At 36.6% G+C, this 72089-nt stretch overlaps 1 protein-coding gene across 1 annotated transcript; it reads right to left on the bottom strand.

The window, feature by feature from the left end:
• Positions 1-46919: 46919 nt before the first annotated feature.
• Positions 46920-59847, bottom strand: LOC132543033 (inositol hexakisphosphate kinase 1-like). Its single transcript, XM_060206490.1, has 6 exons — positions 59759-59847; positions 55210-55419; positions 53247-53346; positions 48745-48848; positions 47771-47946; positions 46920-47465 (listed from the first exon to the last, which is right to left on the bottom strand). The coding sequence occupies exons 2-6, from the start codon at positions 55391-55393 to the stop codon at positions 46920-46922; spliced, it is 1110 nt and encodes a 369-aa protein (XP_060062473.1). The 5' UTR covers positions 55394-55419; positions 59759-59847.
• Between the last annotated feature and the right edge of the window lie 12242 nt (positions 59848-72089).

The raw sequence follows: 72089 nt of genomic DNA, 5'->3' as shown, positions 1-72089 counted from the left end.
TTTCAAGCACATGCCTCAACATGTTCTAAATCATTAGATTTGCAGAAATTGCCAATCGTGAACATGCTGGAAAAGTAGCATACCAATTTGCAGCTGGATATCAGTAAAATGTCACACCTCTACCCATATTGCAGGAGGTAAATTGTTGTCAAATATACGTCTCGTCCATGCAGTGAAGTTAACGGGATATAGTCAATATGGAATATTTTGTAAAGCTGCTAAAATTGGTGTCCGTTCAGAATCATATTTTGACGGTCTCCGTGGAACATTTTGCGAAATCACAGCATTTTAGCTAAGATATGTATGAAGAATATTTTGTGTTACAAAACTAAATAACAATGTAAAGAATATGGGAAGGAGTGCTCAGGAATATTACACACGTGTTTGGAGCTGCAACATTCACAAGGATGATGATGTAGCTAACCACCTGAACTGTTAGGTGTCAGGGAATTATACCAACATTGACAATTAAATGTGTCAATACCCACTATGTGGAATCTTGAAATAATACAGCGTTAATTATTTTATCAGACAATCTTTCGGCCCACAATTCATAGAAACCGGAAACAAGACAATGAGAATGCAATATCAATTCATGGCTATGGCAGAAAAGTGTCCGTAAACAAGGACATTAGGGAGGAACAACCGACACATGGAATCACAAAGCCAATGAAGAAATTGTCACAGGTCATGCTTAGATTATGCGGTGGCATGGCTTTGTGAACTGTCAGACATCAATAAGAGCTCATTGTTACCATACTATGAAAAATTGTGATAGATTCGATATGATGTTACGAAAAAAAAGCATAGATAATATTCACAAACATTGCAAAGGATTGCACAGTGATTGTGACGTGGAATCACGTTGTACAACGACAAAAATACGAGTGTTCAAATCAAAGTTACAAATCAAAACAGACAATGCAGAGGGAACACTTCGCAAGGAAATAAACGACCTCAGATAAGCAACTCTCCCAAGGATTATATTAACTGTGTCAATACCCACGATGTGAAATAATGCAGCTTTAATCTACAGGGCTATTATTTTATCTGATAGCCTTTCGGCCCACTATCCATAGAAACCGGAAATAGTTTGAGGCTTATCATACTAAATTCAATAGTATGTTCCCAACAACTTTTAAAAGAAGAGAGGATCACTGCACATCTCGCATACATTTCGTCCCGTGCAGATCCCCAGGGACGAAACAGCGGTTAAATCAGTTAAGGAAACTTGAGATCATAATGTCACAGACATCGCCTTCAAACTTATCATAACAGAAGAAGCCTTTTCAATGATCAATAAAGCAACAAACAAATGAGGCAACATCTAGAAAGATCAAAGTAATTTGAATAATCTCAGACAAATTATAGAAAACCCATTCGAAAAACAAACAATATATGGTTTCAATAAAACAGTTAGCATTTATGAAAAAATTAAGATTAAGCAAAATTAAATTTGAATTGTCAAAAACAAATATTACTAAACTGAATTATGTGACAACATGTCGATCTTGTCTTCTTTTCCTGTTCTAAACATTTCGTAGCTAGGGCAGAACTCAAACAGGAATCAATTAAAGATACAATCCCAATCATTTCCACCAAAAGCATTCTAGCTTCACTGGATAAAATATGGCATTATCTACAAGACAAGTCTCGGCCCTATACATAAGACACTGAAAGGGACACTGTAGGACTCCACGTCTGTTTATCAGACCTTGACACAATACTTGCACAACCACTTCGGTATTTGTACAACACCACCAATACGACTGCAGACAGGGAACGGTGCGTACACAAACACCTACATCCAACCCTAATTTATATGTACTTTACAGACTCGTCACCTTTGCAGGTGCGCTTATTTGAACATTTGTAAAGCACTGTAATATCACATAAAACATACATACCACACATACTTGAAAACAGAAACCTTAGCACTAACCTCAAACAAAATGTTATTTTATGTGCAGTTTACAACCTCGCCATCCAGGTGAACTTATTTACCATCTAAAGTTAATATCATTATTATTTCATGAATATCACATATTAGTAAACAAAAAATCAATACAACAAAACATGGTTTTGTGTGTATTAAACGGACTCGTCATCTTTACAAGTACACTGAATTTCAATCTCACATAAAACATATATAACAAACATGCAATACGCTATCGGTCAAATCAACACAACATGGTCGTCTATAAAGATTAAAATAGGAATAAAACATTGGAAACCAGTCAAACCATCCCCTACCATACCCTTGCACACACACGAAATTAGCAGGGCCCCTTCCCGATTTCTAAACTCCGTACTGTTCTCAGTGAACTTCCTCCCGTTTTACTTCTATCACTTATCCCATAACAGTCATTCGGCCAATATATACCCCCCTAACAAGTCTATTTCATTAACAACTGAGTAACTTACACTTCCAATCCCTCCCAATGCTAACCTCACAATCACAAATCATAACATATAAATCTAGGAATGCGATTAAACGAATAAGAATGATGGAGGAATCGAACACAGGACGCTTATATTGTATTACATTGCCATCCGATTACTCCATATATATACTGAGAGGAAAAAGAAACGCAATTAGGAATTTCCAGGTCAACTACGGGAAATAGAAAAGGGTTTTAGAATGTAATTATGGTTAACTGGAAGATAGTCGACCACTCTGTCACCTACGAGAATTTCATTCGAGTACGTTAAGCAAACCTTTCAAATTTGACATTGATTCAAGAGTACCCCATTCAAAATGAAGTGCGTTCTGGACCCGTCAATAGCGTGTGGCCCCGCGAGCTGCAGTAACTGCACGAACTCTTTTGTGCATTGAATTGATCGGAGTATTAACCCTCCTCATTGGTATACAATTCCATTCCTCATCCAGCGCGAACGCCAACTGAGCGACGTTCGGCTTACGTCTTATCCTTCTATCCAACTCGTCCCATAAATGTTCTATTGGGGAGAGGTCAGGGCTGTATGGGGGCCAGTCTAGGGCGGAGACATTGTTTGCTGCGAGATAACCACGGGAAAGCCTCGCAACATGCGGCCCGGCGTTGTCTTGCTGAAACGTCAGTTGAAGCTCCTGTACTAGAGGAACAACATCCGGCGCTAGGACTTGATCTCTGTAGCGGAGATTTCCCTGAATAACGACCAGAGGAGTCTTGATACCATGCGCAATCCCTCCCCATATCATGACCGATCATACACCAAAGCGGTCATTTTCTATCACGCAAGCATCTGCATAGCGCTCGTGGGTACGTCTATAGACACGACGTCGGCCGTCTGCCCGGTAAAGCGAAAACCTGGACTCGTCTGAGAACAGGACTCTTCTCCAACGTTGCATTGGGAAGCGTCTTACGGAATGTGCGTTCAGCCATTGCGTTCTTCTGGCACGTCGCCGCTAATTAAGCTATGGTCCAACATATGGCCGCCGCGGTCTTAGACCGAAGGCACGCAGTCGAGTACGCACTGTCTTTGGATCAATTGGAACATGATGACGCCCAATGGTGTTCCTTGCTGTTTCCGTGGCCGTCAGAAAGCGATTGCGTAGGTGCGAAAGTCGCATTGCCCTATCCTGCCGACGCGTCGTCACACGAGGGCGACCGCTTCGGGGACGGTCTGCAACCCTTCCGGTGGCATGTTGTCTTTGGATGAGACGTCAGATGTTCGATGGATGGACTCCAAATTTATTAGCGACCTGATTTTGCGGGGTACCTAGCATAAGAAGTGCAATGGCACGACCCCTGTCAACTTCGGACAGTCGTGGCATTTTCTACGGTGAACTGTTTATGCTTAAAATATGGGAAATCAAGACGGATATGTCTGAAGATTCGCTCACACAGATTTTCAACCAATCCTTTATACTGGGTTCGAGATATCGTGCTTTTGTCTCTTATTCTTTTGTACAAGCGGCGTGTTCAGTTTAGTTATGCATCAGTGATTTTAATACGGTACCATAGGGACCTAACTCAAATGCACACATTTCACAAGTTGCACAAGTTTCAAGGGTAACGTCAAGGATTTAATTTACAATATTAACTTTCTGCTAATTGCGGTTCTTTTTCCTCTCAGTATATATAAAAAAAGTTAAAACACTGGAAAACACATGATGTAAAACATAAGCGCTTTCATTTCTTCTTCAGATGTTTTACATATTTACATATATACGAATTAGCTATGTAAATATGTAAAACATCTTAAGAAGAAATTAAAACGCTATATTATATTAATATAACATTTTCAATTTAAAAAATGCATAAAGGTCAATCACACAGAGTTACGAGAGACAAAAAGATATTATACCATGATTGAAAAAGTAATTTATATAAGACCACTTGTCTATTGAGACCCCTGCCTGAAGAGACCACTTGTCTATTAAGGTCTAAAATTTGTTTTATGGTTTTACACAGAGTTTTGATAATCCTCTTCAACTCAGTCTTTGTGTATTAACCAGCACCTCTAACTCCGTCCTTTTCACATAGGTATATACAATGTTGCCGAACGATATCCTTAAAATAGATCATTCTTCCATGTGAAATCTTCTGTAAAGTAACATTGGTTATTTCGATAAACTGTGGAATTAGTTGCCGTAGGCCTCTCTTTTCTAAATAATGTAAGAATAGCAGGGGTATTAAAATGTTAAAAGGCGCGAGATCAGATGTGTAAATAGAAATGAAGGATCAATTAAATACTCTGATACACAAGTGGTCTACCTCGATCTCGTATGATTCGGCCAACAGGGACATTCATACCTTCACGGTGTTAAGCTAAGCAACATTCGGTTTTTATTTTCATTGAAAACAACACATGGGTTTTTGTGTCACAGGAAGTTTGACATGCAAGGACCAATTACTTATTAAAATCACATGTTTTTGGAGAGCTTCAGGTAAGTGCAAACTAGGTTCCAATTTCATTCACTTTCACAGGGACACGCCGTACATGTATATTGACTTGTGTTGTACAAAGATCGAGGATAGAGTTGTATGTTGTCATGTACATAATGGTGTCGTTTCGTCAAGATTCTGTCTCTCAAATCATGACAAGAACTTGCTTTAATGTCTCGAACTCGACTCTCACTTTAAAATAAAAAAAATTAATTTGATTGCCCTACTAAAATACGACGAATGTCATCAACGTTTTAAAAGTTGACGTGATCTAATGAGGAAATATCTTATTTCCTTGTGTAAATGAATATAGAGGAGTTGGATGTTGATCGAGTATGCTTGCTTGTTGAATTAATATGGTGGTCGTGGATAAAGTCGAGAACGCTTACCCATCTGTACAACCTCGCCTCTCTCCTTTAAATGAATTTTTCGTTTCGGTAGAAGTTTATTTTCCATCAAGTATGTTGGAGACCATTGACTAGCAACAATTAAAACTTCGAGACAAACTTCATAAAATCTTATATGAAAGGATATGTGATTAAAACTACTTTTATCACATGACTCAAACATGTGAATTTTTTTACAATTTGTAAGTAGAAATATGGAAAACAAATATAAATTTTGTTGCACTATTTTCAGTTTATAACGTTTTGACATCGCAATCATATTCTGACTGTTGCAGGCAATAAAGCGCTAAACGGCACACTAGTGACTTGTAAAAAATCACAAGGGCAGATTCACTATTCAACAGGCGGATGATATGATAAAACCTGTAAATATAACAATATGTTGAAAAAGATGTCGGTTTTCAAAACAATTTTGTCTTACAGAAAAGAATAGGGAACCATGCACTTCCACAGGAAAAACATCGTGAAGATCCTCGTCATTATGTAAGAGCTGTATAATGCAGTTTATCAATTGTGGATACAATAACTAAAACATGTCATCTCTCCGTTTACCTATTATCATATATAGTAAATTGTGTCCTCTACATTTATCAATTATCACCATGTAATATCTCTCTGTCCTATCTCTCTTATATAAATCTAGTAAGTATATCGTATGTCCTCTACATTTATCAATTATCAATACACCATGTCATCTCTCTTACCTAACGTAAATTGTGTCCTCTACATTTATCAATTATCAATACACCATGTCATCTCTCTTACCTAACGTAAATTGTGTCCTCTACATTTATCAATTATCAATACACCATGTCATCTCTCTTACCTAACGTACATTGTGTCCTCTACATTTATCAATACACCATGTCATCTCTCTTACCTAACGTAAATTGTGTCCTCTACATTTATCAATACACCATGTCATCTCTCTTACCTAACGTAAATTGTGTCCTCTACATTTATCAATTATCAATACACCATGTCATCTCTCCTACCTAACGTAAATTGTGTCTTCTACATTTATCAGTTATCAATACACCATGTCATCTCTCTTACCTAATGTACATTGTGTCCTCTACATTTATCAATTATCAATACACCATGTCATCTCTCTTACCTAACGTAAATTGTGTCCTCTACATTTATCAATTATCAATACACCATGTCATCTCTCTTACCTAACGTAAATTGTGTCCTCTACATTTATCAATTATCAATACACCATGTCATCTCTCTTACCTAACGTCATCTCTCTTACCTAACGTGTGTCCTCTACATTTATCAATTATCAATACACCATGTCATCTCTCTTACCTAACGTAAATTGTGTCCTCTACATTTATCAATTATCAATACACCATGTCATCTCTCTTACCTAACGTAAATTGTGTCCTCTACATTTATCAATTATCAATACACCATGTCATCTCTCTTACCTAACGTAAATCTTTATCAATACACCATGTCATCTCTCTTACCTAACGTAAATTGTGTCCTCTACATTTATCAATTATCAATACACCATGTCATCTCTCGTACCTAACGTAAATTGTGTCCTCTACATTTATCAATTATCAATACACCATGTTATCTCTCTTACCTAACGTACATTGTGTCCTCTACATTTATCAATTATCAATACACCATGTCATCTCTCTTACCTAACGTAAATTGTGTCCTCTACATTTATCAATTATCAATACACCATGTCATCTCTCTTACCTAACGTAAATTGTGTCCTCTACATTTATCAATTATCAATACACCATGTCATCTCTCTTACCTAACGTAAATTGTGTCCTCTACATTTATCAATTATCAATACACCATGTCATCTCTCTTACCTAACGTAAATTGTGTCCTCTACATTTATCAATTATCAATACACCATGTCATCTCTCTTACCTAACGTAAATTGTGTCCTCTACATTTATCAATTATCAATACACCATGTCATCTCTCTTACCTAACGTAAATTGTGTCCTCTACATTTATCAATTATCAATACACCATGTCATCTCTCTTACCTAACGTAAATTGTGTCCTCTACATTTATCAATTATCAATACACCATGTCATCTCTCTTACCTAACGTAAATTGTGTCCTCTACATTTATCAATTATCAATACACCATGTCATCTCTCTTACCTAACGTAAATTGTGTCCTCTACATTTATCAATTATCAATACACCATGTCATCTCTCTTACCTAACGTAAATTGTGTCCTCTACATTTATCAATTATCAATACACCATGTCATCTCTCTTACCTAACGTACATTGTGTCCTCTGCATTTATCAATTATCAATACACCATGTCATCTCTCTTACCTAACGAAAATTTTGTCCTCTACATTTATCAATTATCAATACACCATGTTATCTCTCTTACCTAACGTACATTGTGTCCTCTACATTTATCAATTATCAATACACCATGTCATCTCTCTTACCTAACGTAAATTGTGTCCTCTACATTTATCAATTATCAATACACCATGTCATCTCTCTTACCTAACGTAAATTGTGTCCTCTACATTTATCAATTATCAATACACCATGTCATCTCTCTTACCTAACGTAAATTGTGTCCTCTACATTTATCAATTATCAATACACCATGTCATCTCTCTTACCTAACGTAAATTGTGTCCTCTACATTTATCAATTATCAATACACCATGTCATCTCTCTTACCTAACGTAAATTGTGTCCTCTACATTTATCAATTATCAATACACCATGTCATCTCTCTTACCTAATGTACATTGTGTCCTCTACATTTATCAATTATCAATACATCATGTCATCTCTCTTACCTAATCAATTATCAATACAATTGTGTCTCTTACTCTACATTTATCAATTATCAATACACCATGTCATCTCTCTTACCTAACGTACATTGTGTCCTCTACATTTATCAATTATCAATACACCATGTCATCTCTCTTACCTAACGTAAATTGTGTCCTCTGCATTTATCAATTATCAATACACCATGTCATCTCTCTTACCTAACGTAAATTGTGTCCTCTGTATTTATCAATTATCAATACACCATGTCATCTCTCTTACCTAACGTAAATTGTGTCCTCTACATTTATCAATTATCAATACACCATGTCATCTCTCTTACCTAACGTAAATTGTGTCCTCTACATTTATCAATTATCAATACACCATGTCATCTCTCTTACCTAACGTAAATTGTGTCCTCTACATTTATCAATTATCAATACACCATGTCATCTCTCGTACCTAACGTAAATTGTGTCCTCTACATTTATCAATACACCATGTCATCTCTCTTACCTAACGTAAATGGTGTCCTCTACATTTATCAATTATCAATACACCATGTCATCTCTCTTACCTAACGTAAATTGTGTCCTCTACATTTATCAATTATCAATACACCATGTCATCTCTCTTACCTAACGTAAATTGTGTCCTCTACATTTATCAATACACCATGTCATCTCTCTTACCTAACGTAAATTGTGTCCTCTACATTTATCAATTATCAATACACCATGTCATCTCTCTTACCTAACGTAAATTGTGTCCTCTACATTTATCAATTATCAATACACCATGTCATCTCTCTTACCTAACGTAAATTGTGTCCTCTACATTTATCAATTATCAATACACCATGTCATCTCTCTTACCTAACGTAAATTGTGTCCTCTACATTTATCAATTATCAATACACCATGTCATCTCTCTTACCTAACGTAAATTGTGTCCTCTACAAATTGTGTCCTCTACATTTATCAATTATCAATACACCATGTCATCTCTCTTACCTAACGTACATTGTGTCCTCTACATTTATCAATACACCATGTCATCTCTCTTACCTAACGTAAATTGTGTCCTCTACATTTATCAATTATCAATACACCATGTCATCTCTCTTACCTAACGTAAATTGTGTCCTCTACATTTATCAATTATCAATACACCATGTCATCTCTCTTACCTAACGTAAAGTGTCCTCTACATTTATCAATTACCAATACACCATGTCATCTCTTTACCTAACGTAAATGTGTGTCCTCTACATTTATCAATTATCAATACACTTCATGTCACCTCTCTTATCCAAGGTAAAATAGTCTTTTCCCATTAATATACCGTGATTACCTCTAGTCACCTTTTTAGCCAGGGTAAAATGATCATGTTTGAGAATTGGCAGAGGTCTTCATAACCATCCATTCTGTGTGGTTTGTAAAGGGTTTGTGCCAGCAATTTGTAAAAATGTGATTTTTGTTGGTATGTCCGAATGCAATAGGTGTTGAACTGTGAGCACCTGAGTACCCGAGAGCTATCAAGCGTAACGACTGGTATTGTCTAATGACCAGGTATTCACACAAAGGTAAACTGTAACACTTGTACAATTGTGAACCCGTGTATTTATCAGTTTATGTGGACTCTGTGAATGCTTTATTTACTCTGTGATTTTCATGTAAATAAGTTGAAGCATCGAATTTTGATTTTGTTGCTATTTATTGACTATGGCGGATGTAAATGTAGCCGAAAGTTGCGACAATACGGATATATCAGTAAGTGTAAGTGACGGCAATCACAACCCTCGTTACACAACCCTCACTAACGTGGTGCTACCCGACATGCTAATTAGCCCATGGCAAAATGGACAACGCGAAAACGTCATCTGTGATGCTGATGATAGTGACTGGGATGATACCCAAACCAGCACCTCGACTGAGAACAGTGCTAATACCCATAATACTAGTACAATGAAGTATTATATCACTGAAATTGAAAACATTAAAAATCAACCACGAACAATAGTAATTGACTACATCCGAAAATTAACCAGAGACAATGTCACGGACTTAGAGATGATCAGGAATGATCTTTATCAGAAAGCCGTAGCGCGTGATGATTTTCCCGTGAAAGATGGTTATCTGAGACGACGAATTGAAACGCGAAAATGGGGTCAAACTGTACCTGCGTCCTTGCAGAAAAAATTATCGAAAGACTGCTTTACTTTGTTGCTTGCATGTGACGGTGAATTTTCTGATGATATCGCAGAAGTTGTACCCACAAAGAAAAAGCGAATCGGTAGCGTAAACGCACCTTTTCAAAAATCACAGACACAATCTGACGATGTAGCTGGTGTACATGTGTTGACCGAAACTGTGGTCGCGATACAACGAGAGATCCTCGAATTGAAAACAAACTATAATTAACAGATAGATGACTGAAAAGCACAATGAAGAAACTTTTGAAAGAAAAAGAAGGTGCCCAAAATAGAGCTAAAAAGTTTCAGGCGGAGATAAAGACATTGAAAAATCAGTTAGAAAATTGTGAGAAAGAGAACGGAACAATTAAAAGTAAATTAGAACAAATAGAAAAGGAGACACAACAGAAAATCGAAACCATAAGACAGGAAAACAACAAGTTGGAGATAAATGTTAACAACAATAAGGAAGACATTAATGAGCAAGACAATTTAATTTAAAAACTTGGTGTAAATATCGAAAAGAAAATTAACATATTGAAATCTGATATTTCTGGAACTAAGGAGAAAATGACAGACTGTCTAAATATCGCACAAAGATATGATAACGAACAACAAAACGGTGTGGCGAGTCTTAAATACCAAATAAGGCTTACAAATCAGAAAATGAAGCAACAAGATACGGAGTACAAAGACTTAGAAGAAGCGATAGAACATTTAAAATTGTCGACATCAACTCTACAAAAACAATTAAACGATCTCAAAAAGAGGGTTTTAAAGGACCACAAAGACGCCCAACGAACAGTTACGACACAAGGCAAGTCGAGGGACAACAAAGCAACACAGCCGACACTTAATCTGTCAAACAGATTTCATGTGTTAGACGACACCAGCAGCAACAAGCAAAGGAAAAGTGACACTATCAACAAATTTGCAAGTGATGGTACGACAGACAAACGGATAAACGAGGAGCCAAAACCTATACCAGTTCACTGCTCTTCATCAGTGCCGAAAATTTCTCCACTAGAAAAATCTACAACCGATAATACCAGGATTGAACAGACAAATGATAAACCAAAACCAATACAAGTCCACTGCCCTTCATCAGTATGTAACATACAGCGCGAACAGTTTGGTGGATTTAAACCTGTGAATCGTAGTAGAGTCCAAAGATTCTACGTGCATGGTATCAATAAGGCCACTTCGTCAGAGGAGCTGATGCGACAATACCTCGAGCGAAAAAATGTCAAAGTTACTTTTCTTCGATATTTCGAAAGGGACTACAAACGAACAGCCTCGGCACAACTAAACGTGGTAGATGACGGCAAATGTTTTGTTGGAAACCGGTCTTTCTGGCCAGAAGGCATATATGTACGCCCGTGGCTACCTCGCGAAGTATTTCTAACTGAGAATGGGCGTGGCTGAAAAACTGAACATTATGTGTTGGAACATCGAGGGGATAATGGCTGGCACGCCGTATCTTCTTAATTGTCTCAATACACACAGCATCGATATATGCGGTGTCTCCGAACACTGGTTGAGAGAATATAGCATGTCCTTTTTTGATACTTTTAAAAGTAGCGGTTACTCTTATATAGCAAAACCAGTCTATGAAATTGACCCACTACGTTACAGATGTAGTATTAGAGGTGGTGTTGGTATTCTGTACAAAGACAAATCGCTAATTGTTCAAGAAATCCCCGTGGATAGTCCGAGAGTTATTGGAAGTGAGATTCAAACTCAGAGTGGGGAGCATATATATTGTTTTCTGGCTTATATGCCAGCCTCCTCGAGACCTATTGAAATGTTCACTGACCACATAGACCTATTAGAATCGCTTGTCTCTGTTTATTCGGAACAAGGACTAGTGATAGTTATAGGTGACTTAAATGTTAAAATTAAGGGTCCCCGGTACCAATTTAAAGACGACGAGAGATCCACAATTTTCCGATCATTTTTAGATAGAATGAACCTACTGTCTGCCAACGTACAATCAGACTGCAAGGGACCTGTTTATACATTTTGGCCTCAGACGGGTAACTGTACTTGTATTGACCATGTTCTTGTCCAGTCAAATAAGATTGACTTAGTTGATTCATGTGAAGTACTAGATGATGAAGCTATGAATGTGTCTGAGCACAGCCCTATTGTATGTTCTTTAAACGTCTCACCGTTGCTATATCGGTGTAATGCATCAAATACATAAAATTTCGTGAAATATAACTGGGAAAAAGTCCTGCATAACGGTAATATTAATAATTATATGCTGGAGTTGGGAAATAATTTAAAGTTAATAGAATTGCCTGCCGGACAAATGTCTAACGAATGCATAGACCAGTTCTCCAAAGATATTGTTTCAGCTATATTGCAATCCTCCAACTCTACCTTGCCTATAAAAATGTACAAAAGCTATTAAAAACCATATTGGTCTAAAGAATTGTCAGAAATGCACACTTCGGTGCAAATTAAAAGGCAAAAATGGCTAAATGAAGGAAAACCTAGAAATTTCTCTCATAGTTTTCTGCAGTATAAAGAGAGCAAAACTTCTTTCAGAAGAAAAGTGATGCATTTAATAGGTATATGTCTGAACAATTTAATGAAATAGAAAAATCCAGTGAACTTGACCAGAATTTATTCTGGCATTTATACAAAGGTAAATCTTGTAAAAGCAAAACACTTCAGACTGAAATGAAATACAACAATGTAATTTTACGAGACCCCAAAAATATCGTCGAAGCGTGGGCGACACATTTCGAAAATTTGTTCCATGATAAACCGAATGAAGAATTGGACAACACGTTCCAAAGAGAAATCATAACCCGCGTGAACGAAATTGAAAAGAAAGTTCATAATGAGGTAGACATATACCTGAACGAATGCATTACCACTTCAGAAATTGCCTTGGTGTCTAGAGGTCTCAAATCTAAAAAAGCAGGAGGGTGGGACGGTATAGTATACGAACACATTAAACATGGTGGAACAGTACTTTTTGAATATATCGTCACCTTATTTAATAATGTCATAAAAAACGAATACATTCCAAAAGACTGGAAAAAAGGCATTATTATAACATTGTATAAAGGTCAAGGTAAAAAGAAAGAAGACCCCAACAGCTACAGGGGGATCACATTATTACCTGTATTTTTTAAAATGTTTGAAATGGTTTTAGCACAAAGAATCCAACGAGTTTTAAATTCCCGTGTATTTCCAAATAGACAACAGTCTGCCTATCAAAAAGATTTGTGTAGTCTATGCACATCATTCAGTCTTCAAGAATGTATAAGTCACAATATTGAATATGGTTCCAACGTCCATGTTGCTTTCTTAGATAGTAACAAAGCGTTCGACACTGTGTGGCACGCTGGACTATTGTACAAAATTTATGAATTAGGATTAAATGCGAAGACGTGGATTTTACTAAAATGTATGTATACAAATGTTGAAAGTTGTGTTTTATTCAATGGGTTAAAATCCTCCATGCTCAAAATGGAACGTGGAATATTACAGGGAGGGGCATTGTCTGCCAAAATGTACCTAGTAGTTATTAACGATTTACTTAATGAAATAGAGAATTCTGGCCTAGGAGCAGTAATTGTTGATTTAAATGTTAATGTTCCTACTCAAGCAGACGACATGTGTTTGGTCAGTACGAGTCTTAGAAGTCTTCAGAAAATGATATCAATAAGTGAAAATTATAGTAAAAGATGGCGTTTTTCATTCTCTGCTGTAAAAAGCAAAATTGTTACCTTCACAAACCCAAATAGTAGAACTTGCGCTGTGTATAATGAGCTTTATCTGTACAATTGTATTATACCACAGACTGATGGCATTACACATGTTGGTATCTTATTAAACTGTAAACAGAACTCATTCGAGAGAACAGCACGTGCATGTAATAAGTTAAGATCGGGTACGATGTCCCTTGTTCGTTCTGGTGCACATCCTTGTGCTCTAAACCCTTTAACAGTGGCGAAGCTTATCAAAATTAAAGTTTATCCATCAGCCTTATACGGATGTGAGCTTTGGCAATTGACAAAAACCGAAATAATAATGCTAGAAAGGGCGCAGCATTTTATTGTTAAATCTATTCAAGGGTTTGAAAAGAGAACCAGAACAGATATGTGTACATCTTTACTTGGTTGGACCTCTATCGAAGCATATATAGACATTAGAAAGTTGTTATTTTTTGGAAGATTGTGTAGATTGAAAACAATGTCTTCTGTTTATAAAGTTTTCATTACCAGACTATTTTTGTTTCGACTAGGTAGACCATACCAGATCGGTTTCATCCCAGACATAGTCAAAATATTAAAAAAGTATTCACTGCTTCAAAATCTAGATACTTTTGTAGAAACTGGAATTTTTCGAAAGAAAAGCCATTGGAAAACAACAGTATATAATGCTGTAATAAAATATGAAGAGTACAATCTAAAGGAACGTATGAAGTTTGATGATGATTTTACAAGGTTTAGAGAAATACATAACCAACCCAAACCTAGTACTTTATGGAATTAGCACTTCGATTTCCTCAATACAGAAAATATATACATTACATAATGAAAATAGTGGTAACCATTCGTAGCTTGACTACCATGGAATTATGTCACAAATGTGGGTTTCTATATCAAGACCCTATGACACATCTAGTGCTACAGTGTACTTATACTTCCGAGTTGAGGGACCAACTGTGGTGCTGTATAATTAATACCACTGATATACTGTTTAGTGTTTATTTACACTCTCTCCCAGACCTTCAGTTATTACATATATTGATTGGAGGAAATGTAAACTATCAAATTAGTGCAGAAGAGCTGATTGAATTCAGGATAAAATCCTGTATTTGTGTGTTCAAGATGTGTAAACTATATTATAATTAATATATATAATGATAAGGATAACAAATAGTCCATGTACATTTTGTAGGAGTCATGTGACTTAACAATTCATTATAATTTACCTGATTTGTGTCAGAAAATTGTATTTTGAAACTCTTTGGGTATACCTTAAAATACCCCCTTTCGCTTAATTTGCACTTGATATGCCTACTCCTAACGCATAAAGTGTGTATCTATGTTATTCATATTCTGTAATCATTTATATATGTATCGTACGCTTTGTATATATGTTCAACATTCTTCTGTAATCTTCATCTCTGGAGGCAATAAAGAGAATAATAATAATAATGTGTTTTAATTACCTGCTGTAACCTCATCTAAGATAAAAAAAAAATCTCTGTAACGGTGATGTATTTTGGTTACCTCCGGTGAACAGTCTTGTCGAAGGTAAATTTTGCCTTTTATGTGACACTTCTGTACTGTAGAAGTGTATATATATTTCTGTACTGTAGAAGTGTATATACATTTCTGTACCGTAGAAGTGTATATACATTTCTGTACTGTAGAAGTGTATATACATTTCTGTACTGTAGAAGTGTATATACATTTCTGTACTGTAGAAGTGTATAGACATTTCTGTACTGTAGAAGTGTATATACATTTCTGTACTGTATAGAGGTATATACATTTCTGTACTGTAGAAGTGTATATACATTTCTGTACTGTAGAAGTTTATATACATTTCTGTACTGTACAAGTGTATATACATTTCTGTACTGTATAGATGTATATACATTTCTGTACTGTAGAAGTGTATATACATTTCTGTACTGTAGAAGTGTATAGACACTTCTGTACTGTAGAAGCGTATATACATTTCTGTACTGTATAGATGTATATACATTTCTGTACTGTATAGATGTATAGACATTTCTGTTCTGTAGAAGGGTATATACATTTCTGTACTGTAGAAGTGTATATATATATTTCTGTACTGTAGAAGTGTATAGACATTTCTGTACTGTATAGATGTATATACATTTCTGTACTGTATAGATGTATATACATTTCTGTATTGTAGAAGTGTATATACATTTCTGTACTGTATAGATGTATATACATTTCTGTACTGTAGAAGTGTATAGACATTTCTGTACTGTATAAGTGTATATACATTTCTGTACATTGGTCTTAATGTCAACAACGCATTACTTAAAGATACTTCATGATCAATATGCTAACAAAATACAAATATATCTGGTTCTTTTTCACTCAGCCAACATTTGGTTTTGGTAGGAGTAACATTAATGAATTTTCCAACGATGTATTTTGAATAAACTCAATTGCGAATCAGGAGGCGCTGGCAACACATCGAAGGCAGTTTGACGCTCAATGAATTTGGTTTAATCTAACCTGTTTTAACGATCATCTAATTCGAATATTTGGTCAACTGTTTCCATTAACGAGTTGCTACTGATATCTACCTGAGAAAAGGTTTTACAATGAAACACATAGTTTGGGTCAATGCCATGTGGACAAAGGCCTGTAAATAACAATGAACAACACTCACCTGTGTTTTCAATACATATACTCTGCATACCTGTGCTACTGTTTGTACATATCAACCAATCAATTATTTTATTACAATTCCACATATTAAAACACATTTACAACAGGTATGTGAGACACAACAAAAAAACAAATGGTATTAACATCCAGCCTTAAATGACTTATCAGCCATCGTAAATTATATAAAAGAGTTTGATATTTTTTGTATTCTATTTGATCAAACTTTGGTTCAATTTATCCGCAACAATCCACAGTTACCACAATGACTAATTAAAGAAAACGTTATTTCCACACACGCGTCGTTCTTGAGCATCTTCAAGGGAATATACATAGAGACGTCTATACATGCACCTTCGTTACCTCAGTGTTACATCAGTCTTTCATTACAAACTTGAGAACATTCTACATAAATGCATCCGAAGTCCATCTCTTCAAATACGAAAAAACATAAAATGAAAAAACGGGTTCAACAATCACATCCATAGACATACAACAAGCTCAACGTGTATAACACGCAAATTATTTTAAAGGAATAATGTGTGAATTTAATGTATTGAAAAAAGTGCAAAAAAAAAAAAAAAAAAATAAATAAATAAAAATAAATCAATAAATTAAAAAGGAAAGCCTAGAAGTCATTGAGAAAGCAGTTGAGGAGATTAACACAAAACTACACAAAACAGATGGAGAAGTGGACGCGGTGAAACATTCTGTTAACTACTGCTAGATATGATCATCAACACAAAGCTGGAAAAAAACAGTCATGTCAGAAATTAAAAAAATAAAAAGGGCAAGGTAAAATAATCACATGACCTAGCCTCTGACGTCAATAGCAAGGAGTTTGAGGAGCAGGTATCCGACTCACAAACGCCCTATATGCACAATAACCTTATTTTTGCTGGAATTGAAGAAACACAAATGGAAATATTGAGAGCATATTACATCATTTTATACGCGACAAACTAAAACTCAGCGAACCTGTATCAATTGATCATCATCGTATCCGTGTTCATCGCCAGGGCAAGCATCGGTATATCGTAGCGAAGTTAACTACAAAGTGCGAGAATCTGTATGTATGGCAGCTCCTGCCAATTTCAAGGATCCTTTCTTCACTTGCGCGGCGCCGCAAACTGCTATACCCCAAGTTCCGACAAGCAAACCGCGATGAAAAAAACCTAAATTGGTGTCTGCTAAACTTTTACGATGACCACCACCCAATGATCCCGGTCGCCTTTAAGGAGGTCAATGGAGACTACCGACTTTGGTTAAACATCATGAACTGTTATTTGTCGTCGTCGTCATCGTCAAGATCTTACTTTCAAGTTCTGACCCGTTGTTAACAAATATTATACCATAGTTGGTATCTAGATAGATCACATAGTTGGCACCTCAACATATCCACCATTTATAAAATATAAAAAATAAAGATTTCATTGTCTACCAACGCTGAAAATTAGGGTAGCTGAAAGGCGTGACTTTAAAGTTTTATATTTAGCAATGATCCTCATCAATTACAACACTTATTCCGATCAAACCTGAAATACGATTACATTGTACTCTGCAAATCTGAACACACCAAAAGCATTACATGAATTTGATATTTTCAACGTTTTGACACTATCTTTTTAACTGATTTTTATTTATTTGTTTTTCAGACTCATCATTTCTGCTTCAATCCGGTACGCAGTAGATCAGAAATCAGGAACTGGATATGGGAGCTATAGGATAGCTAAGATCCATTCATCCCAGCAGTCTGCGTCACCGTCCAGATTTCCGCCAATAGAACATCGATCAACTCCCGCGAAAAACGTGGTATTTCTCAAAGTACACAAAGTCGGTGGTTCAACGTTAATGAATTTGTTCTATCGCTATGCGTTTGCAAAGAACCTAAATCTTGTTCTTCCTATCCGTTCCGCTGGTGGTCATTGGAACTACCTTGGTTATAACACTACACTTCATAAAAAAAATATAGTTCCCCTTCCGCGCGACGAACATTATAATATTGTGTGTAATCATGTGATATATAATAAACATGCATTTTCTAAAATAATGCCAAATGATACAGTGTATATAACAATTCTCCGAAATCCAGCGGATCAATTTGTTTCCGCAGCGATGTATTATGATTTTTTTCGTAATTTAAAACAGAAAACGAAAGCATATATTGGAGAACAATCTATTCCTGAAAACTTCCATGAATATTTCATCAACAAACATAGATACTCAACATTGAATACCTACGACGTGAGAAATAAAATGTCACGTGATCTTGGACTTCCTATATCTCGCTTTGACGACAAAGTATTTATACAAGAATTTATAAATAACGTTTCCCATGATTATCAGCTTGTGATGCTTATGGAGTATTTCACACAATCTGTTATCTTACTGCGACGCCATCTGGCCTGGACATTACAGGATGTTGTGTATATCCCTCTCAACATCAACTCCGAAAAGAAAGAAAAAGATATTTTGATGTATGGTGACGACATAGATTTGCTTTCGGAATGGAACTACGCAGACTACCAACTTCACAAGCATTTCGAACAAATATATATGAAGCAGGTTGAAGCGGAAGGGCCATCGCTGAAAGTGGAAGTGACGTATTTTGAAGGATTACTTCAACGTATCTATTCATTTTGCAATAGTGATGAAGACGTCTACATAGTTGAAAAATCTGAATGGTCAGATTCTTTTGACGTTTCTAGAAAACAATGCAAAATGATGAGCTCTGATGCTTTGCCAGTGATACGGGAGGCTATACAACGGTCACGAAAGCGTTTCAACAAATGGGCAAGGTCAAACGGAGAGAAAGTTTTGAATTGAACGTCCTTGTTATTTCTTATTCCTTTTAATATTATTTTAAAGGCGAAGATATAATCAGTATGTATATATTAATGTAACTTAAATGTCGCAATGTACACAGAAAGGTGATATTTTAATGTTAAAAGTATGATACAGTGGTCGGTGTGAACATTAAAAAAGGGAAGAAGAAAAACGATTTTGAAACATGATTTGTTGTTTACCAATTTCATACAAAACAATTACAGAGCAAGATAAATAAATAACCCGATTGTTAATGACTCTAGCAGTCATACAACAACTGTCCATATTGACTACAGTATATGTTCTGACCACAAAAGAACGTTGTACAAGAATTGCTTGCCGAAATGTACTTTAAACTCCAATGCTATTCGTCTGCTCGAAGACTGTTCGTCATATTGTCAGGATCATAATTATACGCGTTTCAGAAAAAGCTCTATCGATCGTTCACTATTGAAAACACCAAAATCTTAACTATTTTTCCTGAAGTAGTAAACGACACATACCGGAACATGTTAGTTGCTTTAAACAAGGAACCGTGGTTTATTGCTTGAAACAAGAGACATTTATCGACTTCTTTTTCCTTGCATAACAAGCTACCATTGCGATCATTTATAAGGCAGTTGTTTACATACTATGGAACAGTCGATAAAACCAATAAGGAATCGTACCAAAGCTCGCATTGTTGTCAACAATGTAAACTGTTGATAGTATGATGGAAGATATAGAACCTAAAAAGCAAAAACAAATAATGGATGCAATACTAAGACGAAGCGAATTATCTGAATGTAGATACCGACACTAGCGAACGTTGTGTTTGCCAGTATGTATATCAAAGATTATGTATCTGTATCCTACGTTGAATAATGCGGCTAGCAATTTTATTCAATTAAAAACACAGGGTTCATGTATGATGCATTAAATGCATTAATATATAAATACTTGTTGCCGGTAAACTTGTAACTAAATAAGATGATCTTACTACACTGGGATATTGCACTTGCCGAAATATCTGTTATTAAATTCTGATACAAGTCGTCTGTCAATCCATTTGTCGCCATCGTGTTTGTTACATGTGCGATTATAAGGGTCATTATTTGTTGTTTCTAAACAAGCATTCTCACATGATTAACTCTCTAAATATAAAATATTATACGATTGTTTATTATTTCTCCAATCACTTTATTTTGTTAATTTTCTACCTTCACATAAAGATTGTTTAAATGCGAAACATAATTTAGGGAAAATAATGTTCTAGACCATATTAAAACGTCGTCTCCTTCCAGCCTCACAGTGAAGGTCACACGTACACGAGATGAGGGCAGCCATTGTTGAATAGTGTATCAGAAGTATTTTCAGTTCCATTACTAATAAAAAAAATTGAAATGGTCCATTTGAATAATATCCATAGGACGTGCATCAAGATAAAGTAGTTGACAAATGAAGGCATAATTCAGCTAGCGAACTGTAGATAGTCTACTGTTACTCTTAGTAGCTGTGAAAAGGCAGTTATCAAATTTATCTCGTCCCCTGAAATATTAAAAGGCCGTAATAACGGACGTTAAACTTGTTAGATAAATGCGTTAATACATTCAACTTTATATATTGCAGTGTGGTTATTACTGATCTTAACCTTATTGATGTTTGTTTATTTAATGAAGAAATTGTGATGGAAAGCTGAAGCTTGCTGATATAGAAATACCGCACACAATACATGTACATGTCGCTGAGCTCGCTAATAAAAGTGGGTCCCACTAGTCGATGTCACGAAAAAGATATACATTGGACATGTTGAGTAGGTGCATTTACATGTATAGTGTGATATCGCAAGCGCTGCATGCTTTTTTGACGTCATATCACATGTAGAATGCAGGTGTATGATTATTTGAGGGTTTGCTGTGAAGTCTGAATAAGACATTCATTATAATGTAAATGTGTCATCTCACGGAAACGTCTAAAGGATTTTCCGACTTTGATTCGGCATAAATGACATGTTTACAACCGCTTCTATCTAAATACAGACGTACGATATCGTCATTAGTATTTTCTAGATAAGTTCAGTTTTACTGTACCGTTATCAATTGATTATTTTTCTCTGCAATGTTTTAGCAAAGCTGTGTATATTGGGGCTTGAAAACAAGACAAGCACATACCAAAGTATGTAAACTTTAAATAAAGATACATGTGGGAAGACTCTCCTTATATATTCAATCATCAAATGAGTAGAAATATCGAGTATAGACATATAGTTTTATTTCCTCCGTTTATATCAAGGTTAAAACATATATGAAATAAAGAGTAAGAAAATGAAAAAAAAGTTATGTTCAAAATGTAACTGGCGCTGAAATTACATGTAGCAGTAAGCAAACGGGTATCCAGGGAAATACGTTGTATATCAATTTAGTGATAAGTCGGGGATTTAAATCTGTCCTAATTTAATGTATAAGACCTTTCCCGCTACTAAAATAAATGAAGTGGTCCATCGTTAAGCGCGACCTTAATAGATCTTAGTACCTAACACTCTGGTATTATAATCAATATTATGAAAAGTAAAACGATACCAACTAAAATCATTTCCTTGATAAAGATAATAACATTTCACCGCATTTTAAATAAACAAATTCAAAATCTGCAACATATCTTCAGCAGATCAACGAAAAAAATGTTAAAAACCTAGTACTACTTGTGAGTTGTAATGTGCAGTTTGTAAGTGGTATATCGTATCGACAAACTCATTGTAACTCTGTCCTTAAATCGACTTACTACTTATATCCATACAAACAATAAACTATTATAATTGATACTGTAGTGTAATGCTTAAATTGGGCAATATATGTAAATCTTCAGTATTTGGACACTCTGGAACAAGACCTCTTAGGGTTTCTGCTTGTCCCTTCTTGTCGGAAAGCTCTTTTCCTTTATCCATGTTACTTACAATTTTAATATAAATAAACAAAAGCTGGTTGACAGTAGAATCACCTGGTATAAAGCCAGATTGGTGCTTAGTAACAATATCATTTTTTATCAAAAAGTTGTACAAAATATTTAAAGACAATGTTTTCCATTATTTTACTAAAACATGTTGTGATAGAGATTGGTCTGTAATTTAACACATCATTAGATGAACCATTTACATTTGGTTTTTTCATCTTATTGGTACTTTACCAGTTTCTAGTGTCTTATTGAATAATAACATAAGGGGTTATTTAAGAGAATTGAAGTTTGCCGCCTCATTTTCCATAAAAGCACAAACATCATGCTTTGTCGAGGAATTTGAATTTTAAACCCATCCTTCTGAACTTGGTTACTGAGACTTTCAATGTATAAACGTTTACATCAATCAATTTCTTATCTTGGTATACATTTTTAAAAGTGAATATGGCCTTTATTAATTGTTATTATTACAATAACAAGAGAACCCTTTGTTTGATATTTATTTCGTTTTTAAAAATAGGACATTTCCCCTTCTTATCTTTGTTTTTGTTTTTTAGATTAAGGAAATCGAAAATTTCTTTTAAGAAAAAATGACAATCGTTTTAACTGTCAAATCAAAAATGATCTCTCAGCCATTGTTTTCAGATCCATCCCAAAATAAAAAAGAATGACTTAGGGACCAAAAGGGAACCTGAGATCTGAGAAAGAAATAGCAATAACAAACTTTCATAGTCAAATCCAAGATGGCGCTCCCAAAACCTGGCAGTGCAAGAATAAGGACCAAGGGGAGACTTAGATATGAAACCTGAAAAGGCTTTATTGGATGCTTCTCACGAAATAGGGATAACAAGAGTAGTTCACGGACAGACGGACGACCAACCACTCTCCACAATGTAAAAATCAAATTGATTCACTAAATGAAAGTAAAATATTGGTCATATATAAGAAACTCGTATAAAAAGTTACAAACTAGAAACTTAAAATCTGACAAGTACAGAGTATAGCTTAAGAAAAAATATTCATACTGGTGACAATATCACTTAGGTATAGTTTTCATTAAACCGTATCTATCGAACCTCTGCTTTGTGAGTTGATAGCTGTGAACGTCTTTCATGTGTTCCTAACGTCATTGAAGAAACTAATTGACGCATCCTAAACTGATTATGAAACCTATGGCGGAGGTATCAACGTGGCAATCTGCATGATTGAATGATGAATTACAAAGATTGCCTGTAATCAGCAGCTGTGGCGATGACAATGAGAATAATGGACACAGGTTACAACACAGGTGGCCCTATTACTGACTACGTATAAAAGCGTGGTCAGTGTTGTACCACAGCTGTACGAGACATTATATTGTAAGTCATTTTGACCGTAAGTACTGTGTTTATGTTATTACGTATTTCATTACAATTTTGTTTCATACTGCTTTACAGGAATTTCACACTTGTTTCCTAGCATTAACTGGCTTTGTTTTAAATGTTTAAAATTTAAAATTGCTGATGATTTTTCAGACTTTTGAAATTGTATATTTTAAAATTATTTCAGATAAATCGTTACTGAACACATAACAATAAGGCTATAAGTAAAAGGACAATCGTATCGTTTTCTTAGTGTAGTCAGAGGTAAGTGTATGAATCATACATATATATTTATATCAAGATATCCGCAATAACGTTGTCATGATTAACATATAGGTAATAGTTGTAGATAAAATTGTAAAACTGAAACATGTATCCGCCTAAAAAGCGTATAAAGTCCTAGATAGTGCTGGAAAGTTCTAAAGTAACCACATCCTTTCTTATTTTCATATTTTAATTGAATATTTGCCTTATTTATTTAGAATTGATATTGACACTGACGGTAGAATGTCTATAAACGATGGAATATTTGCCTTATTTATTTAGAATTGATATTGACACTGACGGTAGAATGTCTATAAACGATGGAATATTTGCCTTATTTATTTAGAATTGATATTGACACTGACGGTAGAATGTCTATAAACGATGGAATATTTGCCTTATTTATTTAGAATTGATATTGACACTGACGGTAGAATGTCTATAAACGATGGAATATTTGCCTTATTTATTTAGAATTGATATTGACACTGACGGTAGAATGTCTATAAACGATGGAATATTTGGCTGATTGGGTTAGGTTTGATTTTGACACTGACGGTGAAATGTTGCTTGATAATAGATCTTTTCATTTTTATGATTTATGTTTTCTTTTGATAACATATGCTGTTACTTTAACTTTATGCTATGATGTTGAAAGTAATCCCGGTCCTGAGCAATATATAGATCTAGTTTATTTGAATGTTAGGTCTCTCAGAAACAAGACAGCCATGGTAGAAACAGAATTCGAAAATAGTGACATAGTTTGTATTACAGAGTCTCATTTAAATCTTTCAATATCTAATCTTGACATTCTGATGAACTCCTTTAATTAAAATCCTATTAGAAAAGATAGAACCATCGGTCCGGGGGTGGGGGGTTATAATATATTACAAGGATACTGTTCTAATTAACAGGCGTAGTGACTTGGAAAGAGATGATGTTGAACTTTCATGGGTAGAGGTATTAGTTAATAATCATAAATTTCTTCTTGGATGTCTATACAGACCAGAAAGTAATGTTGAATACTGGAATAAATTAGATGATATTTTAACATTAGCTACAGACACTTCCCTGGATGTGGTACTGTCAGGTGATATTAACATTAGCTGCAGACACTTCCCTGGATGTGGTACTGACAGGTGATATTAATATTAGCTACAGATACCTCCCTGGATGTGGTACTGTCAGGTGATATTAACATTAGCTACAGACACTTCCCTGGATGTGGTACTGTCAGGTGATATTAACATTAGCTACAGACACTTCCCTGGATGTGGTACTGTCAGGTGATATTAACATTAGCTACAGATACCTCCCTGGATGTGGTACTGACAAGTGATATTAATATTAGCTACAGACACTTCCCTGGATGTGGTACTGTCAGGTGATATTAACATTAGCTACAGACACTTCCCTGGATGTGGTACTGTCAGGTGATATTAACATTAGCTACAGATACCTCCCTGGATGTGGTACTGACAAGTGATATTAATATTAGCTACAGACACTTCCCTGGATGTGGTACTGTCAAGTGATATTAACATTAGCTACAGACACCTCCCTGGATGTGGTACTGACAGGTGATATTAATACTGATATACTTAATCTTCCAATAAATGCTCATTTATCAAGACCCCCTATTAAACATAATTTACAAAGTCTTATAAACGAACCAACAAGAATAACACCTGACAGTGCCACATCTATTGATATTATATTTACCAACAACCAAAATATAGTTAATAATACCATTTTGCAGCGATCACTCCCCAGTTCATTTTTCAATTTCATGTTCGGTTTTAAAAAAAGTAAGCTATAGAAAAACTCTTTTGGATTATGAAGAAGCAGACTTTGATGGAATTAAGAATGCCTTAACTATTATTTATTGGTTGAATGTATCTCTAAATCAAGATTCAGATACTTTTAATAGCAATATAGTTAATGCAATCACGGAGCAGGTCAATAGATTCATTCCTACACTAATAATGACTGTGTGCCTAAACGATAAACCCTGGATGAATAATACAATTAGACTGAAAATGAGACAACGAAATAGAATTCCTAGAAGAGCCAAATCAACAAATAACCCCCATTATTGGGAACGTTTTCGAACTTTACGGAATGAAGCTATTGACCTAATCAGTGAATCAAAAGCAAAATATGTACATAACCTTGCAAAGTCATTAAATGATGTGATCACTCCTGGTGGAAGATTGCTAAATCTATTACAAACTTTATTAATAAGACATCATCTACCACTTGAATCTGAAGGCCAAATAATCCATCACCCAGTTGACAAAGCAGAACTACTTAATACTCACTTCACCAATATCTCTACATCAACACCAAACCTCGAACTACCCCAGATAGCACTACCTAATCTCCCGCACTCACTAACAAACATTAATATCACTGAACAAGATGTTTCTGATCAAATTAATATTCTTAACGCTAATAAACCTCCAGGCTCTGACGGTGTTATACCTAAAATTGCGAAAAAAGTACATGCTTCTCTTAAATAAACCCTTATGTTATTATTCAATAAGACACTAGAAACTGGTAAAGTACCAATAAGATGAAAAAACCAAATGTAAATGGTTCATCTAATGATGTGTTAAAGTACAGACCAATCTCTAACACAACATGTTTTAGTGAAATAATGGAAAACATTGTCTTTAGATATTTGTACAACTTTTTGATTGAAAATGATATTATTACTAAGCACCAATCTGGCTTTATACCAGGTGATTCTACTGTCAACCAGTTTTTGTTTATTTATAATGAAATTGTAAGTAACATGGATAAAGGAAAAGAGCTGAGATTTGTTTTTGTGATATCAGTAAAGCCTTCGACAGAGTATAGCACGTAGGTCTTTTATTTAAATTGACATTATATGGTATTAATGGTAATTTACTCTCTTGGTTTGAAAATTATTTGTCTAATAGAATGCAAAGGATAAACACTGAAGGTCACTTCTCACAATTCAAAAATGAAAATGCAGGGGTACCTCAAGGATCTGTAGTTGGACCACTATTATTTCTTCTTTATATCAATGACATCACAACTAATATTTCCGCTAATATCAAACTATTTGCTGACGACATTTCCTTGTATGTTATCATAGATAATAATTCTGCACTGGACGCACAATCTCTCAACACTGATCTTACTAATATTGATGAATTGGCAACTAACTGGGATAAAAATTCAACCCAAATAAAACAAAATCACAAATATTTTCCAGAAAACAAAACACACATCACCCTCCAATATCATTTCAAAATAGCTAACTTATAGACACAGCATCACATCAGCACTTAGGACTTACACTTCAAGATGGAAACATGGAAACATCACATAAATAATATATACAAAAAAGCCTACAGAAGATTGAATATTCTTCGTCATGTGAAAACTAAAATTAACAGAAAATATACTTAGGATTTATTCGACCAATTTTGGAATATGCAGATATAATTTGGGATGCTTGCATACAACATGAAAAAGATCCTCTCGAATCAGTACAAACAGAAGCAGCTAGGATAATAACAGGTCTTCGTTCTGGGGTATCACATGACAAACTTTATAATGAACTAGGTTGGGAGTCATTATCTAAAAGACGAAATAAGCACAAACATATATTAATGTACAAAATTATGCATGGACTCCCTAATACTTACAAGATGTTTTAAATCCCTTTATTAACAATCAAAATGATGACCCTACCCTCTTAGACAAAGTAGGCTCTTTAACCCACCATTGTGTAGAACCACTAACTATTTTGACAGCTTCTTTCCACACATGTGTAACACCACTAACTCTGATCTTATTAATTCTCCTTCACCAGCATCAATAAAAAAATCCCTTAATAAAGATATTGTTTCTGATAACGAGTCTTTGTCAATTTTTAAAACAGAAGGTAACAGAAGAGCAAACATCATTTTATGTCAACTTAGAAACTCGTGTAGTAATTAAAATTTTGATTTACACCATGGCCATCTTACTAATAAGCTTGTAACTGCTCTGCTGAACATGAAACAGTATCTCATTACTTTCTGTCCCTATTTTAACTACCAAAGAAATATTCGTTTTACTTCACTTAACAGATATAGCAACCATAACCATATTGATGTAAACATTCTTCTCTGTGGTTGTCCCGATTGTGATGAGCCTACAAATAGACAAATACTTAATAATGTACATATTTTTATTGGAAAACCCATTGTTTTAATCTTTATATGGCTTAAAAAGCCAAGATATTCAAATAAATTACTGAATCGATATTACTCTTTGTGGATTCCAGTTGAGCAAGTCCATTACATGTACAAATAAAATGTACTCTTTAAACACTTTATAAGGACTTTGTTATTCATCACTCTTTACCAGTTGTTGTCAGCAGGGACCTGTGCAATATACTGTACATGGACTTTTGGTCTGAGTCTGCCAATTTCTGATTATAGAAACTGTATAAATATGCTAAATTAATATATTTCTTATTTGTACATGTACATGTATCTGTGTGTAGGTGTGTATGGCGTGTGCAAGATATTTTGTAAGAGTTACCCCCCTTTAATTATGTTAATTTGTTTTTCTTTTTTGTGTTTATTTATTTTCCATTTTTGTCAATCTATGATTCATTATTTAATTCATTACTCGGCCATGTGTGGAGAGAATTTATATAGGCATTACCTGTTATTCAATCCATTTGACTTAACATCATGTCAATAAAATTTGATGAAATGAAATGTTCATTAAACGATGGAATATTTGCCTGATTGGGTTAGATTTGATATCGATACTAACGGATAAACGTCGGCTCTTGACTGTTTAGATATTACGTGAAACGCGCTTGTACACTAGATACAGCTTAGTTTATAAAAGCGATTCAATGAATTTGAATGAATACACACAATAATGTGATGAACAGTAAAAAGTAGATTAGGTGTCAATATCATGATATAGCTAAATGTTTTAGAACCAAACCATTCTCAAGTCACATGTCAATATTATGATATAGCTAAATGTTTTAGATCTAAACCATTCTCAAGTAAGTCACATGTCAATATTATGATATTGCTAAATGTTTTAGATCCAAACCATTCTCAAGTAAGTCACGTGTCAATATTATGATATTGCTAAATGTTTTAGATCCAAACCATTCTCAAGTAAGTCACGTGTCAATATTATGATATTGCTAAATGTTTTAAAACCAAACCATTCTCAAGTAAGTCACGTGTCAATATTATGATATAGTTAAATGTTTTAGATCCAAACCATTCTCAAGTCAGGTGCCAATATTATGATATAGTTAAATGTTTTAGATCCAAACCATTCTCAAGTCAGGTGTCAATATTATGATATAGCTAATGTTTTAGATCCAAACCATTCTCAAGTAAGTCACATGTCAATATTATGATATAGCTAAATGTTTTAGATCCAAACCATTCTCAAATAAGTCACATGTCAATATTATGATATAGCTAAATGTTTTAGATCCAAACCATTCTCAAGTCAGGTGCAAATATGATATTGCTAATGTTTTAGAACCGAGCCATTCTCAGGTAAAAGGCCCTGTAACATTTACATGACAAATGGTTGGTATTTAACAGAGCATCCATGACTTAACACATAGTTTTCTTTTATAAGGTAGGACGGAACATTCCAGTATGCAGATGTTTGTTGTAGTTTGTATGATGGTCATTTTGATATCCTCAGTATCGGCGTCCTCCAATAGACGGCCCCCACGTGAGTATTTTTACAGAATCATCCATACTTTTTATAGGAATCATCACACAAGGTTTCTCATTAAAATATCCTGTTTGTTAGTTTTCAAGGCATTTCCGAAGATTTATCTAAATGTTTTCACTGGTTGTGACTTTAAAATGTCATTTTTTGATTTCACTATTGTACCCACCCCATTTAATAAAATAACACAGAGAGATGATTTTTATTTCACTCATGTACTTACTCTCATTCAATACAATACAACAGAAATTGCTCTCTCTTGGCAATTATAGAATTACAAGAATAAGTCTAGAGAGATAGGCTGGAGTAAAATTGTTTGGAAATGCTTGTAACATTTAATTGCTTTGCCACATATGCGGGTTTTTCTCCATCAAATGTTGTTAACAGTCTTAACGCCGACCCTTGCAGAGATCGCTTGAATTTTAGTTTTTTTCAATATCGGGAGGAATTCTGACTATTCACCACAACCAAGATAAAGATAAAATCACTGATAGACAGCAAGAGCCCTTCGACAACGGTTAGGTAGTCAGAACCATTCGCATTAACGGATAGATAGTCAATACCCATTGGAATGACGGATTTGTAGTCAGAGTCCACGGACTAACCAAACGATAAAGATAAAATCACTGATAGACAGCAAGAGCCCTTCGACAACGGGTAGGTAGTCAGAACCATTCGCATTAACGGATAGATAGTCAATACCCATTGGAATGACGGATTTGTAGTCAGAGCCCATCGGACTAACGGAGATATAGTAAGAACCCCCCGGACTAACGGATAGATAGTAAGAACCCTTCGCATTAACTGAAAGATGGTCAGAACCCTTCGGACTAACGGGTAGATAGTCATAACCCTTCGGACTAACGGGTAGATAGTCATAACCCTTCGGACTAACGGATAGATAGTCAGAACCTTTCGCATTAACGGATAGATAGTCAGAGCCCTTCGGACAAACGGATAGATAGTGAGAACCCTACGGACTAACGGATAGATAGTGAGAACCCTTCGGACTAACGGATAGATAGTCAGAACACTTCGGGCCAACGGATGGATACTAAGGACCTTTCGGAATAACGGATAGATACTCGAAACCTTTCGGACTATCTTTCAACATATGGCGCTATAAAATATCTATACCAGAACAACGTTATACATAGTATATATCATTGAACCACTACAAGGGTCCTTCGCTGAGGGGAAGTGTCTTCGTTTTCATTTCACACAAATGAAGTACACACAGGTAATTTTAAAAATCCTAAAGCCAACCCTTACATAGTAATTATCTATGATATTGCAGATGTTTGTAATGATTTGATATACACTGCCAACACTACAGGGTTTGTGTTTGTTTCAGGGTGTTTCGAGCCACCTCTCCGTGGACCGTGCCGTCAAAGACTGGTACGATGGTACTTTGACCCAGCCATTAAAGCATGTCGCACGTTCCTGTACGGAGGTTGTAACGAAAACAAAAATAACTATGAATCTGTTTACACGTGTAGAAGAGTGTGTAAGGTGGAATGAGGTTCATACATTGATTTACAAATACTCTGATAACAAAATCTCAACTTTTCCTTCAACGACCACAATGAATTGACGCTGTGCAAATACATCAAACAAGTTTATTCTCTCGTCTTCTCGCAGGACTCGGATTTATCTTAAAACGGTGGTCTGCTGTGTCTTCTTTTCTTGTTTAATAAAATGATTCATCTCCGGAAAATTGCCGTCACTTTATCTTTAAATTTTCAGTATTGAATTAATTATTTCAAAATTAATACTCCGAGTGTTCTGAAACTTTTATCAGGTATATCTGAGTTTAAAAAGATGCTTTTCGTCTCGCGTTCGAGGTATAGACGGTACTTTTCCGGCGGCAAGATCATAGGTTGACAAGTTTACAAGTAAGATTTTAACAAACCATTGACAATTGATTTGGCTCTGTTAATTAATTGTGCCATGTTTCGCCTTTAGCTCCACACTAAGTTTAATTCTTATGTTCGTATACAGATATATAACCAAATATATAACATAACCAACACGTACATTTCAGATTCTGTCCACCTGCAGTTTGTCGTTAATTAGACCTTGTTAATTAATTGGTCATATGAAGATTTTCTGTTTAGTTCAGTGTTAAGCTTTATTTCTTTTAAAGCATTTAAACTGTCAAATCCAAACCCAGAATCAACCTATATATATGTATGATTATTTCAACACACATTATGCTATGCTAAAGTCTACCGTTAACTGGAACTGATGACAAGGAGAAGTGGGGACACGTGAGACATATGGTTTTTATGTATATTTTTTTTTTATTTAATTCTGATGATAAAAGTCTCTCCAATGTCATTGAAGTAAGCGGTGTTCCGTGATTATCCTTCGTAACAAATGACATTGAAGCAACCGGTGTCCCGTGATTATCGTGCCTAAAACATGTCATTGAAGTAAGCGGTGTCCCGTGATTTTCCTTCGTAACAAAAGTCATTGAAGTAACCGGTGTCCCGTGATTATCGTGCCTAACAAATAACATTGAAGTAACCGGTGTCCCGTGATTATTGTACCTAACAAATAACATTGAAGTAACCGGTGTCCCGTGATTATCCTTCGTAACAAATGTCATTGAAGTAATCGGTGTCCCGTGATCATCCTTCGTAACAAATGTCATTGAAGTAACCGGTGTCCCGTGATTATCGTGCCTAACAAATAACATTGAAGTAACCGGTGTCCCGTGATTATTGTACCTAACAAATGTCATTGAAGTAATCGGTGTCCCGTGATTATCCTTCGTAACAAATGTCATTGAAGTATCCGGTGTCCCGTGATCATCCTTCGTAACAAATGTCATTGAAATAAGCGGTGTCCCGTGATACTCGTACCTAACAAATGTCATTGACGTCACCGGTGGAGTACGGACCGTGCACGGACTATGAATTTCGCTGGTTTGACAGCCTTCAGAAAGGAACCTGTGAAAAGTTCATCGTAATGATATCCAACTTTTCATCACAGTCATAAAACCAAATGAACAGACAGATAATGATGTTTTAACAATTATTGTGCTGTTGAACAGATCTAACATTTAAAAGGATGGTTATATAGGGATTGAATTGTATTCTGACAAAGACTGTAAAAATAAAGTATGAATTGCTACTGTGTTTTGTCTACCCATGTCACTAGCTCCTCAAACAGAGCAGGCTTTACGACCCAAAGTTAATATCTTATTTGTAGATTACAGCTATTTTCGTCGTACGTACTAAAACGTACTAAACATTTGATTTCATGGATTAATATAGCTCGATAAATTCACTAATACTTATTTACAGTTCGTTGATATATGAATTCGTGGATCAAAGAAAATAAATTTCCACGAAAACGAATTATTTTACGTTATGTACAGAAATTATTATTGATATATGATATACTCAGGGGATAAAGAAAGACGGGGTAAATTTTGAAGATGATTCTAGGCAAGACGTCGCGTATAATGTTCAATACTTTTAAGTGAGAATGAAGATTAATCCATAGAGAAAAAACTGCAAAATCAACTATTTGTATCTGGTAAGTGATTTAGGAGCAATTGAAGGGAACTGAAAGAGAACTTTATAATCTGAAATCAAATTGGACGGATTGTGCGAGCTGGTAAGTCAATAACGGATATGTCCCCGGTTCGTTCTCACCACAGCCCTGATTCTCCTAAGCATGGACTTCATGAGTGAGTTTATCCTTCTCATTGAGATGTTTTCCCATTCTGCCAAAAGAGTTGCTCTATTTGGGCCAGAGTAACAGGGAAGACTGGCGTTGTCGAACTTGTCTATCCAGGTGGTCCCACAAGTGATCAATAGGGGATAGATCGCGGTTGTATGGCCAGTCCAGTGGGTGTTATTATTAAGAAAGTCGCGACAGATACTTGCTACATGGGAGCGAGCATTATCCTGCTGGAATGTCATGTTGTTTTGCTGCAATAATGGGACATGGGGTCGGGGGATCTCATCTCTATACCTAGCGGCAGTTTAGATTACCTGCTAGCACAACCAGTTGTGATTTAACTCCATGTGAGAATACTCCCCACACCATAACCGATCCACCTCCAAACATATCCGTCTCTACTATGCAGCAGTCGGCAAAACGTTCTCCATGACGTCGGTATACACGACGTCGACCATCTGCTCGAAACAGGATGGACCGAGACTCATCAGTAAACAAGAACCGCCTCCACTGCCTCAATGGGAATATTCTGAGGGCATGTACCGCCACCCAAGCCATACGACACTGGCGACAAATAGCAGTTCGGGGCAGGTGACGTTTCCGCAGACCAACGTCCCGCAATCGTTTTCTTACAGTTTTTGCATGGATAGGACGGTTATGAGTACCTATGGAATGAAGGGCAGATTCGGTAGCAATAAGGTGCTAATACACGAGACGAGTTAACCTGTCCATGTTCTAGTGGGCAGTCTCCCTTGGGGAAAGAATGTGCCACTACATCCGGTTGATGAAGTAACAGGGATGTGTTATTACAGGCGGCTGATAAACAGTCTTACAAATAACGCCTACTAAATTCAAACACAGTGGTCAAGTGCGCGAGAATTGTTAGAGTGAATTCCCATTGAACACCAAAGAAACAATTATAAACTAATGTCTTTGATGAATGGCTAACTAGTACAAGTATTTTGAGATCCTAACATGTAGCTAGACAGAGTCTAATGCTATTTAATTTTGTAATTCAGTATTCTAAAGCAAGCTTTGCCTTTAACCCGACACTTAGATGTCCATGTCATTATAAATTGGGTTTGACCGACTTTCAGGTTCACAGGTGCCATTTTAGTTTAAAATTTTAAATGGTTTCTATTCGGTATCCAAGAGATATCGGGTGAGGATATTTGGTCATTTGCATATTGTGCTTAATTGCTATTGATAGTAAAAAGAAATATTGTGTCAAACGTCAACCTCCGGTTTCGATTGTACAATCTAGAGTTTAGATATGTCATATATAAATTGCTTGAATGGTTGTCTATCATGTTTGTGGAAATGGTTACTTTTAGGTAAGAGTTTGTATATACATGTCACAGGGTACAATTGTAATACAACTAGGTAATTGTATAGTTAACTAATTATATAATGTGTATACATTACGGTGGTCATGTGTTGTAAAGTACACGTGAACTTGTACTGTCTATTGTAAGTGTCCTGTATAACTTGAGTTCGTCACTGTCAGTACGTCGATTTGTATGTCCTTTGATGATTGTGTTAACTGTTCGGTAGTGTCCGCGTCTGTCCATATTTGGAAGTTACCTGTTTACGTGTTCAGGTATGTTGTGTGAGAGGTGAGAATATCGTGCGAGAATGAGTGAGCTTTTCAATAAAATTATCAGTTCGCAGTCATTCGCCATATATGGCTTATTCGGGCTCCTGGGCGACGTTAAGCGCCTACTCTTATCATCGATAACCGCAGGAGGATTTGTTTTGTGCGAGAGTGGACAATTCTCGCACGGGCCACCGTTTAAAGTCCCGTCCACCGGACTGTGATTAGTTGTTAGTTGATGCTGGTGTGAAAATTATTACTTTACGTCTCATCTGCTTAACCTTCCAACCACACTGCAAGTAAACTACTCTGCGATCCAAAATGTCTATGGCTTTCTGTGACACCATTCTGTTCCTTCAACATACATTGTTTCACCTTACCGACTTGTGTCTATTTGTGCTAATGTGCTTGTTTTTTAAAGGGGTTATTGACGTTGATCAGGAGATGTTATGTTGAAGCAGAAATAGAGTAGAGATGGATAGTGGGATTCAATACTCAGGGTTGGCATGGGGGGAGTTAGGTAATGTTATGTATTTAGAAGTTGTACCATGTTAAAACTAGATTTTTATCAGGGTGGAGGGAGGAGGGGGCGATTAGGTTATGTGATGAATTTAGCAGGTATATGGATAGAGTAGACAGAGGAGATAGAGGGATGAAAGACTGAGAGATCTATGTGTAATAATTTCTGCTTATTGTTCAGCTAGAAGGCGGATTGTGTTTATCAAACTAACTATTAGGGTTTAAAGGATTTAGGTAAAGTGGGCCTATTACGGGAGCGGTTTTAAAATTGTTTCCTGTCGAATTTCATTCCATTCATTTGAAAGGGGTTTATGGCGGTGGAAGATGATATTGTTTGGCCTCCCCCCGCGGGTGGGGGACAGATTATTATGTTTATAAGGTTGTTTTGTATAGTTTACTTGTGTATTTTGACGAGTGTGTTTTGTTGTTTAGTTTGTATATGTGTTTATTGGGATCGTGTTCAGTCATACTGCTCTTCGTCCAGCGTTGAATAAATCGCTCTATACAAAGACTTACCGAGAGCTATTTATCCCCGTTGCCCTACCTAACCGGGTTCCTTAAGCTACAAGCCAGTGTAGAAAGCCAAATTCCGACGGATCACCAGTCCATGACAGTCGTACCCTTAGGTTATTTGTTTATAAGAGTTACCTCCCTTGCGATGTTTGTTTTAAATGTGGCCTATGTAGTCTGTTCGTGTAAGGTATTTTTGTATCAATTTGTGGATTTCATGTTCTACTGGGCTAAGTTGTAGTAATTGATTTTACTGTTGCTTGACCGCTTTATATACCAACGTCGTTGGTAACCCAGAGGGGCACGAGCAAGAAGTTTGAGCCAATCACGGAGCTTGTTACAAAGCGCGTGCGGGTTCCGCGAATGTCAACAAGAAGTCGTAGACGAACAAGAATGATATCTACATCGCAAAAGCCAGCTCTAAGCTTAAATATGACAATTCATGGTGTGCTATAGCGCCGACATATCTCAGATAACTTCATTGAACTGATCTTACCCAATATAATAATATAATTGATTTTAAACACCCCAATTTTGTGTCATTTACGTCCTTTAAGCATATAACGTGTCATTCGTGATTTGACGCGCCACATTCCGACCGTTGATCAACCAAGCATTCAAATAACGTCAGCATTATAATTGAATAAATGTTCATATTAATAGTAACAATTAATGACATGTATTGCCTCTGTATTTCATATACGCATACTACAGAGGAAAGTGTCGAGTTTTTAAAGATATGCCAGTTCGGAGTTCGGAGTTGCATGATATCACGTCTCTCATATGTATAGCTCCACCCACTGAACATCATTTATCGGTATTTGTATTTGTCTAAATATGAATGAAATGGGACCAATAGTCTGCGATCAAAATAGTATAAAAATGGTCTACTCCAGTATGAATATTAGATCAAAACAAAGAGATCTCAGTTATTGCTACCTACACTTATGTCAGGTTTTCAAAGCAATCTGCCTGTACTTTTTCATAATGAGGAAAATTGATCTGGAATATTCACTATCAGATGCGTGGGGAGCTATCATACCTATTGAAGGATATTCATAAGTTTTCGTACATCTCATTCAATAAAATAGGATTCAGGAATCAAATAATGAAGTAGTGTAATCAATGCCTTTAAAATAGCTTCTCTGTGAAAGTTCTGTCTCGGTACCATTAGAGACAAGTCTTATCAAAGTAACGGGGATATAATCGACATTCAACATATTAAAGAAAACAAATCGCCCAAACAGGACTAACGGGATGCCAACATTGGAGGCTTATTGACGAGACAGTCATTAAAACTGAAATATGATCCATGTATATTCCTATAATTATACATATGTAATATCTCTCATTCAAATTTGTTGTTTAACTTCGGCCATGTCCTTGACAAGGCAAGATGACACAGTGGTTTACTTATGGCAATTCTTTAAGTATAGTTCAGTTTGGCTACTTTATTATCGTCATGTTTTCATTCAAAATGTCACCCTGAGCAAATAAGACTTCAGTGTATATCCATTTTCAATTTTCAGATGAGTATTTTTTTCTTCAAATGTTTAACTTTTTCGAAAAGTCAATTGGTAGTATTTAGCTCAACAAATAAAATTGTCTCGAGTCCAAGATAGTCAAAATCATGTGATATTATTTTGCGGGTATTTCTAAATCCGAGATAACCTCTATCTTTCAAAAGATTCAAGATATCCACTTTCTTTAGAATATTTTTATGTACTTATAAAGATAATATAAGAATCGTGCCATTCTAAAATAATTTTATCATGTTTATCATAACTTATACATGTGTATGTAAGAATATTATCCCTTCAAAATATTTAAATGACATACCAACAAGAACTATATTTTTTTATCCATAATACACTTTGAAAACATAATATGATTTACGTTCTTCTGAAATTATCAGAGGTGTGAAAACAACCGAGAAAATACCAACAGAATCATAGTCCAAACTGAAATAAAACCAGGACAAAATAGGATCTAGAGAAAAAGTTAAACGCAGACTCGAGAAAAATTACACCGGGAAACAAAGACCAGGTGTTCCGGAAGAGTAAGCGAATGCATTTACAAATGAGACCATTATGACGATAGTACAACTCCCGTGCCATTTTAGCAACCTTTATCTCTCGAACCCATGTAATGTAAGTTTGAATGTCAGTTTCCGACATCTTCCGACGAAAATCATGGTATTGTGAAACAAGAGGCCTAGTGGCCTTGATGGTCACCTCAGATAAGCGATATTTGATTTAAAGGTTAAAGAATAGTTATCAAGTGTCATGAAACAGAAATTGTGACACTAAATATAGAACGCCAATGCCAATACATGCATACCATCAAAACTGTCATCTATTCTGCAAATTCTTATATAGTTATTTCCAGTGGGAAATAGCCAACGATATGCTCCAAAATGCATTGTTTCTGTGAACAGTAAAGTCTAAAATAATATTCCAGTAAATATATTTAAGTAAATTTGACCAATTTTTTGAAATTTAAGTAAATTTGACCAATTTTGTCCCCGCCTATCAGCTCGTTGGTGTCAGTCAGGATCAAAATAGACATACCATCAAGTCGTCATCCTTCACTCATAACTCTGACCAAGTTTAAAATATTTCCGATGTAAATTTATCAAATTAGGCTCAAACATCTAGTTTTCCTGTATAAACTATAGTAATTTTTAGCCCTTCCCACGGGGAAATGAGACCTTGGGGCCATGAAATTCACAATTTTGGTAAAGCACCTCAAAGTGCTTCCATTCATGAAGAGTATTTGATTCTACCATATCTAGTTTGAGAAGAAGATTTTTGAAATTTAAGTAAATTTGACCCCTTTTGGTCCAACCCCTCAGGTCACTGGGGTAGGAGATTGTATAATTCACAATTTTGGTTGGTCTAAGGCCAGGAAAGGTTCCTGCAAAATTTCATTAAAGTCTGATCAGTAGTCGAAAGTGTTTAATTGTTCACGGACGCACGATGCCGGATGAAAGGTACTAGAATAGGTCACCATGAGACTTTGTCTCAGATGACCTAAAACCCTCGACTATTGAATCGACTTATTAACACAAGTTGAGCATCCAGGGACCATGCTCTCTAGAAATGGAAAAAATCACAATAGGGCGATTGAAGTCATCATGCTTATCACACCGTGAAATACTGTACCTGTTGATTTGGTTTTTGGAAAATATCGAGGTTGGTGAAAGGGTCTGTCGTAAGTAGAAGAGTCTGTCGTGCCTATTATATACAATTATACACAATGACTATAGTAAATGCATGTTGAATCATTTAGATACAAGACTTTATCCAGATATAAGAAAAAGAAATGAGACCTTCAACATATTCAGACTTGTATGAAAACAGTAAAGCGTTAGTCAACAAAGAGGCACAGATTGTTCACATTCAGAAATTTGTTGACATATGGCTACTGAACCTCTCCGTCAAACTTTTGACATCTCTTTCGATCAATTTTGATTTCCCTCACTCGGGGTCTAGGCTCCACAATTTAGACCTTTAGCATCACTGATTAGTCCTATTAGGACCAAAAGCTGAACATCACGTTATTTGGCTCTACTCCATCTAAAACTAAAGGTGTTGTTCACTTGTACGTGTTTTGAAGAAGTGGGAAAATGCAGTTCTTGAAATCGCCCAATTAAGTGCAGCAAAAACAATTATATTCAAACTCAACTATCAATCATACAAAACGAAGACCATCACCACGTGGTATCTTTATCTATGCAGGCTTTATTGTATTAGGCCTGGAATTGACTTTCTACCTCAAGAATTAAACTGTTAAAACCACCCAAGTATGACGGAACATACTACAGTATTGTAACAGAGTTGTCTTCCCGGTCAGTAGTAGAGTGAATTTTTCTAAGCTTCACGATTTCAGTTGAATAAACACGGTAACATTGTTATATCACTGCTTTACATATACCGTAATTCGAGGACATTTAGAAAAGACAAAATCTTCATTCAGTTTTCATTCTTACAGTATGTATCTCGACCTAAAGACACGTTACATTAATACATATTTAATTCGGTGTTTATTCTAAACCATGATCGCGTTCTTTCTCTAGTCTCGGATCAGACAGCTATGGAGAACAGGTATCATGCCGATGTATAAGATGGGTAACGTCACAAATCATTGAGCGATCACAGATAATCGACCATTAAAGTTACCTGCTGATAATATCTGATTTTCAGCAAGAAAAAACACTTTCAAAATATATCTGAAATGATCTTGTAGTTCAATATAATGCGGAATGTTTTGATAATTCTCAATTTCTAAAACTCCATTTTGACTATAAAGTCAATTTTAAGGTATGACAACAGCTAGATGTCTACAGGATACGTGTTTAGACAATAGATAGAGGTCTGCAGGCTACGCGTCAGTGCTAGTACGCACACTGGCCATTTGTCTGATGAAGGTGACCGTGTATTCAACGAAACGTCACACTCTATCTTCCACTGATTGGTTTGCTTTTGATACGTCTTTGAAACAATCGGTAATTTTTGCTTTTCCTTTTGAAAAAAAATGGAAGATATCCCCCTCCTCTAAGAAACGTTAGTATAAAAATGGTTTAAGCAACAAAGTACTGTTTCCATATCCGAATATATGTCCTTTCCTTGAAGGTTTCGCGAAGAACATCAAGACAATGTATTTGATAAATACGATATTAAAGATGATGTTCTAATTAAGTTTTATTTCATCTTTATAAACGATCGCCAAGCTCTGCGGTGCCAACCATGATAAAGTGCTTAATTATTACATATGACAAATCAAAGTGGTGTGAGGTGTATACATATGGACTTGAAAGTCTTCCAACAACTTACCCAAAAGTACATTGCTGACCTCCACTCCCTACCACCATTTCTTGTATGAAATTTTTTCGAATGCAAATGATATTGGTAATTTTGAGGTAACAAAAATTCCAACAAAAAGAAATGTAACGCCACAGAATTAACTAGGATCCCATTTAATTTAAGTAGAAATAGACAAAAAAGATTAATGTAAGTTACATAAATTTTCTTATAATCATTTGCAATTACTTAAATGAGTTAACGGCAAATGAAGGAATATACATTCCTACTACTGCTATACGCTTAATGACAATAATTATTCATGGAATGACGGCATAGACTTTAAAAATATGAAAGTAGGATTTCACATGATTGACAACACATGATTCGTTACCCAACAAAAGTTTTGAATATCAAAATTAATCATTCAGATTTCCTATCAAGGGGGCCCAATTACAGACACGACATCTCGCTGAGATGTCCTAATAGATTGTTTAGTGGGGGTCAATATGAAGGATGAAACTGAAGGGATAAACTCCAGCGGTTACAATAACTATCGTTCTCCGCATTCCTGGAACTTGAAGGTTCCATGGGCGACACCTTGTTGGCAAGACGAAAAGACTAGTGTGATTCTTTTATAAACATCAAATGAATCTCGAGGTCGTATAACGGTATATTGTAATGGTTTTGAAGTTCGATGTCGCCCCTTTGTAATTTTTTAAAGCAGCCTATCAACCTGTGATTGGTCAGTATTCTTCTCCTAGAAGCCATCAAATTACTCCAACTGTGCCTTCAATTTCGCCATGACATTTTCCAAAGGCGCAGAGAGCAAAAGAGGAGCAAAAGAGGATGCGAAAGTGGCAATGAAAAGTAACCAACACATTGGAGCCAAAGTGGAAGAATCCAGAGTAACCGGAGTCAGTCATAATCTATAAATGGTAACTTTTGAATTACCTGTTTCCATCGTAACAGGAATAATATAACAGATGATTCTTGTATACTAATGCCAAATGGTACTTCTTGATCATATGAATGATGCTGGAATTTTCGAGGAGTTATCTTGAGCGGCCTTGGACCAGAAACGTTTACATTAATGTATTTGTCTATTTGTTTCCAAGGAATTTAGGATAATTACAAATGCTCCACAGAAAAAGGCACGTTTGATAGATGTTAGTAGGAGAATAATTTGTAAAATCTTGAACAGTTCTAGAATTATGCTCCGAATACGCCCCCAGTCCGACGGAACTCGAAATTTAGAGATGCCCCGCCAACTTTCGTGGGGATAAATAGGATTTTTCCACTTACTGAACAGTTTATTCTTGTAGGAAAAAATTACATAAAGTTTTCACATCGAATAGAGTATATAAAGTACCGATATAATAAACTATCAGCCCAACACAATATTATAACGCTTTCTAGAAATATCAAAAATATGTTAATTATATGAATTAGAAAGACTCGAAAACGACTAAATAGATAAACATGAACAAAAATTACATATTGCAGTTCAAAATAGACGGAACACTTTGGGTGTTTGTACTTAAAACCATGGCGTTTACAATTCTAAAGGCATGTTTATGCTACAAAATCTTCTTCATCAAATAGTTATTTTCTAGCAATCAGTATCAAACATTAACAAGCCTTCGCCCACAACACAGCTATACGGCATTGAAATATATAAAATACTGTAATGAATTTGTACAAACATTAACAAGCATTCACAAATTCATATTCATAAAATATCAAAGTATAAGGAAGAATTAAGAACATGTTGGTCAATTAAGGATTTTTACAAAAGTTACTCTGAAAATACAAGGTACCGACCAATAGGCTCAGTAAGGCATTAAAGTTTAATGTGTAATATAACATGAAGAAAAAGGACATATCACCAACAGACATTGAAAACATTCCTTAAAATATAAATCATTTCTTTCAACAATTTTCTCCAAGTTTTAACAAAAATAACATGGAGGAATAACCCTGTAGATTGAGTAGGATGAAAAACAAGTGGTAAATCCTAAAATCTCAAAAATAACACGACGCTTATTTTCTTTAACAACAGGTAAACACAGACTTGTTTACGTAGGAAAGCTTATTTTCTTTCACAGCAGGTAAACACAGACTTGTTTATGTAGGAAAGCCTATTTTCTTTAACAGCAGGTAAACACAGATTTGTTTATGTAGGAAACCTATTTTCTTTAACAGCAGGTAAACACAGACTTGTTTATGTAGGAAAGCTTATTTTCTTTAACAGCAGGTAAACACAGACTTGTTTACGTAGGAAAGCTTATTTTCTTTTACAGCAGACTTGTTTACGTAGGAAACTGCAAGCTTTTTTCAAGACAGGTTTATTCTTTAGGTCGACGTATTTTCAAGTTTTTAGGGTATTTAGTTAGAATATGGTTAAGTAGGTCAATCAGCATATAATTAATAATGGCACCTTATCAATTATTTTGAACATTATTGGCAAGTTGTATGACATATACTGGAAAAAAATTGAAAACGATGTTCTCGAATAATGAAAAACCATGTGATGCAGGTGACTGGGAAAAGCACCATTGAAGGGAGGTAATTCTCAAAAGGGAGATAATTCTCACAAAGTGTATGATAATAAATGTAAATTTCCGTGTGGATTAATTCTAATTTTTCACATTAACCATTACTTTGAAATAACTAAAATTACAAACATGACACACAGATCAATTCTGATACATCATCCAGTGTACAAAGACAAACACCTTTCTGTTCAAATCCATGAGGATGACAATTCGGCTTTGATATAAATTCATTTACATCGAGAAATAGACAAAAGTGACAAGAACCGTTATTACAAGAATATAATTCGACACAAATAACCGAGATATACACGTCATATCGCCTATTTAATGCATCAGTGTCACACACTCGTTCTTAACATAGACCACAGACTGAAGAAAAAAAGCCATCCTAAACCAATAGTAAACATCACAACAACGAGGACACAGCAGATAACATCGAATATTCGACGGTAAACTGACAAGCAGTTGACGGGTGTTTCCAGCACCTAAAATGGCTTGTTTTGTAAACCCTGAACCTTATAAGATGCGACCAATGACTAACGACTTTTAGTGGCCATTAAAAACCACCCGTAAAATTCTAACACATACTTTTTCATCAGAATGAGAAAACAAGGTCTGTTATTTAAAGTGACTTTCATTTTTTCTTGCAAGTCGATATTTGAAAAGACTCGCTAATTCTCGTCAGCGTTTTATCTAGTTACAATGAATGTGCACTTCGGAACCTTAAGTAAATATATTACATATACATAATGCTTGAACAAAAATAGGTGTTAGTATTTCACGGTGGTTTTTGCACCAATATAAGGACACTACCGACAGATTCTATTTCTTATTTACAGCCATTACACCGACTTCGTTTATTTAGACAGACGATACCATACTGTGTTACATTCGTAAGAAGGTTCAGTCAGGCGTGGCTTTTCGTGTTAAAAAACTTCTCCTAATCGGTGTATTTCAAATAATTTCAATACCGGTCTGGTGGTTAACATATTCATATTTAGGAAACCTCCGTAGTGACAAGGTCACATACAAAGTGTTTAGCTTTGTTATTGGTAACAAGATCAAAACCGCATAATAAACTAGAGTAAATAATGTCATGTCATTTAAAAGTATTCAATATCGTTAAGTTGGGTGGAGGTGATAGGAAATCTAGATGTATTTTAAATATCTAAACTGTAGGCATTATTCTATTCTAACGTGTTTTTACCTGGTGTAAAAAATACAGATAATAGATTGTACATCACTCATCAAGTCGATGACGTCAGTACCCGCCTATCGTAAAATAACACAGTCCATAGATTGTACACCACTGAACAAGTTGATGACGTCAGTCCCCACCTATCGTAAAATAACACAGTCCATAGATTGTACACCACTGAACAAGTCGATGACGTCAGTCCCCACCTATCGTAAAATAACACAGTCCATAGATTGTACACCACTGAACAAGTCGATGACGTCAGTGCTTACCTATCGTAAAATTACACAGTCCATATATTGTACAGAACTCGTCAATTCGATGACGTCAGTACTCACCTATCTTAAAATAACACAGTCCATATATTGTACAGAACTCGTCAAGTCGATGACGTCAGTACTCACCTATCGTAAAATAACACAGTCCATATATTGTACAGAACTCGTCAAGTCGATGACGTCAGTACTCACCTATCGTAAAATAACACAGTCCATACATTGTAGAGCACTCGTCAAGTCGATGACGTCAGTACTCACCGAACGTTAAATAACACAGTCCATGGATTGTACATCACTGGACAAGTCGATGACGTCAGTACTCACCTATCGTAACATTACACAGTCCATATATTGTACAGAACTCGTCAAGTCGATGACGTCAGTACTCACCTATCGTAAAATAACACAGTCCATACATTGTAGAGCACTCATCAAGTCGATGACGTCAGTACTCACCTATCGTAAAATAACACAGTCCATGGATTGTACATCACTGGACAAGTCGATGACGTCAGTACTCACCTATCGTAACATTACACAGTCCATATATTGTACAGAACTCGTCAAGTCGATGACGTCAGTACTCACCTATCGTAAAATAACACAGTCCATACATTGTAGAGCACTCATCAAGTCGATGACGTCAGTACTCACCTATCGTAAAATAACACAGTCCATAGATTGTACACCACTGAACAAGTCGATGACGTCATTCCACACCTATCGTAAAATAACACAGTCCATACATTGTACAGTACTCGTCAAGTCGATGACGTCAGTACCCTTACGTATTTACATGAATTAGAAAAGACATTTGATATGAAAAGAGAAAGACCTCAATATGTATAAATATAGTTATTGTTATATTGACTGGGCAAAAGTGGATATATGATTAAATTAACGCGTGTGACAATGTGCGACAAGATGGCGATCAAAATGGCATATTAACAAAAAAGTACACAAGGTTCAGCAAAATAAAAATATTGCAACAATATCGAGTGTGATTATCAATACAACGGCAGTATTCACCGGTTAGTTGAGGATGTACGAAACGAAACTCTTACAAAATGTATCCGTGTCGGAACAACTGTCATATGTGCTGCCAATAGTACAATGTATATCATTATTCGAATTGATGAAATAGAATTGATCATTTGAAGGTCACTTTGTGAGTGATGAACGTCGCATCTTGTAGGATATACAATGATTTCGATTTGAAATCTCAAAAGCTTGTCTGCATCCTTGGAATATGTCTATCATTGACATTACAAAGTCAATATGGAACTACATATGACTTTACTAATCAAAGATATTATATTCTACATAAAATCGCTGTATCACGTTATATCAAAATGGGCGTGGTGTAAGCTGAATCAATCGAGAGCGGAATCTATGATGTTCGTATTCCAAAGATGTAGCGAAGTTAATCTCAATAGACATGGGATTTCAAAGATGCGTGGATCATCTGATATGCATATATCATGACAGCAAACGATATTTATTTATCAAAACTCTTTTGTATAAAGGTTATGCGATACCCCAGAAGGAAGGTTTAAAAGGGGTTTCTCGATGAACTCTTCAAAACTAAGTTGTAAAATAGAAAATATTGACCCTATAACCATATATCATAATACTAATAAAAGTTCCTACAGAATATCTCACAAAGTAATTATTTACAATTAGAAAAGTCCTACATTCCTAAAAGAGGATTAACAACGAAATCTGTTGGTGAGACTGGCATTCCATTATGTTTGTAACAAGGTTGGTTTATTTATCAATTTATTGTTTTGGGAAACAAATTTGTTTTCGGGTTTGAAAATTTCGTGAGTCTCAAACAAATATTTTCGAAAGAAACTGAATTAACAAACGTTTTGTCTACCTTGATCCTATAAATGAATAAAAGATGCTAATTGATCGTCCCCGAAATAGAATGGACCTTCCTGAGAAACTTAACTGTCAGCGATGGACTGTAAAATTTCTATAAGGTTTTCTAAACCAAACAGAATACCTTCCTCCGTGCCTCCTTGGTGTTCTTTAACATCAGACTTCAGTACCGTGTGACCGAAATCAATCATGCGGACATCTGCCGTACCGATGTCGTCATCACAACAAGTCTGGTTGAGCTTGTCTTCATTTTCAACTATCAAGCTTTCAGGAAGATTGTGTGATGGACCACTTCCATGAAAACCTTCTCCAGATTGGCCACGAGTTTGTTCGGAACCCTTGGCTTCTGATTGGTCGGAATACTGGCAAGCGTCCATGTAACCATCATAAAACAGCAGCAGAGAAGATGAGAAAAAGTAAAATGTATGTTGCGTAGATAACACGTGATGGAGTCTGCGCAGTTTCGATACCATTCGGGAAAGTTCACGAATGTTCAGAGTGAGGCTGTTGCTGAAAAACTGCCGCAGTGCTTGACGAAGACCATCATCGTCTAGGGCCCGTCCATGATATTTATTAAACTTTAGGTAGGTATTAGTTTCTGCCTGGAATACCTGCCAAAAACCAAAGTCCTTAATAAACTTGTAAACAACAAATAAGCTTGGTTTAATTATGTTGGTTGGACTATAAATGTAGATTTAACAGTAATGATATAATATAAAGTTCAGAGATGTATCGAAAGGTGTATCATATTCTCAGGTGATTCTATGGAATTGTGACTTTTTGGAGACTTATTAGGCATATTCTTTGTCTTCTGATGATTTAAACTAGCATGTTCCGTTACTCCTTGGTCGTCGAGAATATCACTTCTCTTCCGAAACACGAGCTACTTGAATGGACGGAGTATCGGACAACTTACTTGCATGCCACAAATACGGATTCCGAGGGTAGCCGAGGTGGAGTGTGCACACCGTTCCTCCAGTAACTTTTTCTTCTCCTCTGAAGAATCTTCTCCGTGTTGGCGGGTCCCCATCTTAATATCCAGTATACAAGGCATTCTAAATGAGCTGACCAAATTACCCAGCATAATAAACTCTACAGTTAGGTAAGGAAAAACAAAAGTTGGGAAAGATTAGCATGTATCTCAGGGTGAAGTATGTCTTCTTAACGAAGTCATATCGTCCGTTCTGTACACTAACATGGTAAAACATGCTGTATTTCTGTTTCCTTGTCATTAGTTTACCTGGTGATCAAGTAAGATTTACAAGTGTCCTCAATGAAGCACAAAGAGGTTACCCATACGGAACACCTGATCTTAATCCTGTTACACTTTTTAAGGGTATCTTTTTAAATCATTCCTTTGTTTCCATTATGCCTTCGTTATCGTAGAGTGTATTTTCAAATTGTTGTTATTTCCTTGATTTTTTTTTTTTTTTTCGTTTTTGGTTTTTGTTTACATCGGACCCTATTAACTATATACACTGGAAATCGATTTTTTTTATTTGTTCAATTTCCAACACTTTAGTCTATTGCAATGTCTCCTTAATCCAGTGTAATTTCTGGGATATTGTTTAAAACGAAAATAATAAATCTTAAAGGCTCATTTAGCTTCCTTGGTAATTAAATTCGTTCCTTGGAAATCTAGTGTATGCTACCTTAAATCTAATTTCTTAAAATAAATATGAACCTAGGAATTCGTGGGTGGACAGTACCCACACGTAATCGATGAAAAAATTTCACGAAAATAAATCATATTAAAGTAGTATATAGTACTGGAAAGTTGGCAAAATAGATATCATTGTATTGATACCAAATACACAAATATCAGTTGTATTCTTTACAATGACTTTACGATCTTATCATGTTGATGTGCTTTAGCTAGACAAAGGATACTCTGTTCACCGTCATTAGACCAGAAACCATACCGCTGTATCTGTCTGTCAATACAGGAAACACTCCAGTTGTCCAGTCCTGATTTCACCTCATCACTTGTTCCACTGTAACAACATTTACACATGTAAACAAAGGTAAAAAATGTGGTCATACACATGCAAACAGAGGTCAATATACCGTGGCCATACATACTGTGGCCATACATATGCAAACATAGGCTTTATGTCAACATACTGTGGCCATACGTATGTAAACATAGGCTTTATGTCAACATACTGTGGCCCTACATATGTAAACATGGGCTTTATGTCAACATACTGTGGCCATACGTATGTAAACATGGGCTTTATGTCAACATACTGTGGCCATACCTATGTAAACATGGGCTTTATGTAAACATACTGTGGCCATACATATGCAAACATAGGCTTTATGTAAACATACTGTGGCCATACATATGCAAACATAGGCTTTATGTAAACATACTGTGGCCGTACATATGCAAACATAGGCTTTATGTCAACATACTGTGGCCATACGTATGTAAACATAGGCTTTATGTCAACATACTGTGGCCCTACATATGTAAACATGGGCTTTATGTCAACATACTGTGGCCATACGTATGTAAACATGGGCTTTATGTCAACATACTGTGGCCATACATATGCAAACATAGGCTTTATGTAAACATACTGTGGCCATACATATGCAAACATAGGCTTTATGTCAACATACTGTGGCCATACGTATGTAAACATAGGCTTTATGTCAACATACTGTGGATATACATATGCAAACATAGGCTTTATGTCAACATACTGTGGCCATACGTATGTAAACATAGGCTTTATGTCAACATACTGTGGCCCTACATATGTAAACATGGGCTTTATGTCAACATACTGTGGCCATACGTATGTAAACATGGGCTTTATGTCAACATACTGTGGCCATACCTATGTAAACATGGGCTTTATGTCAACATACTGTGGGCATACATATGTAAACATGGGCTTTAGGTCAACATACTGTGGCCATACATATGTAAACATAGGCTTTATGTCAACATACTGTGGTCATACATATGTAAACATAGGCTTTATGTCAACATACTGTGGATATACATATGCAAACATAGGCTTTATGTCAACATACTGTGGCCATACGTATGTAAACATAGGCTTTATGTCAACATACTGTGGCCCTACATATGTAAACATGGGCTTTATGTCAACATACTGTGGCCATACGTATGTAAACATGGGCTTTATGTCAACATACTGTGGCCATACCTATGTAAACATGGGCTTTATGTCAACATACTGTGGGCATACATATGTAAACATGGGCTTTAGGTCAACATACTGTGGCCATACATATGTAAACATAGGCTTTATGTCAACATACTGTGGTCATACATATGTAAACATAGGCTTTATGTCAACATACTGTGGTCATACATATGTAAGCATAGGCTTTATGTCAACATACTGTGGCCATACATATGTAAACATAGGCTTTATGTCAACATACTGTGGCCATACATATGTAAACATAGGTTTTAGGTCAACATACTGTGGGCATACATATGTAAACAAAGGCTTTATGTCAACGTACTGTGGCCATACATATGTAAACATAGGCTTTATGTCAACGTACTGTGGCCATACGTATGTAAACATAGGCTTTATGACAACATACTGTGGCCATACGTATGCAAACATAGGCTTTATGTCAACATACTGTGGCCATACGTATGTAAACATAGGCTTTATGTCAACATACTGTGGCCATACGTATGTAAACATGGGCTTTATGTCAACATACTGTGGCCATACGTATGTAATCATGGGCTTTATGTCAACATACTGTGGCCATACGTATGTAAACATGGGCTTTATGTCAACATACTGTGGCCATACGTATGTAAACATGGGCTTTATGTCAACATACTGTGGCCATACGTATGTAAACATGGGCTTTATGTCAACATACTGTGGCCATACGTATGTAAACATGGGCTTTATGTCAACATACTGTGGCCATACATATGTAAACATGGGCTTTATGTCAACATACTGTGGCCATACATATGAAAGCATAGGCTTTATGACAACATACTGTGGCCATACATATGCAAACATAGGCTTTATGTCAACATACTGTGGCCATACATATGTAAACATAGGCTTTATGTCAACATACTGTGGCCATACATATGTAAACATAGGCTTTATGACAACATACTGTGGCCATACGTATGCAAACATAGGCTTTATGTCAACATACTGTGGCCATACGTATGCAAACATAGGCTTTATGTCAACATACTGTGGCCATACGTATGCAAACATAGGCTTTATGTCAACATACTGTGGCCATACGTATGCAAACATAGGCTTTATGTCAACATACTGTGGCCATACGTATGCAAACATAGGCTTTATGTCAACATACTGTGGCCATACGTATGTAAACATAGGCTTTATGTCAACATACTGTGGCCATACGTATGTAAACATAGGCTTTATGTCAACATACTGTGGCCATACGTATGTAAACATAGGCTTTATGTCAACATACTGTGGCCATACGTATGTAAACATAGGCTTTAGGTCAACATACTGTGGCTATTAATATGTAAACATAGGCTTTATGTCAACATACTGTGGCCATACGTATGTAAACATAGGCTTTATGTCAACATACTGTGGCCATACGTATGTAAACATAGGCTTTAGGTCAACATACTGTGGCTATTAATATGTAAACATAGGCTTTAGGTCAACATACTGTGGCTATTAATATGTAAACATAGGTTTTAGGTCAACATACTGTGGGCATACATATGTAAACAAAGGCTTTATGTCAACATACTGTGGCCATACATATGTAAACATAGGCTTTATGTCAACATACTGTGGCTATTAATATGTAAACATAGGCTTTAGGTCAACATACTGTGGCTATTAATATGTAAACATAGGCTTTAGGTCAACATACTGTGGCTATTAATATGTAAACATAGGCTTTATGTCCACATACTGTGGCCATACATATGTAAACATAGGCAGGTCAACATACTGTGGCTTAAACATAGGCTTTAGGTCAACATACTGTGGCTATTAATATGTAAACATAGGCTTTAGGTCAACATACTGTGGCTATTAATATGTAAACATAGGCTTTTGGTCAACATACTGTGGCTATTAATATGTAAACATAGGCTTTAGGTCAACATACTGTGGCTATTAATATGTAAACATAGGCTTTAGGTCAACATACTGTGGCTATTAATATGTAAACATAGGCTTTATGTCAACATACTGTGGCCATACGTATGTAAACATAGGCTTTAGGTCAACATACTGTGGCTATTAATATGTAAACACAAGTTGCGTGTCATGTCGCTCTAATCTTACGTCTCTATTGATTTATATGAGAGAATTGTTGTTATACCAAATGAAAGTCGGTTTGAAATCAAAATTGTAAACACTTGCTACAGACTAAAAATGTACAATTTTATTGAGAACTAAATTATGTGTTATTTCAGCATAGTCAACTTCACTGATCGCGACACCTCCGATAACACTATCACTAGTCTGAAGTATCGTGATATCTTATCAAATAGTGTGCATGATAAAATAGGTTTTACCCTGTTGCCGTGAACAACAGCCAATGAAGTTTATCTTATATATCAGTACTGTAACTCATTTCACAAATATGTCCCATAATATCTGGTCATTAAAAAATAAGTCCAGGAAAGGTGTCGTGGAATTTTACCGGTGTAAGCTCTGATGTTGGTCAGGGTCGTACCTATTTTTTTCAAAATTTGTAGAGTGAAGCACCCAGACATTTTAAACAGCGTGACTCATCTGTCGTCAGGAGAGAACATTTACTTGGTTTTAAATTATAAAACTCCGTAGGCCATGGCTTCTGATAAAGATATTTCTGTTTACAATCTATGAACCAAACACATATTTTTAGCTACCGATTTAAAAATCACATCTTTAGAAATCAATTCACCATGAAAGAGACTAAGCGGAGCATACTATTGTATTGTGAAATGTAATATAGAAAAAAATGTTATATTTGGTGGGATTGTAATACTGCTTTTTTCTCTTGGTTTTTGTGTTTTGTTTTGTTTTGCTTTTTTTTTTTTTTTTGCTTTGAATTTGTTTGTGGTTTTTTTCGCGACTTGAATTACTACGTTTGATATAATGGGACATCTCAGTAATAATATACAGTATGTTTAGAGGCTGACATAACATATTGTTTGTAAACTACATGTGCCCTGATGTATCACAAGGACTCGCAGAACATCCCGAATGAGGAAACTATCTCTAACTAAGAGGCAAGTCGGAACTGACGGACGATTCCGGGCTACATACAGATGAACTGATGAGAGAATTATTCAGTCCTGAAGGAAAATATCGTAATTATATACATGTTTCAATTTGTTATTTATTGAAAAATGTTCGCGTAAATTCTACACTTACAAATCACTTTGATAATCCGTCTTCCGAAGGATATATCCGGGTACTTCAGCATAGAACGTGGTACTATCGTTGTCATGACTACACTTGACACAGACCAAACCTGAAGCGATACAAACAAGATTTGATTAGGATTAATGGAACATAATGAGAGTTCGTTATTGATTATCATGCAAGAGACCATGTCTAACTCATTACTTTTTCAATAGAATACTGACGGAAGCATACCACAGAAGGTTTCGCTTGGTCGAACCAACACTACAAACAACATAAACAGACTTGATTCAATAGGATCACCCGTCTCTATAAGGCTAATTCACCTAGTCACAGAGAGTGGCTAAGTAAAGAGAATTCAGTCTTATCACATCTACAGGTCCAGTGAACGTGAATGATTTGTCACAGCGGTAACCGACAACCTGTATCATCAAGACGTCAGCCAGCAAATACAAAAATGGACATGAGCGCTATTCAGCCATCGTGTCCATTTCACAGTGACAGTGTTTTTTTCCCTTTATCTATAAATTTTAATGATGCAACAATAACGGAAGATGGTTGCATAGTAAATTATACCTTTAACTTCACCTCGCCTCACCAATCCTCTTCGCGCTCATTGACATACGAATGCCACTTAACTCGCGTCATGTTTCAGTGATCGTGTTTGTTTACAGTTCAGTTGCTTCCACTATCTGGATACAGTTGGCTAGAATTGTGTATCAGTCAATTTTATTCTCGTTTTACTTTACAGACAAAACTTATTGTTGTGCCAACACATTTACAATTTAAGAATTTCAGCTTAACAAAATTTATACATTTGTAGCTTAAAAGGACACGCTCACGAAATCAAGTATAAAGGCACACTTTGTAATATACTGTATATATCATAAAGCGACCGATCAATACTGAAAATACCCGTTTAACTGTTTTTATCAAACAAAACATCTTTGTTAAAACGAAAGGGCAATCTGTTCATAAGCATAATTAAAAGGTGTAAGTCTCCTGAAAGTGAGGCCAAGTTTGTAACAAACTGAAAAAAGCACAAATATAATTCATGTTTGAGTGGCGTATAAGTTTAGAATCAAATTATCTTAAATCGCCTATTTCAAAATACACTATTACAGATCGGCTACCTTAAAATCGATTTCCAATCCCTGACTTTGACGTATAACTTGAGAAATATTTCTTAATTCAGCTGATACTACATGACGTGACAGATTAAGCGTCAACCCCGATACACATATCACATGACTTATTCATGACGCAATACGACCTTGAAACTAGGTCAGACACGTAATACAAACCTTTTTAGCTGGCGGAATGTAATAGCCACGACGGATTATGAGTGTTTGCCCAATCCTTTCCGAAATTCCACATCCTGTATGCTTATTCCATTACTTTAGAATGTATTTACATGATTCATTACACTAATATGGGGAAACTGGTTATCTCCGGGTTGCAATGTAAATAACGAATCAAACATCGCTGCCTACTAAAAACAACTGATATCACACAAAATGAATTTGCATTCTTGAAAATATGAAAATATCTAAAAGTACAGATAGATTTACCGAGAAAACATTCTTGTCATCCTGTATCACTTCTAGAAGACCAATCACTTTACATTGTATATCCTGACTTTTTTTTTTGTTTCCGATTAATAAATATCAATTCAATTTTTTTCCACAGCCCATGTATAGCAAAATTATCAAAACGTCCGCAAGTCACGTGGCCACATCTAAATCGCTTGACTACTTCTGACAACGACCAAACCAAAATTGTTCGGATAGATAACGTTGTATCAAAAATGAGGTAAAGAGGGACGTGTACCAAGTTTGGCAGTAGATATACCACCTGTAGTTTCTTCATTAAACCTAAACAACAGTTCAATTTTGTAGGCAACACACATTAGCCATATCTATTCACATCACTCGCCTCTTGCCTGGTAAATCTCTGTTCCTTATTTACCTACCTTTGTAATGGGGCGTGAATTCCTTCATATCTTCTGGTAGATTTTGATAAAACTGGAACTCTTTCTCCTGGTATGGTTTACATATTGTTTCTTGTGTTATTTCAAACAAACATGTATGTCCCCCCACCTGGTGGATAAATGGTTTGATTTCCACCCACTGATCTTCATTCTTGTAAAACGTCATTATACAGGAAACTTTGCATGCCGCACCTGAAAGTGTATGGTATAATGTAGAATCAGTGCATTGGGAAAACAGACGAAAAAGATATGTTAAACCTACATGCTTACTGTTTAGATTCAACACTGGCCTTTGGAATTGCTCATCTGTAAATATTACTATACGCCACCTTTGACCTATCAATGGGATATGTTTACATATTCAAAGGGTTTTTCAAGCTATTGGGTTCAGAAATTATAATGTTCTTCGGACTTATTGACTAACATAATGGGTCGAGAGACGTCCCCCAAACTCATTTTATCTTTACTTTCTAATCAACACACTTAGTCGTGAGGGGCTCCTTAAACTCTTAACATCGTCCCTTTCTAACCAACACACTAAGTCTCGTGAGACGTCCCACAAACTCTTAACATAGTCCCTTTCTAACCAACACACTAAGTCTCGTGAGACGTCCCACAAACTCTTTACATCTTCCCTTTCTAACCAACACACTAAGTCTCGCGAGACGTCCCACAAACTCTTAACATCGTCCCTTTCTAACCAACACACTAAGTCTCGTGAGACGTCCCATAAACTCTTTACATCTTCCCTTTCTAACCAACACACTAAGTCTCGTGAGACGTCCCACAAACTCTTAACATCGTCCCTTTCTAACCAACACACTAAGTCTCGTGAGACGTCCCACAAACTCTTTACATCTTCCCTTTCTAACCAACACACTAAGTCTCGTGAGACGTCCCACAAACTCTTAACATCGTCCCTTTCTAACCAACACACTAAGTCTCGTGAGACGTCCCACAAACTCTTAACATCGTCCCTTTCTAACCAACACACTAAGTCTAGTGAGACGTCCCACAAACTCTTTACATCTTCCCTTTCTAACCAACACACTAAGTCTCGTGAGACGTCCCATAAACTCTTTACATCTTCCCTTTCTAACCAACACACTAAGTCTCGTGAGACGTCCCACAAACTCTTAACATCGTCCCTTTCTAACCAACACACTAAGTCTCGTGAGACGTCCCACAAACTCTTTACATCTTCCCTTTCTAACCAACACACTAAGTCTCGCGAGACGTCCCACAAACTCTTAACATCGTCCCTTTCTAACCAACACACTAAGTCTCGTGAGACGTCCCATAAACTCTTTACATCTTCCCTTTCTAACCAACACACTAAGTCTCGTGAGACGTCCCACAAACTCTTAACATCGTCCCTTTCTAACCAACACACTAAGTCTCGTGAGACGTGCCCCAAACTCTTTACATCTTCCCTTTCTAACCAACACACTAAGTCTCACACTCGTGAGACGTCCCACAAACTCTTAACATCGTCCCTTTCTAACCAACACACTAAGTCTCGTGAGACGTCCCACAAACTCTTAACATCGTCCCTTTCTAACCAACACACTAAGTCTAGTGAGACGTCCCACAAACTCTTTACATCTTCCCTTTCTAACCAACACACTAAGTCTCGTGAGACGTCCCACAAACTCTTTACATCGTCCCTTTCTAACCAACACACTAAGTTTCGTGAGACGTCCCCCAAACTCTTTACATCTTCCCTTTCTAACTAACACACTAAGTCTCGTGAGACGTTCCCCAAACTCTTTACATCTTCCCTTTCTAACCAACACACTAAGTCTCGTGAGACGTCCCACAAACTCTTAACATCGTCCCTTTCTAACCAACACACTAAGTCTCGTGAGACGTCCCCCAAACTCTTTACATCTTCCCTTTCTAACCAACACACTAAGTCTCGTGAGACGTCCCCCAAACTCTTTACATCTTCCCTTTCTAACCAACACACTAAGTCTCGTGAGACGTCCCACAAACTCTTAACATCTTCCCTTTCTAACCAACACACTAAGTCGTAAGACGTCCCCTCAATGTTCACCACAGTGTGACGTTTCCGTGTCTTTGTAACGTTCTGTACTCTGGAGGCCACGTTTGCCGGTCCGTATGTGTTAATCCGACATTATATCAACTAACTTCAATGGCCCCTTAAAGATGATCCTTCAAGTCATAAATAAAAAAGATACCAGAAAGATGTTGTGATGTTCAATGAGCACTTCAAATCCGCATATTAGGCCCTGTAAATACCAAATATTTTAGTGACTAATTCAAATATCCTGTAAAACAGTTATGCTGAGCAAGACACTCCAAATTTTCCCCATAATATATAGGACGATTTTAAAGTTGGAAACAGTATATCAATAGGAAGCATTCTGTTGTATCTCCCTGTGGGCGTGATTTTTAGACTCTTAACAACAGCTGTATGATGCAACTTGAATCAGTATTAGATTATATTGTATCTAAGTTTGTATTTAAAGGTGTTTTCCACTTTTGTGTCTTTGATAAAGTAAATTCCCATGGAAACCAATCACTCATTATCGACAGAAACACAAACATCCCACAGACATGGAAGTAAGAAACGTACCATTTTCATTACCTATTGAATAATCACACCTCTATATCAGAAAATGGCAGAAACAAAGTGGTTAACTATCAATAGACGTGGTCCTATCCCTCCAGTATATCGAGACGTAGTATTACAGGACAGTGAAGGTAAAGCAGTGGCTTATATACAACACATTGCTTGTCAAAATATTTAAAATCGGGTGTTAAAGTTAGGGGGTATCAGAATTACGTTAATGAATCATAATATATATTACATTTTCTCTAAAAACCAACGCCGCTATCTCTAGGTCCATAATTGACGCTAAGATTTCAATATTAGCTTCTTTCTTCACGTGGATGGTCCATCAAGTACATTCAGATGTTCAAAATAGCCCGTAGAATAAAACAATCTTATGATGTTTACCTTTGCGTTGCGTTTTATTCTCCCCGATTATCAATATTAAGGCATTATCACAACAAAACGATGTCAAGCCATTTTCTATAAGCGGGTAAGCGGATAACAGACGAGACAGGTATTTTAAGTCTGAAAGGAATGCCGATCTCATGCATTCCAATATTTAGACCGTGAAATCGCGGTCTAATTCGTGATTAAAATTCCAGTGCATTCTGTATAGATTTATTATACGTGTGTAAAGGACCTTTCGTTCAATATGAAATTTTACGAACGATCCTTGTAAGGTTTTGTTTTGGCGAGTTTTGGCGTAACGTCATTGTCGATATTATGACATCACAATCGATTTCCGACTGGCGCAGCCAACGAAGAATGCCTCATTGTAATTAAACTAAGGACATATAATGATTAAAAAACGAATCACCATTTAACTGGAGGAGTATGTGCATTTAATGACCTTGGCATGAGCATCACATTTTTACTGAGATGGACAAATGAATGACAGTATCAGTAACCGCAGGAGAGTTATGCTGAGGTTTTCTTCTGTCGCTGGCAGTAATAGAATAATTTTACTCCACAGGGAAATGTAAGTAATATCAACACCAAATACCATTACAGAAAGACTCTCGTGTAGTGTAAACGCATAGATGTAAGTGGGAAGTGATGTTGTGTACCCCAACGGTCGGAAATAACACAGATCTAATCTAAAACTAGACGAGGCTCCAAACACAAATTAATGAGCTCATATTTCCACCATATTTCAAGAACAAGCAGAAGGCACAGAGATTGTGCATATTTGATATACCATTTCAGATCTAAGGCTACATTTCCCCGCCCATCCGAATGTAAGTGTATATATATATGTTGTGTAAACTTCTGAACTTTCTAACAATTTTTCTCTGCTATATTTTTCTGTACTAGTTTTATCTCCCCTTACTTTCAAACTCTACGATAATGAATCTTGTATGTTCCCCTTATCTGTAAATTACGTCAAGTATTAATTTTATGACAGGAGTTTGAGCTATCTATCATGAAATAACATTTAATACCAACAGCACTATAAAGCGTAATAGGGTGTAGTATTCACATTTATAAAAACAATTTTTTAATATCTGAAAGATCACTTAATCCTTGAACTATATTGTAATAGGAAGGAGTAATGAAAAATACCCTGCCACCCTTCGGTTTCCAGCTGGAAAATCTACCGCTTGGCTAAAGGGAAACTCCCACCACCCGAAGCTTCCACAATACAACGTGAAGACAGTAAAAGTTTTATTGTAAAAATATCACCACAAATGTACGTTCCTGTTGCAGTCAACAAAAATTAAGTTATTCAATTACTAATCTATTACCTATCTTATACATGTATATAAATATGTATCTACGCTGTGATTTCCTAATCACTGCCACACGACTTTCCATTTTACGTATAAATACAACGCGCGTTACGGTGTCCCGCAGTACAAAAACTTTAACTGGCTAAGATTACTTGTTAAGGGCTCGATATGTACTTATTTACCTTCCGTCAGTGTATTACAAAAATACATTATCACGACTTACCCGTCTTCTATAACACTCTGGTCCAGAGGTAGTGTGGTCCTGAGGTAGTGTACACACACGATACACGATCCGAATGTTCACTTGTATGTCCAGGAAATGCCAGTATTCACATAGCAGAATTTACTGTGGACGTGAAAACACACATTGGATTATAAGTTTACCTAGATTCAAAACACTGTCGCTAGTAATACATCGGTCTCTTTATTTACCTGTCAATGAGAGGCGATCCGAGAAATCTGCGATAAGCGTTTCTCACCACACTCCAACTCGCATGTTTCTACACCTACGTCATCGGGTGTTTATTTTTGAAATATCGACAACATCAGCTGTCAGTCAAGTTTGTTCAATAACAAACGGTTACGGTACAATTACCTCACAACAGAGTATTCCTTAGAGAGTGACAGGCACCATACAACTTCCGCACTATACTCACATGTGTGTACTATGTATAGTGTAGGCGTGTCACATGACTGCCATGGGACGTGTGTATACACAGGGAGACGGGGTTCACGGGAGATAACTCGGAATAACATTAATTGTGAAATAGAAATGTTACCATGTGAAAGCTTTCACCTCTCCTAATAACTTAAAGTGGTTGATCACGATTGTCTCTAAATCCAAGATCATCACAACAATGTGGCTGTTGGTTTCACATATTTTGCATGCCAATATGGCTGACAAACACTACTCCTTCATCAGCTGAATTTTTTTATCTTAACAAAACGCTTGGTCTAAAACCATCACTACAGTTTATCACAATTTTTTTTAAATCTTCCGTTGTTTTTGAGAACATTCTGCAGGAAGTTCCGGTCAGCGATTTGAGATTAGACTGGTATCATCAGTTTCATGTAATATTGTCACTTGTCGTTGTACTCTCTCTACCTCAACCACATTGATTGTGTATCTACAGCACCACGACACCGACACAGCTAGCGTACAGTAGCATGACACCCTACCCGGTCATATGATACTAACAATAGAAGACATGGAAAGTTGGAGACAGGGACAGCAAGGCCAATGAGAGACACCTCACTTCTCAAATCAACATTTATCTATTTAGACAACAAAATAATTTAATATGAATTAAAGCATTAGTTTGACCTGGGATATGCTAGCTACTTTACAACAGTAAAGAAACAGTAGAGAATGTTCAGAGGCGACCAACAAAGTTGTAAACAAAAATTACATTAAAAAAAAAAAAATAAAACTGACTTTATGTCGAAATTCAAATTCCTATCCTTATTGTGAGAAGCATCAGTCAGGTTTGTGTCTGTAATAACGGTATAGTTTGAACACTAACGATATTGTCAGTAGTGTCTGTCCGGTTTGTGTCTGTAATACATTAACGATATTGTCAGTAGTGTCTGTCCGGTTTGTGTCTGTAATACATTAACGATATTGTCAGTAGTGTCTGTCCGGTTTGTGTCTGTAATACATTAACGATATTGTCAGTAGTGTCTGTCCGGTTTGTGTCTGTAATACATTAACGATATTGTCAGTAGTGTCTGTCCGGTTTGTGTCTGTAATACATTAACAATATTGTCAGTAGTGTCTGTCCGGTTTGTGTATGTAATACATTAACGATATTGTCAGTAGTGTCTGTCCGGTTTGTGTCTGTAATACATTAACGATATTGTCAGTAGTGTCTGTCCGGTTTGTGTCTGCAATAACGGTATGGTTTGAACACTAACGATATTGTCAGTAGTGTCTGTCCGGTTTGTGTCTGTAATAATGGTATAGTTTGAACACTAACGATATTCAGTAATGTCTGTCCGGTTTGTGTAATAAGAACCAACATAAGCTGGTATTACAAATGTTGATAATTAGGGTAGTTTATATAGAGATAAGGAAGCTGAAAGTGTAGATATCATTTGATGGATTTACTTGTGATTTGTGTTCTAAATAAAGTGTAAATCTATCTACATCTGTTACTGAACTGATAGAAGCTGAAATAGGAAAACTTTGACTGGAATCAGTGTACAGGTTTGAAAGAAATATCAGGCGTTAATTAAAGGAAGTCTGTAACACACTTGCCAACGGTCAAAGATCATTACACTGTTGTACTGGTGTTAGCGCTGGGGGTTTAAAGATCGTGCACTGGCGTTAGCACTGGGAATATAAAGATCATTTCACTGGTGTTAGCACTGGGAATATAAAGATCATTGCACTGGTGTTAGCGCTGGGAATATAAAGATCATTTCACTGGTGTTAGCACTGGGAATATAAAGATCATTTCACTGGTGTTAGCACTGGGAATATAAAGATAATTTCACTGGTGTTAGCACTGGGAATATAAAGATAATTTCACTGGTGTTAGCACCGGGAATATAAAGATCATTGCACTGGTGTTAGCACCGGGAATATAAAGATCATTGCACTGGTGTTAGCACTGGGAATATAAAGATCATTGCACTGGTGTTAGCACTGGGAATATAAAGATCATTGCACTGGTGTTAGCACTGGGAATATAAAGATCATTGCACTGGTGTTAGCACTGGGAATATAAAGATCATTGCACTGGTGTTAGCACTGGGAATATAAAGATCATTGCACTGGTGTTAGCACTGGGAATATAAAGATCATTGCACTGGTGTTAGCACTGGGAATATAAAGATCATTGCACTGGTGTTAGCACTGGGAATATAAAGATAATTTCACTGGGAATATAAAGATAATTTCACTGGTGTTAGCACTGGGAATATAAAGATAATTTCACTGGTGTTAGCACTGGGAATATAAAGATCATTGCACTGGTGTTAGCACTGGGAATATAAAGATAATTTCACTGGTGTTAGCACTGGGAATATAAAGATCATTGCACTGGTGTTAGCACTGGGAATATAAAGATCATTGCACTGGTGTTAGCGCTGGGAATTCAATGATCATTGCACTTGTGTTTGAGCTTGAAATCTGAAAATCATAACACTAGTGTTAGAGTTGAAAAAGAATATTTAATTGGTGTGCGGCGCAGAGATTAAAAGTTTAAAGGACTTTACTCTTGTGGTAGCAGCGAGTTTAGAATTCAATAAAAACGTAACACGTTTATATTGGAGGCTGCATGGAATGCTTATTTGCAGTCGTTATGAAATTAGAAAAAGGATAGGGACCGTACTATAAATAGAACATAAATAATCCTTTCCCTTTACCTCCTGTCTCTTTCCTCTATTCTGTTTTATGTTCTTGGCCTGGCTTGTTTCTTTAATAGTAGGTTGTAATTCCTTAGACACATGTGACTGGGACCAGAAATGAATTCATACGAAGACATCTGATATTTTTTTTTATCTTATAAGTTGTCTCCCTTTACTAATTCAATATCAGGTTTTCTCAATGCCTCTCCCGATGTTTCTATTGCCTTTTTTACTAACCGTATTTCGTACTGTCTAAACATACTAATAAATATTCACAGGAACAACGCAGTAATATCTTCAATAAAATCATAAATGTCAGACATGGCTGAATATTCTGGGCTGTCACCTGGATGTCCACAACTCTCATTACAACATTTCAGGCTTAAAGTCAACAGGTTCACTCAGATTAAGGTGCTGGGCTATTGCTGTTGTTCTTTGTCAGTGTGAGGCTTGAAGTCAACAGGGAAACTAGGAGTAAGGTGCCAGGATTATGCCGTGGTTCCTGGTCCATGTGAGGCTTGAAGTCAACAGGGAAACTAGGAGTAAGGTGCTAGGATTATGCCGTGGTTCCTGGTCCATGTGAGGCTTGAAGTCAACAGGGAAACTAGGAGTAAGGTGCTAGGATTATGCCGTGGTTCCTGGTCCATGTGAGGCTTGAATTCTACAGGTTCACTCAGATTAAAGTGCTAGGATAATTACTGTGGTGCTGCTGTAGATGAAACGCCGTTTATGTAAGTAACTGACATCCATATCCATCACTTGTTGTAGTATATCAACTAACTGCTACCCTTATCTGGACAAGTTGGAAGCAAGTTTCACCATGGACTACCAACTTTTCAATGGTCATGTCCTGAGATTTGTGGAGATTGATGACGTAAGTTGATGTTAAGGACAACTGATTCCTGTTAACTGTTTTTTTTTGTTTTGTTTTTCAACAGGATCATAAATAGGTTTAATTTAAAAAAGGGAAAAAAATCTCTTTTACAATACAACTCAAAACCATCCAAATGTAGTATGTCATAAATACGGATGGCCTATGTTGGATATTGTTTATAGAGAAAGTCATTGATATAGATTGCCTATCTTCGGAATTGTTAATGGCGAAAACAATTGATCCGGATGTCCTGGGAATTGTTTATGTATACAGATGGCCGAAGAATGTCGCTGATCCGGATGGCCTTTTCTTTGGGGGGATTGTTTATATAGAAAGTCATTGTTACGGATGGCCTATTTTGGGGATTGTTTATATAGAAAGTCATTGTTACGAATGGCCTATTGTGGGGATTGTTTATATAGAAAGTCATTGTTACGGATGGCCTATTTTGGGGATTGTTTATATAGAAAGTCATTGTTACGGATGGCCTATTTTGGGGATTGTTTATATAGAAAGTCATTATTACGGATGGCCTCTTGTGGGGATTGTTTATATAGAAAGTCATTGCTACGGATGACCTATGGTGGGGATTGTTTATATAGAAAGTCAATATTACGGATGGCCTATTGTGGGGATTGTTTATATAGAAAGTCACCGTTACGGATGACCTATTTTGGGGATTGTTTATAACGAAAGTCATTGTTACGGATGGCCTATTTTGGGGATTGTTTCTATAGAAAGTCATTGTTACGGATGACCTATTTTGGGGATTGTATATATAGAAAGTCATTATTACGGATGGCCTATTGTTGGGATTGTTTATATAGAAAGTCACCGTTACGGATGACCTATTTTGGGGATTGTTTATATAGAAAGTCATTGTTACGGATGGCCTATTTTGGGGATTGTTTATATAGAAAGTCACTGTTACGGACGACCTATTTTGGGGATTGTTTATGTAGAAAGTCATTGTTACGGATTGCCTTATCAGAGCGATGTATAAAACAACGTAACAAACATTCAAACTAATGAGCACCAAACACACCCAGCTCGAGACCACACAAATAAATTGAATAGTTTGCAATGAAATCAGCATATTTTACCTCCTCGTGTACGTTTTTACCTATAATATGTTAACCATCTCGTCACAAGACTAATCTTCTACTGGTTGTGTTATAATATGTAGGTGACTGTGTAGTCATCGAATTGTCACACTCTAATTTTCTACTGGTTGTGTTATAAGATGAAGGTGACCGTGTAGTCATCGGAACGTCACACTCTAATCTTCTACTTGTTGTGTTATAAGATGTAGGTGACTGTGTAGTCATCGAATTGTCACACTCTAATTTTCTACTGGTTGTGTTATAAGATGAAGGTGACCGTGTAGTCACCGAAATGTCACATTCTAATTTTCTACTTGCTGTATTATAAGAACTGTGTAGGTGTCACACTAATTTTCTACTGTTGTGTTAGTCATCGGAACGACACATTCTAATCTTCTACTTGTTGTGTTATAAGATGAAGGTGACCGTGTAGTCATCGAATTGTCACACTCTAATTTTCTACTTGTTGTGTTATAAGATGAAGGTGACCGTGTAGTCATCGAATTGTCACATTCTAATTTTCTACTTGTTGTGTTATAAGATGAAGGTGACCGTGTAGTCATCGAATTGTCACACTCTAATTTTCTACTTGCTGTGTTATAAGAACTGTAAGGTGACCGTGTAGTCATCGGAACGACACATTCTAATTTTCTACTTGTTGTGTTATAAGATGAAGGTGACCGTGTAGTCATCGAATTGTCACACTTGTTGTGTTATCTAATCTTCTACTTGTTGTGTTATAAGATGAAGGTGACCGTGTAGTCACCGAAATGTCACATTCTAATTTTCTACTGGTTGTGTTATAAGAACTGTAAGGTGACTGTGTAGTCATCGGAACGACACACTCTAATTTTCTACTTGTTGTGTTATAAGATGAAGGTGACCGTGTAGTCATCGGAGCGTCACATTCTAATGTTCTATGGTTGTGTTACAACGAAAATGAATTCTTTATAACAGGATTGTTTCAAATTTTAAAAAAATGATTTCAGTTGAAGAGAAATCCGAACCTCGAACTTTCCGGGATTTTATTGGTGTGTGGGTGAGGTGTTACACATTAGTCGCCTCCAGAAAGTTGTCCATATCAATTACATATTATCTTATATTACAACTAAAGTAAAATGAATGATAACATATTTAATGTTATATAGATAAATGATGACATAAACAGCATATACGGCTGTATTAGCTGTTATTGAACGTTTACAAATGGGATGACAATAAATTTTAAATAAACGAACGTAAATATATATCATATGTCATATTAAACATATTATAAGGATAATTAAATGACAATAATATTTTGAAAGACACTGGTCATCACATTATATACATAAACTGCGGTCTGTGGTTCTCAAGTGTGTAAAGATCTAGACGTCAAGTTAGTGATGCTAGGGGCCTTAAGTGTGGAAATCTAGGTGTGAAGTTAGTGATGCTAGGGGCCTTAAATGTGGAAATCTAGGTGTGAAGTTAGTGATGCTAGGGGCCTTAAGTGTGGAAATCTAGGTGTGAAGTTAGTGATGCTAGGGGCCTTAAGTGTGGAAATCTAGGTGTGAAGTTAGTGATGCTAGGGGCCTTAAGTGTGGAAATCTAGGTGTGAAGTTAGTGATGCTAGGGGCCTTAAATGTGGAAATCTAGTGATGCTAGGGGCCTTAAATGTGTAAATCTAGGTGTGAAGTTAGTGATGCTAGGGGCCTTAAATGTGGAAATCTAGGTGTGAAGTTAGTGATGCTAGGGGCCTTAAATGTGGAAATCTAGGTGTGAAGTTAGTGATGCTAGGGGCCTTAAATGTGTAAATCTAGGTGTGAAGTTAGTGATGCTAGGGGCCTTAAATGTGTAAATCTAGGTGTGAAGTTAGTGATGCTAGGGGCCTTAAATGTGGAAATCTAGGTGTGAAGTTAGTGATGCTAGGGGCCTTAAATGTGGAAATCTAGGTGTGAAGTTAGTGATGCTAGGGGCCTTAAGTGTGGAAATCTAGGTGTGAAGTTAGTGATGCTAGGGGCCTTAAATGTGGAAATCTAGGTGTGAAGTTAGTGATGCTAGGGGCCTTAAGTGTGGAAATCTAGGTGTGAAGTTAGTGATGCTAGGGGCCTTAAATGTGTAAATCTAGGTGTGAAGTTAGTGATGCTAGGGGCCTTAAATGTGGAAATCTAGGTGTGAAGTTAGTGATGCTAGGGGCCTTAAATGTGTAAATCTAGGTGTGAAGTTAGTGATGCTAGGGGCCTTAAGTGTGGAAATCTAGGTGTGAAGTTAGTGATGCTAGGGGCCTTAAGTGTGGAAATCTAGGTGTGAAGTTAGTGATGCTAGGGGCCTTAAGTGTGGAAATCTAGGTGTGAAGTTAGTGATGCTAGGGGCCTTAAGTGTGGAAATCTAGGTGTGAAGTTAGTGATGCTAGGGGCCTTAAATGTGGAATTCTAGATGTGAAGTTAGTGATGCTAGGGGCCTTAAGTGATGCTAGGGGCCTTAAATGTGGAATTCTAGATGTGAAGTTAGTGATGCTAGGGGCCTTAAGTGTGAAAATCTAGGTGTGAAGTTAGTGATGCTAGGGGCCTTAAATGTGTAAATCTAGGTGTGAAGTTAGTGATGCTAGGGGCCTTAAGTGTGGAAATCTAGGTGTGAAGTTAGTGATGCTAGGGGCCTTAAGTGTGGAAATCTAGGTGTCAAGTTAGTGATGCTAGGGGCCTTAAGTGTGGAAATCTAGGTGTGAAGTTAGTGATGCTAGGGGCCTTAAATGTGGAAATGGTGTGAAGTTAGTGATGCTAGGTGCCTTAAATGTGGAAATCTAGATGTGATGCTAGGGGCCTTAAGTGTGGAAATCTAGGTGTGAAGTTAGTGATGCTAGGGGCCTTAAGTGTGGAAATGTAGGTGTGAAGTTAGTGATGCTAGGGTCCTTAAGTGTGGAAATCTAGGTGTGAAGTTAGTGATGCTAGGGGCCTTAAGTGTGGAAATCTAGGTGTCATGTTAGTGATTTTATTTACCGTGTAACGTTAAGGTTTATATGACGATAATAAAAATTGATCAAGTATATATATGCATGATTAGCTTGTAATTCGCGTGTTCAGTAATGTAGACGTTAAAGCCATATATTATCTAAAAATATGTTTGTATTATTTATGTTACAGTTTCATTTTCATCACATTGATGAAAATCCTGTTGATATATCATAATTCATTTGCATGTACATTTCCGCCTTTTAACTCCTGTGCGATTCGAGCGCACGTCGGCATTGTAACCCGTGCTCATCTTGCGATTCGTGCGCATGTCAACCTTGTAAGTCGTGTGCATACTCTTCTTGCAATTCATATGCACGACGACATTGTAACCCGTGTACATGCTCATCTTGCAATTCGTGCGCATATCCACTTTGTAAGTCGTGTGCATACTCTCCTTGCAATTCGTGTGCACGACGACCTTGTAACCCGTGCACATGCTCATCTTGCAATTCGTGTGCATGTCCACCTTGTAAGTCGTGTAATACTCTCCTTGCAATTTGTGCGCATGTCCACCTTGTAACCCGTGCACATGCCAATCTTGCAATTCGTTCGCACGACGACCTTGTAGCTCATGTGCATGCTCATTTTGCGATTCGTGCGCATATCCACCTTGTAACTCATGTACATGCCCACCTACCGACTCGTGCGCACGTCCACCTTTTAACTCGTGTGCACGAACCACCTTCAATTCGTGCGCATGTCCATCTTGTAACTCGAGCGTATGCTCACTTGGCGATCCGTGCACATGTCAACCTTGTAACTCGTGTGCATGCTCACCTTGTGATTCATGCGCACGTCGCCCTTGTAACTTATTTGCATGCTTATTTTGTGATTCGTGCGCATGTCCACCTTTTAATTCGTGTGCATGCTGACCTTGCGATTTTTGCGCATGTCAATCTTGAAACTTGTTTGCATGCCCACCTTGTGACTCGTGCGCACGTCCATCTTGTAACTCGTTTGGAAGCTGACTTTGCGATTCTGGCGCATGTCCAACTTGTAACTCTTGTGCATACTCACCTTGCAATTCGTGCCCATGTCCAACTTTTAACTCATGTACATGCTCACCTTGCAATTTTGCGCATGTCAATCTTGAAACTTGTTTGCATGCCCACCTTGTGACTCGTGCGCATGTCCACCTTGTAACTCTTGTGCATACTCACCTTGCAATTCGTGCCCATGTCCAACTTTTAACTCATGTACATGCTCACCTTGCAATTCGTGCTCATGTCCACCTTTTAACTCATATGCATGCTCACCTTGCGATTTGTGCGCATGTCCACCTTGTTACTCTTGTGCATTCTCACCTTGCGATTCGTACGCATGTCCATCTTGTAACTCTTGTGCATGGTCACTTTGTGATTCGTGCGCATGTCCACCTTGTAACTCTTGTGCATGCCCAACCTGCAATTCGAGCGCATGTCCACCTCGTATGTTATCTGCAAGCTCACTTTGCGATTCGTGCGCATGTCCACCTTGAAACTCTTGTGTATGCTCACCTTGCGATTCGTGCGCATGTCCACCTTGTAACTCGTGTGCATACTCACTTTGTGATTCGTGCGCATATCCACCTTGAAACTCTTGTGTATGCTCACCTTGTGATTCGTGAACATGTCCACCTTGTAACTGTTGTGTATGCTCACCTTCCGATTCGTGCGCATGTCCACCTTGTAACTCGTGTGCATGCTCACTTTGTGATTTGTGCGCATGTCCACCTTGTAACTCGTGCGCATGTCCACCTTTTAACTCGTGTGCATGCTCACCTTGCGATTCGTGCGCATGTCCACCTTTTAACTCATGTACATGCTCACTTTGTGATTCGTGCGCATGTCCACCTTGTAACTCTTGTGCATGCTCACTTTGTGATAAGTGCGCATGTCCACCTTGTAACTCTTGTGCATGCTCACTTTGTGATTCGTGCGCATGTCCATCTTGTAACTCTTGTGCATGCTCACTTTGTGATTCGTGCGCATGTCCATCTTGTAACTCTTGTGTATGCTCACTTTGTGATTCGTGCGCATGTCCACCTTGTAACTCGTGTGCATGCTCACGTTGCATTCCGTGCGCATTTCCACCTTGTAACTCGTGTGCATGCTCACTTTGTGATTTGTGCGCATGTCCACCTTGTAACTCTTGTGCATGCCCACGTTGCATTTCGTGCGCATGTCCACCTTGTAACTCGTGTGCATGCTCACTTTGTGATTCGCGCGCATGTCCACCTTGTAACTCCTGAACATGTTCACATTCTAATTCTTCTGTTTGCGGATTTTCATTCTCTTCATTCTGAAAAACTCTGACATAGTGTGCCATACTGAGTCTAAGACTTGGTTGTTGGGGCATGAATGGAAAAAGTTGTCCATCTTCAGTATTCCTGTAAGACCACCAGCTTCCCTGTGGTACACCATCAGCAGAAAACCGTCCATTTGGTACAAATACACGGGACGTCAAATGATGAATTCCTGGTGAACTTCCCTCAACGACGTACGTAACTGCTGCCAAGTAGTATCTGTAAAAACGCGATGTCAAACCTACGTGATGTGTGTTATGTAGAAATAATGATTTTTCATAAAATATTTACAATTTAATTGTTTATTTACTTATTATAGTATCCCTTTTGTTTAACGATTTTGATAAAACAGAGAACTGTCGATATTATCTACTATATATTATATATCTTACTGTGTAAATGAAACTCAGTACTAAGTATCCACGTCATAAGCAGTCGAGACAGGAAGTAAGCTTGTCGCAAGAAGGAGTCTAGACAGGAAGTAAGCTTGTCGCAAGGAGGAGTCTAGACAGGAAGTAGGCTTGTCGCAAGGAGGAGTCTAGACTGGAAGTAGGCTTGTCACAAGGAGGAGTCTAGACAGGAAGTAAGCTTGTCGCAAGGAGGAGTCTAGACAGGAAGTAGGCTTGTCACAAGGAGGAGTCTAGACAGGAAGTAGGCTTGTCACAAGGAGGAGTCTAGACAGGAAGTAGGCATGTCACAAGGAGGAGTCTAGATAGGAAGTACGCTTGTCACAAGGAGGAGTCTAAATATGAAGTAAGCTGGTAACAACAAGGAGTCAAGACAGGAAGTAAGCATGTCACAACGAGGAATCTAGATAGGAAGTACGCTTGTCACAAGTAGGAGTCTAGACAGGAAGTAAGGTTGTCGCAAGTAGGAGTCAAAACAGGGTGTAAGCTTGTCACAGGGAGGAGTCGAGATAGTAAGTACGTTTGTCACAAATAGGAATATACGTTGTAAGTATGCTTGTCACAATAAGGAGTCTAAATAGGAAGTAAGCTTATCATAATAAGGATCTAGATAGTAAGTAAGCTTGTCACCAGTAGGAGTGTAGAAAGTAAGTAAGCTTGTCACCAGTAGGAGTGTAGAAAGTAAGTAAGCTTGTCACCAGTAGGAGTGTAGAAAGTAAGTAAGCTTGTCACCAGTAGGAGTGTAGAAAGTAAGTAAGCTTGTCACGTTTAGTAATCTAGAAAGTAAGTAAGTTTGTCACGATTAGTAATCTAGAAAGTAAGTAAGCTTGTCACGATTAGTACACTGAGTTTATGTCATAGGTAATGAAATAAATAACCAACTTACCTGGAATTAGCAATTCTTATGGGTGCATTGGTGAGATCTCTGTGCATATTGAAGCTGGAAAAATACTCTAAAGGTATAGAAAGGAAGACTGGAGATCTCTCGAAGTGAATCGACCGCCTAGATGACAGAAACAAGACGAATTATAACGTATTTAATACTAAACATTTAAACATGTCAGGGAAATGGTCATGTTTCCTACCATTTTCACTTCGTCAATGACGTATTTATGAAATCATTTCCATGATAAACTCATTCAGATTAATCAGTGAGATTTCCCCTGTTTTACGTATGTATATATCCTATATCTTCACATGCTCTGTCATCTGGTATCTCATTGTCCTTAGTCTTTGAGACATAAACACTGCATTTTAGATTTAAAATTAAATAAATAGAGCTCCATTGATCATTATAATTTCTCCTTGGTAAACACTGCCTTTGTAATATCTATAAAACAAACGAGTCCATTTAGAACTACAAATGCACATCATTTAATAACGTTTGTTATAACAACAAGTCCATGATTAAGACTGTGATGACGTATATAAAGCTTAGAAGACTTGAGGAATTACCTATATCTGTAGACATATGATGGTCCACAGACATCAGATGATACATTTGTTAAAACTGGACGTGATTCCTCAGGAGAAATATCTTGAAAG

The sequence above is a fragment of the Ylistrum balloti genome, unplaced genomic scaffold (genome assembly GCF_031769215.1).
Source record: "Ylistrum balloti isolate Yb309-2 unplaced genomic scaffold, AGI_CSIRO_Ybal_v1 Utg369736, whole genome shotgun sequence".
In the NCBI taxonomy this organism is placed as follows: domain Eukaryota; kingdom Metazoa; phylum Mollusca; class Bivalvia; order Pectinida; family Pectinidae; genus Ylistrum; species Ylistrum balloti.
Note: the sequence above shows the minus strand (reverse complement) of the source record. Positions and strands in the feature narration are given on the sequence as shown.

Bases quoted from the DNA above. Each gene is read 5' to 3' on its own strand.
- LOC132543033 (XM_060206490.1), bottom strand. From the start codon at position 55,393: ATGACGTTTTACAAGAATGAAGATCAGTGGGTGGAAATCAAACCATTT. The intron at 48,849-53,246 runs GTAAGTGTAGAA...ATGTTGTTACAG, and splicing joins ACGGATTATCAAAGTGATTT to TGGAACAAGTGATGAGGTGA. The intron at 47,466-47,770 runs GTAAGTTGTCCG...GGTTTTTGGCAG, and splicing joins TCCGTATTTGTGGCATGCAA to GTATTCCAGGCAGAAACTAA.